Source organism: Felis catus, chromosome F1 (assembly GCF_018350175.1).
Source record: "Felis catus isolate Fca126 chromosome F1, F.catus_Fca126_mat1.0, whole genome shotgun sequence".
In the NCBI taxonomy this organism is placed as follows: Eukaryota; Metazoa; Chordata; class Mammalia; order Carnivora; family Felidae; genus Felis; species Felis catus.
Window position 1 is genome coordinate 64188049 of NC_058384.1, and position 60948 is coordinate 64248996.

At 52.9% G+C, this 60948-nt stretch overlaps 1 protein-coding gene and 2 long non-coding RNA genes across 12 annotated transcripts; 1 reads left to right on the forward strand and 2 right to left on the reverse strand.

The window, feature by feature from the left end:
- Positions 1–20770: 20770 nt before the first annotated feature.
- On the reverse strand, positions 20771–44172 carry VANGL2 (VANGL planar cell polarity protein 2). 2 transcript variants are annotated; one of them, XM_019822318.3, is made up of 9 exons: positions 42712–43201; positions 42314–42473; positions 29541–29801; positions 29271–29391; positions 25844–26451; positions 25007–25143; positions 24416–24551; positions 21869–22100; positions 20771–21201 (listed from the first exon to the last, which is right to left on the reverse strand). In XM_019822318.3, exons 3-9 carry the CDS (start codon positions 29609–29611, stop codon positions 20941–20943), a joined length of 1566 nt encoding a protein of 521 aa, XP_019677877.3. In that variant the 5' UTR covers positions 29612–29801; positions 42314–42473; positions 42712–43201; the 3' UTR covers positions 20771–20940. The 2 variants fall into 2 exon arrangements, with proteins under 2 accessions (XP_019677877.3, XP_044904703.1); XM_045048768.1 differs by lacking the exons at positions 42314–42473; positions 42712–43201 and adding an exon at positions 43969–44172.
- On the forward strand, positions 34120–39995 carry LOC109495420. Of its 8 annotated transcripts, XR_006591658.1 has the most exons (8): positions 34120–34346; positions 34638–34743; positions 36833–37011; positions 37202–37316; positions 38418–38519; positions 39010–39147; positions 39407–39693; positions 39933–39995. It is a non-coding gene; the product is annotated as an uncharacterized LOC109495420 (long non-coding RNA). The 8 variants fall into 8 exon arrangements; XR_006591659.1 differs by having other exon boundaries at positions 37198–37316; positions 39407–39959; XR_006591662.1 differs by having other exon boundaries at positions 37198–37269; positions 39407–39959.
- A 12468-nt stretch (positions 44173–56640) lies between the features above and the next one.
- LOC109495796 lies at positions 56641–60699 on the reverse strand. Of its 2 annotated transcripts, XR_002151489.3 has the most exons (3): positions 60657–60699; positions 58937–59145; positions 56641–57050 (listed from the first exon to the last, which is right to left on the reverse strand). It is a non-coding gene; the product is annotated as an uncharacterized LOC109495796 (long non-coding RNA). The 2 variants fall into 2 exon arrangements; XR_002151488.3 differs by lacking the exon at positions 56641–57050 and having other exon boundaries at positions 58255–59145.
- Positions 60700–60948: the final 249 nt, after the last annotated feature.

A 60948-nucleotide genomic window follows, 5' to 3' on the forward strand; every position in this document is an offset into this window, starting at 1 on the left:
AAATCAGGAAATCGTCGTTTCTCTGTGTCAAATCTGAGCAAATACTGACAACTTCAAATGGTTTGATATAAAATATATGTGTGCGTTTACACAGTATGATCTGTGCATGTCACACTTCCCAATTTTAAAAAAAAAAATAAAAAGAAGAAGGAAAGAAAGAAGTATTGAATAGGAATCAGGAAACCTAGGTTTCTAAGGTGACTAACTGGGTTCCAAACTGCGTTCTAAGACCACACAGAGCTCTTTACCTCTGTTTCTTTCTTTTTTTTTTTTTTAACGTTTATTTACTTTTGAGACAGAGAATGAATGGGGGAGGGTCAGAGAGAGAGAGGGAGACACAGAATCTGAAACAGGCTCCAGGCTCTGAGCTGTCAGCACAGAGCCCGACGCGGGGCTCGAACTCACAAGCCGTGAGATCACGACCTGAGCCGAAGTCGGACGCTTAACCGACTGAGCCACCCAGGAGCCCCCCTTTACCTCTGTTTCTACAGAGAAGCAGTGTAGGGCAGTGATTATGTGCGAGGGCGCTGGGGACAGGCAGCTCTGGGTTTGAATCCTAGCCTTGCCACTTAGAAGCTGCATCTCAGTGACTCGATTAATTAATTTACCGAGCCATCGACCTCATCTGTAAAGCCACTGCGGTAGTTGTACCTATAGAGTTATTGTCAAGTGCATGTGTAAATTTGAATGAAGCAGCTGTAACCATGTGTAGCTAGCTTAGAACAATGCCTAGTGTTTTGTTTTTTGTTGTTGTTGAGAGAGAGACAGAGTGTGAGCAAGGGAGGGCAGAGAGAGAGAGGAAGACACAGAATCCGAAGCAGGCTCCAGGCTCCGAGCTGTGAGCACAGAGCCCAAGGGGGGGCTCAAACTCACGACGGACACTTCACCGACTGAGCCACCCAGGCACCCCAGTGCTAATGCCTTGTAAATAACTGATCAATGGTAGTCCTGTCATTTGGTCTCATTCTCTTCCCTCACATTCCTTCACGAGTTTCAGAAAGGTACAAAAGAAAAACTTACGCGAGCACGTTCTGGAAATGCACACGATTCTGTGCAAAGCCCCGCGGCTATTTTTGATCCTCCAGGAGTCTGTTCTCAGACTAACGTCCGAGAACTTTAGTCTGTTCTCATTTATCACAAAGGTAGCACCATCACCGCGACCACCGGGAGTTAGGAGAGAATCAGCACTGCCTTTTACACACGTCCGACGTGATCACAACACTTGTGTTTCTCCACAAGGAATTCAACCGTGCTCCTCCTAACCCCAACCTCCTAGTACAAAACTGATTCTTGAACTCCGGATTACAAACTTAGGTCCAAGGAGATGAAGACAGAAGCAAGACTTTCTTGTAAACAAATGGGCGGGGTGAGTACCGTCCCGCCGGAAATTGCCTTCGCCAGGGGTCACAGCACGGAACTTCCCTGCAGCGGGTCTGGGAAGTGTTTGGATTCTATAGTCAGGATTACCGTAGAGGGTCTCCCAGCCGTCCTTAGGCCTCAGGAGACCATTCCAGCTTTGTGTAAGTTGCCCATGAGCCTGAACCCCAGGGAAGGGGTGGGCTGGTTGTTAAGTCTCAATCAATGTCTAAGGAAAAACGGAGATTAATAACAAGTGGTCGCTCAGACGAGTAGGGATGATATTGCCTTACCATGACACGCACGGATCTGACACAGAGGCCTGGTGAACAGCTTGACTTGGTTAGACCCCTCTCCGCAAGGCTCAGTGTCGTCTGGGAACCCACCTTGATGTGAACGCACGGAATCACGGTCTCCTGAACCTGTGGATGAATTGCCTTTAACACTTACAATAAGTTACCACAAACGTTATCCACCCCGTGGATGCTTCACCAGTACCTGGGCGTTAGTGACCAGACCTCTCAAGAGCCTACCGATTGTGGGAAGAGTCCTTGCGTTCTGTCTGCTCTAACGCTCGTGTTCATTACAATGAAGGACAGCACATCTGGCCACTGTAGTTTGGATAAATAGACTGGCATAACCCTCGGCCAACTTGGTTTCTTCAAAGTCTATGTGGGTGTTTTATCGCCTCCCTTTAAGAAGTGGACAGGGAGGGGCGCCTGGGTGGCGCAGTCGGTTAGGCGTCCAACTTCAGCCAGGTCACGATTTCGCAGTCCGGGAGTTCGAGCCCCGCGTCGGGCTCTGGGCTGATGATGGCTCAGAGCCTGGAGCCTGTTTCCGATTCTGTGTCTCCCTCTCTCTCTCTGCCCCTCCCCCGTTCATGCTCTGTCTCTCTCTGTCCCAAAAATAAATAAACGTTAAAAAAAAATTTAAAAAAAAAAAGATTAAACGTAAAAAAGAAATGGACAGGGAAAGCATTGAATCCCGAGGCAGTGAAGGCATAGCCGAGGTTTGCAAATTTTATAACCTCTCCCATAAAATATGTGCCTTGATTACTACTCATAGACAAAGATATTGCAAACGAAGAGATAACGTCTTTCAGAAGCCATTTGCCGACCGTCACCGGTCACAAGCAGTTACTTATGAACTCGCCAGAAAGCTGTAAGCGTTTACACGGTCACTAAAGCGCAAGCAGGTAAACAACACTTTGCTTGTATAAAATCAACCCAAGTAGTTAGCAAAGCCCCCACGAGGAAAGGCTGTGCCTTCTTAACCCTCTCCTGATAGCAGAGAAGTGCATACCATCGCATCAAACAACTCTGGACACACGGAGCAAACCAGCCAGCCCTAATAATTCGTGGAACCCTCTGTTTGTTCACGGATGCGATAAGCTACCCAAGCTTGGTGTCACCCAGCGGCCGCCAAGGTGCCTCAAAGATGATATGGGTGCGAAACAAACAAACAAAACAACACAGCACGTCAGCCTCCAAGAACTCTGAACGCGGGATTTGATTTTGGAGAAGAGCGGTAAGTGATAGAATGGCCAGGGGAATAGAGTGAGATGCTAATGTAAGAGTGAAGAGAACTGTTTACAGAAATGGCCACGGCCCCGGAGGTGTCATGGACCAAGCTAACCGTTTTATAACAACCAAAACAGAAAGAAAAGAACCCGGGAAATGCTCATCGGTTGAGAAGTGAGAAACGCTTGTTTTTAGAATTCAGGAGGTACCCCAAACCATAGCTGGAGTCGGTCTCAAGAGCCCCGGCTCTGATGAGGCGGTGTTTTTGCTCCCCGGGCAGAATACGCAGAGACAAACCAACAAAAAGACTCTTAACCGCCGCACGGTGAGCAGAGACTGCCAGCCAGAGGCGAATTTTCACTTCCTCGTCCTCTACTTCTCTCCAATCAAGTCTACACATTAAAAAAAAGGGTGGGGGCCTGGGCGGCTCTGTGAGTTAAGCGTCTGACTCCAGCTCAGGTCACGATCTCATGGTCTGCGAGTTCGAGCCCCGCGTCGGGCTCTGTGCTGACGGCTCAGGGCCTGCTTTGGATCCGCTCTCTGCCCCTCCCGGACTCATTCTCATTCTCTCTCTCTCAAAAATAAGTGAAAACATGTTTTAATTAACATTAAGATTAAACAAGTGGGGGTTGGCGTGCCTGGGTGGCTGTTGGTTAAGCTTCTAGCTCTTGATTTCCACTTGGGTCGTGATCTCACGGTTCATGGGTTCAAGCCCCGTGCGGGGCTCTGTGCTGACAGCGCTGAGCCCACTTGGGACTCTCTCTCTCTCCCTCTTTTTCTCCCTCTCTCTCTGCCCCTCCCTTGCTCTCTCTCTCTCTCTCTCTCAAAATAAATAAACTTAAAAAAAATTCAATGTACTTTGTAAAGGAGAAACCCACTCTTACCGTCTGTGTTACTCACATGACCACCACACTCCACGAGACTTCCCTTCTGACACCAGTTGTGTGGGTTTTCCACCCGTCGAGCAATCCTCTGAGACATCAGCGGTTCAAAACAACCCACCAGTTCAGGACCGACACGAACCTGGGGTTAACAGTGGATTCTTCATGTTAGGGGCTGAGTCCCCAAGATTGTCCTCACATCAGGCACCAATCACAAGCCCACGTTTGCACCTGTGCTTCTGGCCAATCACCTAGAAATCAGGGTCCCCATGACTCCTTCTTTGGGTTTAGTAATTTGCTCTATAGAAAGACACACAGGACTCAGAGCAACATTTGATTACGTTTACCACTTTATTATGTAATATAGGATACCATAAAGGATACAGATGAGCAGCCCGATGAAGAGATATATGGGGGCGAAGTCTGGGAGGGTCCTGAGCACAAGAGCTCTTGTCCCCGCAGAGTTGGGGTGCACCATGAATGGGTTCACGAACCCAGAAGCTCTGTGAACCCTGTACTTTGGGGATTTTTATAGAGGCTTCATCACGTAGGCGTGATCAGTCATTAACTCCATTTCCAGCCCCTCCTCCCTTTCTAGAGAATGGGGATGGTGCTGAAATTCCAAGCTTCTAATCAGGGCTCTGTCTTTCTGGTGACCGGCCCCCATCCAGGAGCCCACCCAGAGTCACCTCATTAGAACAAAAGGCACTGCTGTCACCCAGGACACTCCAGGGGACTTGGGAGCCCTGTGCCAGGAACCAGAGTCAAAGAGCAAATATCAGAAGAAGGCAGGCCCCTGGTGTTCTTCCTACTTAAGAAATTACAAGGAATTTCAGGAACTCTGTGCCAAGAACAAGGATGGGAGGGGCAGAGACCAATGAATATATACACATTTTTTTTCTATTATTTCACAGCGTTGGTATGACATTCACATTATTTGACAGTCAAAACAATATTTTTAATGACAGTAGTTATTTAAGCCTTTCAAACTGTCCCTTCCGAAACACAATCTCATCAAGTATTTTATAAGAAACTACACTGATTGGGGCGCCTGGGTGGCGCAGTCGGTTAAGCGTCCGACTTCAGCCAGGTCACGATCTCGCGGTCCGTGAGTTCGAGCCCCACGTCGGGGCTCTGGGCTGATGGCTCGGAGCCTGGAGCCTGTTTCCGATTCTGTGTCTCCCTCTCTCTCTGCCCCTCCCCCGTTCATGCTCTGTCTCTCTCTGTCCCAAAAATAAATAAACGTTGAAAAAAAAAAAAGAAGAAAGAAACTACACTGACTGATTTTATTATCTTAGCGCGGAGGTTCTGCAGAAGAAAGTGCTTCTATGTAGACAAGAATGTAGAGGTTAAAAACACACATGAGCACGGTGTGCTGGCCTAGGCACTCGTTTTTTAGTCTCTCTCAATTTTAAGTTCTTTAATGGTTGCCTGGGTGGCTCAGTCGGTTCAGCATCTGACTTCAGCTCAGATCACGACCTCGCAGTGTGAATTCAAGCCTCGGATCTTGTGCACCCTGACAGTGCAGAGCCAGCTTGGGATTCTCTCTCTCCCTCTCTCTCTTCCCCTCCCCGACTCACGAGCATGCTTGCGGGCTCTCTCCCTCTATAACCAACAAAGATGTATTAACTAACAAATTCAATATTATAGCGCGAAGTCAATTAAGAACCTGAGAAAAGATAATTAATATTCGGATGCGATACAATAACTTAATATTAAGAAATTACCAGAAATACAGTCATTTCTTAAAACTTTACACAGACGATAAACCTGGGTTAACTCTATAGGGCCACGCAATGTGCAACATTGCCTAAAGTTAAAAAAAAGGACCGACCTAAGGGCACCTGGGTGGCTCAGTTGGTTAAGTGTCCGACTTCAGTTCAGGTCATGATCTCACAGTTGGTGAGTTTGAACCCTGCGTGGGGCTCTGTGCTGACAGCTCGGAGCCTGGAGCCTGCTTCCGATTCTGTGTCTCCCTCTCTCTCTCTGCCCCTCCCCTGCTCATACTCTGTCTCTCTCTGTCTCTCTCTCTTCCTGTCAAAAATAAAACATTTTTAAATTCTTGTTTATGTATTATTTTGAGAGAGACAGAGACAGCGCTAGTGGGGGAGGGGCAGAGAGAGAGGGAGAGAGAAATTCCCAAGCAGGCCCTGCACTGCCAGCCCAGAGCCAGATGCGGGGCTCAAACCCATGTAGCCATGAGATCATGACATGAGCTGAAACCAAGAGTCGGAGACTCAACCGACTGAGCTGTCCAGGCTCCCTTAAAAAAAGTTTTTTTAAAGGAACGAATATAGACAGATACTACATATTTAAATTATAATTCAATGTGGTGGCATATAACTATGCTTATATTTACATACTTTTAAACAATAGAATAAGGATTTGACCTATAAGACAAGTATAAGAAATTTAGATAGTTGCATACAATCTAATTTTTTGTGAAAATAGAAACAAAAGATTTGAGCTGGCTAACTGCTGCGTTTGTATGTGAGTTTCAGGCCGTGGCGAACACACGAGAAAAAAAGTAGCCATCATTTAACCCCACAGTCACAAAATAATTTTATTTGTCGCAAGGTTCCTTTTAATTAGAAGCGTAAGTAAAACTGAATTTAAGTTCAGCTCTCTTGTGTTTATTTTACCAAGTAATACCAAAATTTGGTAGAGCTTGGTAGAAAAGAACTTCTCCGAACCTCTGAAAGGACAAATAAGCCTTTTTGTCATTTTTACCTGTTTTACAAAATAAACAGTTGGGCCCGAAGTCTCTCGATGAATCCGTAATCAAGTTTAGATTGATGTTTTCCCCCTTAGGAGTCTGAGATCCCTAGAGATTCGCTGTAACCTCATGCCCCTCGTGCTGCTATCCTTTCTCCATTTGAAGAGCAGTTCCTGGTTTGCTTCTGGGAGCTGGTGGACCCTGAGTGTTAGTTACCATGGGACACCTGAGTGTCGCACAAATGGCCCAGCATGAACGGGGTGTTGGCTGAACCACCAAGGATACACCTGCAGAAGCGGGTGGGTGGCTTAGAGACGGCTCCACACTTTCCCGTCTCTTCCCCTCAACCCCACGCCTACAGCCTCCTGGTGGGCTCCCTCTGAACCATTAACGGAGGAAGAAAATGTACGGTCTTGGGTCTGTGCTCCGGCCCAGCTCTAAAGGGAAGAGAATGGCCTCTCCCCTACAGCCCACTCAGTGGTGGCTTCCAAGTCACGGATGAGCTTCCTTCTCCAGTAGGAAGCACCCCAAGGAACACACCGAATCGTCCCCTTTGGTTGGAAGGAGATTGCCTGAGGTACATATCTGCGCGTCCTGTGAGCCACATCTAACAGGCTGGCCGACTGACCAGAGACTTCAAAGAAAAAACAAAACATGAAGACCAATAAAACGAAAGTCTAGGGAAGAACTATATGAAATGGCCAGAGTGTGAAGGTATTTGTGCCCCATGTAAGTGTTCTTTAAAGTACCGGGGTTCCTCAGCTGTGACACAAAACTGCTACATGCAGAACATTCACCGGGCCTCTCAGCATCAGCCAGTGGGAGCTGGAGGCAAGGCGAGCCAAGGCAAACATGAATTCTGGCTGCTTGCTGGGCCACGAGCGATAAAGTCCTTTGTCTCTGACCCAGGGCTCTCGTGTCTTCTGTCAGCGTCCAGGAAACGGTGGCAGGCAAGCTTGTTAGCCTGCAAGTGGGACACGAATCTCAGATCCTTGACAGTTGTTAACAATGTGGACATTGAGAATGAGATGCTGACAGAAACACGGCTTTCTGGAAGAGGAAGTACGAAGGCCCTTTGTGGGCTGCGTTGGGAGACAGGAGAGGCTGCCTGGGATCTGGTAGCAAATGCTCTCATCCAAGTAACGGGCAAGAGGTGGGGAGCAAGGGTCCCCACTGTTCCACCTGTCAGTGAGGCCGAGGGGTGAGAGTTAAGATTGAAGCAAGCTGTCCGGTGGTGTTCGGCTGCTCTTCATCTTCCGGAGTGGGAGGGAGAAGGGGTGTCAGGGGGCGCCTGGGTGGCTCAGTCGGTTAAGCGGCCGACTTCAGCTCAGGTCGTGATCTCGCGGTCCGTGAGTTCGAGCCCTGCGTCGGGCTCTGTGCTGACATCTCAGAGCCAGGAGCCTGTTTCAGATTCTGTGTCTCCCTCTCTCTGACCCTCCCCTGTTCATGCTCTGTCTCTCCCTGTCTCAAAAATAAATAAAACATTAAAAAAAAAAAAGAAGGGGTGTCAGGCCGACAGGTGTACCAGTGAGCTCCACGGCAGCGGCCAATTAGTCAAGATACCCCCAGAGCTAACACGCGTGGTGTCGGCGATGTGGGAACCACAGGCAAACGAAAAGTGAAATGTCCCTACTGCCTACAGCCCATCGACAAGTCCTTGAGACAGGCTGAGGGACCTTCGTCTGAGAGGTGTCAGCTGCCTCGCTGTTGACACGTCACTAAGGGCAAAAGGCAGTCTCAGCCCAGCCCCCCCCCGCCCCCCCCCCCAGGTTCCTGTAAGTCAGCTTGAACATAGAAAAGTTCCTTTGGAATTTTTGGAATTCCTTTGGAAACCCTCCGCCCCCCCAACACCCCTGCCGCCCCAGACACATGCTGATAATCACAGTCCAAGCTTAAGCCCTCCTGATACACATCTGAAGGGTCTCACAACAATTTTTACTGAACAGTAGTAAATGACCTGTTCCCAGCAACAGCTAGCCCCCTCAAGGTCCTGGAAACCTTGTTTCCAAAATACCTTAGAGACTTCTGCTACCGCTAACCCCGTCCCAGCTTGAAGGTCACTCCTCACAACCCCAGTACAGCTCTTTCTGCCCCCAGATCCTGTCCCCGTGCTTTAATAAACCACCTTTTCGTACCGAAGGTGTCTCAAGAATTCTTTCTCGGCCATCGGCTCCGAACCCCAACATTTTCCACAGCATCAGGGGCTGAGAAATGGAGTTGGGGCTAGACAAAACCAGAAGTCTGTCTAGTTGAGCCTGGGCCACCAGCAGTCACTTGACACTGAAAAGAGAGTGCAAAGCCTTGCTTCCTGACACAGAGCCGCACTCAAGGATCTGGTTAAGTCACTGTCATCTGCCCCAGAGAGAAACACGATCTTTATCTTCCAAGGCTATGACAGTTGTTTATAGAAAGCCTCTCTGTGAGGTGACATTAAGCTGACATCTGAATGACGAGAGCCTGGTAAGTGAAGATCAAATGGTAAGCATTCCAGGCAGAGAATGCCTGATGCAAAGGTCCTTGGCTGAAAATGAGCATGGCATGTTCCGGAACAGAGAGAAGCACTGAATGTGGGGCAAGAAGGCAGGGCAGGAATTAAGGATAATTCCCATGTTTTTAGTTTGAGCCAGGAGGTGGAGAGTGATGCGTTTAATGAAACATGATCACCAGGGAAGAAGCCAATGTAAACAGGGAATCGGTTCTGTTGGGCCGTATTGAGTTTGACATGACTCCTAGATGTCTTTGTGAAGAAAGCAATTGGAGTTCTTCTTGGATCCAGGTTCTGGGTAGAAATCAGGACAAGGAAGAGAGACTTGGGAGTACTTGGCATACGATTAACATTTATCGGGTGCTTCCAATGTCCCAAGCACTTGCTGAGCTATTTATGAATATTTCCTTAGTTATACTCTCACAATCCCTGTGGGGTTGGCCCTGTACTATTATCTTCATTTTAATGATGAGGGAACAGAAAATTTCCCCATGGTTGTTCAACCAGGAGTGGTAAAGCCAGAAGAAAATCCCAGGCAGGCTGACACCAGAGCCCAAGTTCATTACTGTTTGGCTGTGCTACCTGGGGCACAATGGCATTTAAAGCCACGGGACCAGAGGCACCTGGGTGGCTCTGTCAGTTGAGCATCCAACTCTTAATTTCGGTTCAGGTCACGATCCCGGGGTCATGGGGATCGAGTCCCAGGTTGGGCTCCGTGCTCAGTGTGGAGCCTGCTTAAGATTCTCTCTCTCTCCCTCTGCTCTTCCCCCTGCTTGCTCTCTCTCTAAAATCTAAATAAGTAAATAAGTAAATAAATTTCCAAAAAAAATAAATAAGGCCAGGGGACCAGATGAGGTTCCCCAGGGACGGCGTGTAGATAACAAGAAAAGGACACAGAGAACAGCCACATCCAGTAATGTCTCTTTGGAGCTCCCAATTCCCTGTTTGCTTTTGTACTTATCAGACAAGACGCTAATGTTTCCATTTGATCCGTCTCCTCAAAAATGTGCCCATACAGATGACGAACCCCACTTCCCAAACCAGATCCACTGGCTGTTATAAATGAACAGAGTATCATTCTTACCTGTAATTACTCTCTCGTATATACGGCTGGTTTGATTCTATCCCCCAAACATTATTTCCCTTTAATTAATTGATAAAAATGTAACGTCTGGACCCGCCACGACCTTCCGGGATGTCAACACTCTGTGGGAGCCTACCAGAAGCACCCAGCAGGCTTTCCTGGGCCTCTCTTTGCCTCCAATATGTGCCATGCCAGGAATTCTGGAAAGCAGAGTTTCTATGTGGCTTACTGAAGAATTCAAGGGGAAATAAAATTCTGAACTGAAAATGCTTAACTCAGAATTTTCCTCAAACGATATATACTGTTTCAGCAACTATGCACAAGCTTTGGCAACTCAGAGACTCCCCTCGGAAAGAACCATGGCCCTTGAGCAAGCACCAGGCATGGGCTGTGTGATCTAACCATCAGGGATTTCCACAAAGTTCCTCCTTTCTTTAGTACTGAATAATGGGTGTGTGTATCAGCAGGGCATGTTAGATGCTCCAAATCTTCCTCTCTCTCTCCTTTTATTTTATTCTTTAAAAAAAAAAGTTTTTAATGTTTATTTATTTTTGAGGGGCGGAGGGACAGAGAGAGAGGGCGACACAGAATCCGAAGCAGGCTCCAGGCTCTGAGCTGTCAGCACAGAGCCCGATGCGGGGCTCGAACTCATGAACCGCGAGATGGTGACCTGAGCCGCAGTCGGACGCTTAACCCACCGAGCCCCCCAGGCGCCCCTTTAGTTTACTCTTAGAACGAAGGATTCATTTGTAACTTTTATTTCGGTTGCCATATCTGTTTGCGAACAAAGACCACATCTGTATTCTTCCCTGCCGTATACCTAGCACAGCTCATACCTAGCACACCTCCGGGCACAGCGAAGGGCTCAACAAGTGTTTGTTGAATGACTAACCGAGGAAAGCACGGGACACAGATGAGGCAGCTCCCAGCAACATCAGCCATAGGTCATAATGATCTTGAAGCCTGTGTAGCGATCACAACGATTTTGACAAAGAAACTTGAGAAGGTATCTCTAGGGGCACCTGGGTGGCTCAGTGGGTTAAGTGTCTGACTCTTGATTTCCACTCAAGTCATGGTCTCACGGTTCGTGAGTTTGAGGTTCGTGAGTTTGAGCCCCACATCAGGCTCTAAGCTAATACCTCAGAGTCTGCCTGGGTTTCTCTTTCTCTCTCTGCCCCTCCCCTGCTCTCTCTCTCTCTCAAAATAAACAAATTAACTTTAAAAATAAATAACCATGGAGCACCTGGGTGGCTCAGTCAGTTAAGCATCCGACTTCAGCTCAGGTCACGATCTCATGGTTTGTGGGTTTGAGCCCCGCGTCGGGCTTTGTGCTGACAGCTCAGAGCTTGGAGCCTACTTCGGATTCTGTGTCTCCCTCTCTCTCTGCCCTTCCCCCGCTCATGCTCTCTCTCTCTCTCTCTCTCTCTCTCTCTCTCTCTGTCAAAAATAAATACACATTAAAGATTTTTTTAATTAAAAAAATAAAGTAAAATAAAAAATAAATAACCATAAGAGTAATAATTTTAAAAAGGTATTTCTAAATTATGGATACATATTTCATTCTGTACCTGTTGCAATTAAGATAAATACTGAAACACATTAAGGCATCTTATCTGAAATTCCACACTTGGTAAAACTGAATTTCTTCTGTTCTATTGATCATGTTGGCAAAATTTTGTGGTCAGCGATAATTTATATTGGAAGCTGGTCCTTTAATTTCTGAGGCCTTTAATAATAAAATCTCACCAGCTTGGCTCTTTTTGTTTTTAATTTTTTAAGTTTACTTATTTATTTTTGAGAGAGAGACACAGTGAGCAGGGGAGGGGCAGAGAGAGAGGGAACGAGAGAATCCCACGCAGGCCTCACACTGTCAGCACAGAGCCCGACGCGGGGCTCGAACTCACAAGCTGTGCAGTCATGACCTGAGCCGAAACCAATAGTCAGACGCTTAACCGACTGAGCCACCCAGGCACCCCTGCTTGGCTCTTTTTTAGGCCATTACAAATGTCTCATTGAATCAGTAAGCTTTTGCATAAATTCTACACATCAGGCCAACCTAGAAGAATCTGACAAATGATGTATCTTAGTGGTAAGTAAGGCAAGTTTGGGCCCCTTGAAATGTCACAGGAATACAAAAGCTTCTTTTAGGGTCTTGCCGCTCCGAGTAAGTTCTACAGAACAGTGACGGCGACAACTGTGCTGTGGACTGAATTGTGTCCTGCCCCAAACACCTACGTTGAAGCCTCTGTGATGGTTTTGGAGGCGGGACCTTCGGGAGGTGATCGGGTTTAGATGAGGCCATGAGATTAGTGTCCTCCTAAGAAGACGAGGAGACTAGAACTTTCTCTCGCTGCCGAGTGAGGCTATAGTGAGGGGGCAGCTGTCTGCCAGCCAGGAAAAGAGTCCTTACCAGAACCCAACGGTGCCAGAACCTCCATCTGGGGCTTCCAGCCTTGAGAACTCCCAGAAGACACATTTCTGTTGTTTAAGCCACCCGGTCTACGGTCTTTTTTATTTTGACGGTAACCTGAGCGTCTCAGACACCGGGGAGCTTGTGAGGAATGCTGACTCTCAGGCCGTATCCCAAGCCTGTTGCATCAGAATCAGAACCTGCCTCAAGACAGAATCAAAACCAGCTGATCCTTCCAATCCCAGGAGACCGGTTCCCCGGTGTCAAACTCTTCAAGAGGCTCCCCAAAGTGCGGAACTGCCGACCGGTCCTTGAAAATGAAATCGTCGGGGTCAGCTTCCTGGGCAACGGGGCTTCATCTTTGGGGTCTGAGGCTGCACGTTAGGATGCGGGTCCACAGGCAGAAGACAAGACCTTCAACCGCTGGGCTGTTTTCCACTTTCTCGAAGTGTAACTGTCAAACAACATTTTACACAGTTTAAGTGTACCGCGTTTGGCACACGTACGCCTTGTGAGACTATGTTACCACGGTCAGGGTAATTAACACATCTGTCACCTCACATAGTCACCTTGTGTGTGATGCGCACGCGCGCGTGCGTGTGTGTGTGTGTGTGTGTGTGCGGTGAGAACACGGAAGGTCTACTCTCTTGGCAAATTCAATGGTACACAACACAGCGTCATTCACTATGGTCCCCACGCTCCCCGGCAGACCCCCACGGCTCACTCATCTTGCAACAGAAAGCTTGTATCTCCAGCAATCCTTTCTTACTGCAGTAAAAACTATCTCAGCCAACGTCACCCTAAAATCACACATCCCTATGTCAAACAGAACAAACACCAACAGGAACTTGAAAGAAGTGAAAACAGCACCTAAGTGAAACCGCCTCTCTCTTGACACGTTCAAGCCCGTTCATGCAAATTTCTAGATGTAACGGCACCGATGGACCACCAGGCTCTCCTTTTCTGGGGGTTTTATCAGTTCCAAGTTCCATGACTCCCTTTTGGGGGTCCGGAGGAAACAGCATACACTTTCACAAGTGCCTATACTGTTAACTTTCATTACTGGATCTCTGTCTACAACCAAGTAAGGTCATGCTCCGTTTGGGTTTGTTTTTTTAGCAGGCTTTATTCTTTTTGTTTCAGTTTTACTGAGCTCTAGTTGACAAATGGCCTATGGAAAAGTTTAACGTGCACAGCAGAATTACTGGACCTACGATATGCTGTGAAATGATGACCACAGTGAGTTTGGTTGACATCCATCATCATCTCATACAGATACAAGAAAAAGAAGAAAAGAGGAAGAAAAAAAGAAAAATGATTTTTTTTTCCCCTTGTGGTGAAAACTTTTAGAATCTCCTCCCTTAACAACTTTCAAATACATCATACGGCAGCGTTAATTATGGTCACCATGTTGTAATTATATCCTCGGGACTTATGTAACTTGTAACTGGAAGTTTTACCTTTTGACCAGACTTTATTTTTTTAGAGCAGTTGAAAGGTTCACAGTGTGAAATTTAATGAAGCGAAATCTCACAGCAGACTCCGGGGGGGCTAGAAGGAAGTTCTGGTAGGGGGAGTCCTACCATTCGATGTCAATTACAGGAAGAATGATCAATCACAGACCCTAACAGAAGAATCTTACAGGAAAGAATCATCAATTACAGGCCCCAACTGGCCTTGCATCTCCTACAAGAAATCCACAACCCTTGCAACTCAGCCAATGAGAAACTGTCATTATCCTAAACCCTTGCTTCTCCAGAGGGGACTTTTGTTCAAAACAACCCCTCCCAACTTCCTCCTCCTTCTCCATAAAATAATGTTCCTATTCTTTGCTTCTCGGAACTTGCGTGTGGTTTTTGCCGTAGCTTGCTTGTCCTGGACTGCAATTCTCTGCTATTTTCAAATAGTCTCATCTTTTGCTGATAAAATACCTGGCAGGGTTTTTTTTAACGTTTATTTGTTTTTGAGAGAGAGCGATTGGGGGAGGGGCAGAGAAAGAGGGAGATAGGGCATCGGAAGCAGTCTCTGCAAGGTCAGCGCAGAGCCCGGTGCGGGGGGCTCGAACTCACAAACTGTGAGAGCATAACCTGAGCCAAAATCAAGAGCCATGCACTTAACCGACTGAGCCACCCAGGCGCCCCTTGGCTGTTTCATTATTAAAGTTAACAACATTGAGCAGAAGGCACAGAGAGTTCCCAAATGCACGCCACCCCTAACACGTGTAGAGCCTCCCCGCACATCCACACCCCCCACCTGAGTGCTACATTCGTTACAAGTGATGAACCCACACGGGCACATCGTCATTACCCAAAGTCCACAGTTGACATCAGGTTTTACTCTTGATGTTGTACATGCTATGGGTCTGGTCACGTTCAGAATGACATGCACCTACAGCCATCGCATCACACAGAGCGATTTCACTGCCTGTAATTCCTGAAAGTCTGCACTTTCCCTTTGAATCACATTAACTGTCCTGGGCGAAGCCAGCAGATGGGGCCAACTGTGCCCACAAGGCAAGCAGAGAGGACAGGACACAACTGAAGATCTAATTCTTTGTTCAACCAAAGTTGTCCTCGTGACAGGATTACCAGACGGTGCAGACGGCTCATTTCCAGTCACCACTGAAAAACACACATCAAACAGCTCACCGATCACGCTCACCGCTGTCCCCAAGTGTTGGCTTCAGCGTGTCCCTTGCCCAGGGGTACTTACCGCCTGTAGGTAGAGCTTGCTTCCCTGGGTTGCCAACAGCAAAGTACTAAAATGTCTGCAGTTTTGCTGGCCAAAGTCCTTGGCACTGGAGGAAGGGACAATGTTTTATTTATCTCTCCGACTTTTCCGCACATCCTTCAGTTTGGCAATTATTGTTAGGAGTTCTTAGGATTTAATGTCTACCCTGCCCTTGGTAATGAGGGATACACGCCATTCGCAGCCTACAGATAAACTGGAAAGCTGGTGCAGTGATAACTGTTCCCCAAGATCTTTCTACGATGGACACGGTCTTCTAATACCTCCCTAGAACCTTCCACGACCGCTTGTCCACTAACGCCGTAATGGTTTTCTGAAGGCAGACCTCCTCCTGCCCCGTCCTTTCCGACACTTGGAAGAGTATTTTCCATCCCGTGCTTAAACTAGCACATAAAAAGCCAACGACTGTTTTAACCCTCTCTTTCTCATGGAGAAGCCATCAAGCTGGCCTGAACAAAAAAAGGAGTAAGGATTTGCTAAGGATCTGGATCTAACGGTGCCAGTCTCCGCTCCCAGTGCCCCAGCCCCGGGTTTCCCCTTTAGTCTCATTTCAGAGGCAAAAGCTGGAAAATCACGTCTGGGCAGGAACGGCCAGGAGAAGTGGGGCGTTATCCCGACAGCACAGGAGCCAAGTCCCTGTCCTCAGTGATACGTGCAATACTTCCATGGAAAATACATCCTCTCGGCCAACAGCTCCAAATGTCCTTTGTTCCGTGACAAATGGTCGGGGTTATCGCTTCTGCTTTCACCAACCCTCAAGAGAAAATATGATCCCATAGATCAAGTACTGAGACCGGGTCTTAAATCTACCGGTTCCTGGGTCCGGTGTTGGTGGAGGAGGCCCGTGAGGTTAAACGCAGACGCCTCGAGGGCCCACAAAGGTTGGGTCAGCGAAGGCAGGCACACACACATCCACAGTCTCTACCAACCAACGTGCTTCAGTGCCAGGCTGGGGGCATCACCCGCCACCGAATAAAGACTCGCTAAACCAAAAGGCATTTGTTGTATTTGGCCGCGAAGAGAAAGGATAATTTCCGAAGCACGCGAGGGTAGAAGTTTGGTCACAAGAAATCACAAAGTTGGCCTCAAGATGAATTGAAACCAGAAAGTGAAACTCTTAAGTCAGGTTACCAGAAGGACAGTCGTGAGAGCAGGGGATATGCCACTTCAAGGGAAACGTGTTTATTCATTTTTCTCATGAAAAAGACTTGCGTAGAATCTTAAAGGGAGAAAAAGGGAACGACGCCCTTTATATGCCCCCATGGTACTGTTAGTTTCTTAAGCTCATCACTCATTCAGTAATTTTCTTTTTATTGAGCGCCAACTGTATGCGAGGAATGGTGCAGATGTCAGGAATACTTCGGTGAACGAAACAGATAAAGCCCCTCCGCTCAAGGAGATTGTGTCATGGGCTCCTGATTCTTAAATTCCTTACATTTCCTGGCGGGAGGCTCCCGAACTTCTTGGAGGCCAGCAGGGCCTGTGTGTGCTCTGCTGTGGACACAGCACACAGCCTTGCATCGGGTTATTTGGTCTTGCACCTCCTGGAGACTTGGCTCTTCCTCCAGGACACGGTTTCTTGTCCTTGCGTCCTCAGCGCGGCAAAATATGGGCCGGGGAGAGGAAGACTAAATCCAGGAAATGAGCCAACTCCACACGGAGAAGTTGACATTCCCTTGCTTGTTTGTTTTTGACCTCAGAAGGCCGCTTGTGTGCTAAGCCTGGTGCCCAGAGTCCCAGAGGAGCGTGGGTCTGGGCAGAGCGGGGAGAAGGGTCCAGATCACCCAACGATGACTTTGGGCTTAACTACAAGCCCACTGCCGACAGAACATTTTGACTGTAAATAAAGGACTATTGCTAGAATGCTCTTTTTTTGCGCAGTGCCTGAAAGACTAGAGAGAGCATGGTAGAAATAAGAAGACACTGAAAAAGAAGAGAGAGACTTGGGGCGCCTGGGTGGTTCAGTCGGACGAGCGTCCGACTTCGGCTCAGGTCACCATCTCGCGGTGAGTTCGAGCCCCACATGCAGCTCGGTGCTGCCAGCTCAGAGCCTGGAACCTGCTTCGGATTCTGTGTCTCCCTCTCTCTCTGCCCCTCCCCGGCTCGTGCTCTGTCTCTTTCTCTCTCTGTCAAAAGTAAACATTAAAAAAAAAAACAGACAGAGACTTCAGAATTTCCCTCAATGAAAAGTGACGAGTTATCACTGTTGACTGAAACCAACTACTGCCTGAAATTCCTATAGATCCGCCCAAAAAGTTAGCTTTCCTTCCTCCTTATCCTGACAACCACCCCAGGGAACAGCCGGGTCTTCACTTCCTAGGTTTCTCTCTTCTCAGAATCTGGGTTCAGAATAGGTAGTTTCCAGTCTCACAGACACATCCGAGGGGCCGGAGAGTAACGATGGGCTCACACCGCCCCCTGCTGGCCGCTCTCCCCCTAACAAGGAGCAGATCCTTGCCTGCTTTGCTTCCCACCCCGGTAAAAAAAAGAAAAACACCACAATGCCCCCACAAAAGTCAAATGTCTTTATTTTATATAAAAAAAAATTTGTACAGTTTTAGTTCCTATGTTTAAGAAAAAAAAATCCCTAAAATTGCCATAATGTTTAGATCCACTGCAAACTGTAAAAACAAGCTTTTTATATATTAAAAAAAAATTTACATTTTACAATTTTCTACATGCATGCACAAGGTCTCTGTAACCCAAAAAAAAAAAAAAAAAAGGAAAAAGAAAAAGAAAGAGGAGGGAAAAAAAAAAACCTAGATTCAACAGTGGCAAATTCTACATTTACAATCTCACTCGGAAGGGACCCAAAAAAGCCCCTTTCCGTTCGCGCACAGAAGAACAGATCTCACAACAATCACACGCCAGGACCGAATCCATCAGCAGATGCTGCCCTGGGGGGAAGGGCAGGGGAAAGAGCAGACAGACAGACTGACAGACAGCACAGAAGGACCCAACAGAGAAGGAGAGGAGCACAGACTCTGGGAACGGATGTTTCCGATGAGAAGGTTCTGGGGGGGGGGGGGGAGTCCCGATGCCTCTTCACAGGTAACGTAGCGGCGTGTGCAGCAGGAACAGTGAAGAATGAAAGGCTCAGGTGGAGAGGGATGGGAAGAAAACACGAGAAAGTAAAAGGAAATAAAAATAACCAGAGCGTGAAGGGTCGCTGGAGAGACAGGGAGCAGTGGGGGGCCGAGGCAGAGTGGCGAGGTAGGTGAAGGCCGGAGGCACAGCGTCCTGGTGTGGAGGGAGGAACGAGAAGGTTCCAAGGTGATGAAGAAGCAGGCAAGGTGGGGGCAGGGGGATGAGCTAGGATGCCCTGGGGCTCCGGTGTTCTGGGGGAGCAGTGGCGGGGGGCACAGGTAAGTTCACCCCCCCCAGGAGGAAAGTAAGAAAACCCAGCACGTGATGGGACAGGCAAAGCGGGGGACAGGGCTCAGAGGCGCCCCACATCAGTTCACAGCATGAAGACAGCTCCCCACGTAGGGAGAGCAAAAGACACACACAGCCACACACTGGACAATTCATCCTGACGTTTTAAAAAATAATAATTATTATAACAATCATCGAAGAAGACAAAATACCACAGTTCTGCCGCAAAGGACCCAAAGACTACCGTTCTCAGCCACAGCCCTTAGTGCTTAGAGAGGTTGGGGGGGGGGGGGGGAATTTTTCTTGTTTTAGGAAAAAGGAATGAAATAAATCACAGTGATTAAACACATGGCAGGTTCTTAAAATAAACACTCCCCCGCCCCTAACCTAGGGCAGCCACAAAGATCCCAAACCCTTTCCCTGGGCCCGCCCCAACTCGGTCCTTACGTCCCGACACACCCCACGCCTGCCCACAAAGGCAGCGACCCCAATCACCATCCGGGCCCGGTTTTCCAGGATAGTGAGGTATTTAGAAATGTGACCCAGAGGGACTCCTCTTAAGCCCAGGTCCTTGGAGAGAAGATGCCTTCCCACGACCCCCAGGACAGGATGTATTTCCCTCAGGCAGTGCCTGAGTCGGCCCCACAACCCACATCTGTGGGGACCGGGTTAAGCGTGAACCGAAGAGCCCTTCTCTAGTAAGCGGCGGACGGACAGATGTGCTTTTTCAGAGAGGACAGGGGAGACACGTGACCACTAGGCTGCATCACGTCGGGGCCGCCCTGCCCACACTGGAAGCCTCCCTGGTCAGAGACCGGTGGGGATCTTAGCCCAAGGGGGTGCTCCGCGTGGCAGGCTGGCCAGGAGAAGACGGGCCTGAAAGTTATTCCGAGGCCTGGCCCAGGGTGGCTCCAGCCCAGCCGCCGGAATGGTCCTCCGCGTGGACCCAGGCTGGAGGTATACGGTGTTCCCACTTCCGGTCCTCTTGGCTAAAACTACGTAATTTAAAGGTGTCTGAGTTAAAGGCTCAGATTCACACTGAAAATAGGTCTCAGAAAGCCAGCGGATTTGGCTCAAAACGAGACCTGAACTCGCGAGAAATCAGATCGGGTGGAAAGACTACGGAAGCTCACCGGGGTGAGGGGGGCCGATGCCCACGAAGGCAGCAATCCTGGGCCCTCACCCCAGTACTGAGGGAGACAAGAGCCCAGAGAACCAGGCAGGGAGAGGAGGGGACCCTGGCCAGCCAAGGAAAGGAGACCCCTGAGGCAAAGAAGTGGGCTTAAGGCAGGGGACGAGGAGGAGTTACTGGCTCCCCCCCCCAAAAAGAGATCCCCCCCAAAGAGAGACAAGACAACAGGCCCCTGGCGCCGAGAAGAGACACGCTGGGGCGGGGGAAGGAAAGCAAAACGTCGGTCTAAGACCGCGGGGGTCGGGTCATGGTCTGCAAGCCACTCAATCCGTGCAGCAGTCGACTCGTCATCCTTCACCGGGAAGGGGGACCTGCCCCAGCCAGGCGGGAGCGAAGGTGCAGGCAGGTTCAGAGGGCAGGGGTCAGCCATGTTCCCCAGGGTCCCTCCTGTCCTTCCCTCGGAGGCTGCCTAGGAAAGACCCAAAGGATGGGTACAGTCCCCCATGGCCCAGGGAAAGTGGTCACAGAGGGTTTCGGCCTCAGTCTGGCTGTGGCCACGGGAGGCAGAAGGTGGAGACTTTAGGGGAAAGACTTTAGGGACCGTCCCTCGCTCTGAATACGTGTGGATGTGAGGGGGTGGTTCTGACAGTCGGAGCCAGTGACCCTGCAGGGAGACCCCGGGCTAGCTTGGGGGGGGGGGGTGCGAGAGCACCCTGCCCCACAAACTCAGCGTCTGTGACGGGCCAGCTGGGCGGGCAGGAGCAGCGGATGACCCACCGTCTGGAGGAGTTTGGCACGGTGGCTCTGTGTTGTCCTGTCTGTCCCCTGGCGACACCCTGTCGGGGCCACAGGAGAAAACTGCACAAGAGCCTGGTTTGGGGGTGGGGCTCCGGGGGACCCCATGCCCTCTCAGAAGAGAATGCCATCCGGAGGCAGAGGGGGGACAGGCACGGATCCCTGCACGATGACACCAAGTAAGGGCTGGCAGGGGAGGGGAGAGAGAGAGAGAGGATCCCAGGCACTGCTGACGCAGGTGGCCTCTCCAGGCTCACGGGGGGGGGGGGGGGGGAGGGGGGGGGCGACTAAGGAGGAGGGGGGAGCAGTCGGGCGGCGGGAGAGCGGGGGGGAGTCAATTCAAGTAAAAGGGAGCGGGAGGAGGCAGGGCGGCAGGAGGCGAGAGCCAAGCTCTCCCCGACCCGCGGGAGCCCTGGCGTCACCCCTGCCGCTGCTCAGTCACACCGACGTCTCAGACTGCAGCCTCATGACAAACTTGTGCGACTTGGGATCCACAAACTCCTCGGAGAGTTTGAAGAACGGGACCTTCTTGGTGCTCACCACCAGGCTGAAGTCGTGGCGCTTCAAGAGGAAAACGACGCCGTCCTTGAGCCCGCTGGTCACGGGCTCCTCGCTCACCAGCGTCCACTGTTTGGCCAGCCAGCGCTCCTTGTGGTACTGGATGGTGGGTCCGGCCGCCAGGTACCGCTCCAGGAAGGCCTGAGGAGGGGCGGGGGGCTGCGTGGTCACCTCTCCCCCTCCCCCCCACCCCCGCCACCCTCTACGTTCCCCGGCTCGCTCGGCTTCCACGCGAGCGAAAACGTTCTAGAACGTTCGAGCGGAAAGGCGCTGAGCTCATCTGCTCTGGACCCCGGTTCTAAGCACAGGGCAGTGGGAGCCCACAGAGGTGACCAGGGCACCGCAGGGTCAGGACCAGCGTCCCCGCACTTTCCCTGCACGGGGCTAGGACCGTGAGGCCTCCTCATTCTTCCTGCCCCTGCATCCGGCTCTCGTGGACGCGGTCACCCTGTTCACCAAGGGTGGCTGGGGACGCCACTCTAGGAGGCTGACGATAAAGCCGAGGGAGGGTCATGGTTCGAAAAGAGCACAGCTGGAGGTCACGGGGTGTGAAGGGGGGGACATCGGGTGCTGCCACCTCGGACACGGGAATCAGGCCACAGCCACTCCCAGAAGAAACCGTCCCTTCTCCTCACCAGCTGGGAACGAGGCGGGAGGGGCAGGGCCAGGGGTAAGAGAAGAGACCTGGGGGGGTGGGGGCTGGGAGGGTGGCAGGGATGTGGTGAGAGCACAGGGGCGAGGCAGGCTGCTGTGGGGGGAGGAGGATCTGGGGGCGGGGGGGTGGGCAGGAGGACGGTGGGGGGCCTACCTTGGGTGTCATGTCGTGCGTGATGCAGAACTCCAGGTGCTGGAGGATGCTCTCCATGCTGTGGTACGGCTGCTGCTTGGTGGTCCGTAGATACTTCTGCATGGCACGGGCCATGGAGGCGAAGATGGCCTGGGCGGCCTCCCGGGGGTCCATCACCTCCCTGGGGTTCTTCTGCTCCTCCTCCTGCAGCCGCTTAATGTGAGTGAAGGCCTCCTCCACTGCCACCACAAGCCTGGGGGACAGGGGGAGCCTGGACCAACCGCCCCTCCCCCTCCCTCAGCCCCCACCCCCTGCTCCAGCCGCCTGGGCGAGGCTGTGCCCCTCCCCGCCACCAGAAGCACCACAAACCCACCTGGAGCCAAGGGCTGGGCTCAGGGGGGCCGTGTGCGTGTGTGCGTGGGGGGGGGGGGGGCGCACGTGCACAGATGCGGGGCGGGGCAGGAAACAGCTGTAGAGCTCAGTGAGCCCGGCGCGGGGACCCCAGCGTCCAACCCAGATACAGCCAGGGACCGTACTCTGGGACAGAGCGGCAGGTGCCTTCCTGATGCCTTCCTCCGCGAGACCCCCAAGTCACCCTTCCCCGGGGGGCCAAACCAGCAGACGCAACTACATCCAGAGAACAGCCTTCTACTCAAGCACGGGCAACGTCAACATCTGTCTGGGGGGCGGGCACACAAGCAACATGACAGCAAAATGCCAGAGGTGAACACACAGGGCCCCAGAGACCGGGACACCTGCTGGGCATCGGACAACTCACATGTTCAGACAGTACTACTCAGCCGTCAAAACAGGATAAAAAAAAGGAAGGCCTATAACCCAGATGCCGGTTAGGGGCGGGGAGTCATCTGTGAACCACTAGGCGGCGACACGAGGGACACAGAGACAACGTGGCTGAGTCTCGAGGAGGGCGTTAAGGGGGAAGCACGAAAAAGAAGTCAATTTTCGTTAAAAGCACACAACGTCCGGAAAGCCAGGACCCCAGGAACTTCAAGGAGCGGGGAGGGGGGTACTCGGGACTAAGTAAACACGTGGAACATGTCCCGCTTCGGCCTCTCTGGTTATTCACGCGCTTGCTCCGAGGGTCTCTCCGTAAAGCTCCTTTTGAAAACCAAGGGAGAAGTCTTTTACTGGTTACAACCAAGGTAACAGGGGAGGGAGACATCGGCCACGGGCCAAGGACCGCATTGGCAACACAGGAGATCCAAAACCCTGGTTGGGGCAAAAGGTGAAGGGGGGGGTGCCACCTCTGGGTTCCTTCCCACCAGGACCATATCTGAGACAGCTGGAGACATGCCGAATGGCAGACAAATGGGGCTGCTGATCTCCCATCGACGGCAGGGACACCAGCCTCACGTCAGAACAGGTAAGGGAAAAGTTCCTCCCTTGAAGCCTGGAGACCATGTGGGAGGAGGGGCCGAGGGTCAAATCCTGGGGCCCTCTGCTATTTGAGGCCCCCTGGAAATCCCACCAGACCACAGTGGGACCTGGCAGCAGAGAAGACCCTTCAGGTATGACAAGTTTACATTACAGCGTGAACAGAAAAAAGAGAGGACAGTACTTAAGAACATACCAAGATACGGGACCCTGTGTGGCTCAGTCAGTTAAGCGTCTGACTCTCGGTTTTGGCTCAGGTCATGATCTCATGGTTCGCAGGTTCGAGCCCCAAGTCAGACTCTGTGCTAGCAGTGAGAAGCCTGCTTGGGATTCTCCCTCTCCCTCTCTCTGCCCCTCCCCTGCTTGCTCTCACTCTCTCTCCCTCTCTCTCTCTCTCAAAATAAACAAAGTTAAAAAAGATGGACCAAGATCTGTACTAGAACCTCATCTGTTGCAGGCACCAACAGCCGAGCAGGCCTACGAGATCCACGGGGAGGAGGTCCGATCCAGCCTCCGTCCGTGCTGCTGCAGGCAAGGCTCACCTCGTTTACTGGGCCCCTGCTCCCCTGTGGCAGAGAGAATTCACAGATGGCCCGTTCGTTCACCCTACCAGATTCCCATCGTCCTGGCTACTCTCTCTGCTGTCTCGGTACGTTCTGCAGACGTAATTAAAGTGTCGAGTCGGTTGTCCTGGTCGTTATAAACAAGGAGATGACCCTGGCCAGCCCGCTCTCACTGCATGAGACCCTTCAAAGCACAGTGTTCTCCAGGCGGTACAGAACTCGGAGAGACCTGCCGTGGCTGGAAAAAGCAAACCGCAGCACCGCGGCTGCCGCTGAGGCCAGATGACAAGGAACTGATTCCACCGTGACCGGGGGAGCTTGGAAGAGGACCCCGGCTCAGATGGGAGTCGTCTTGATTTCAGCCTGTGACACTGAGCGCGGGGCCCAGCTAAGCCGTGCCTGATGGCGGTGTCTGACCCCCGCGACCATGGGCTGAGAAGCGTGTGCTGTTGGACAGCGCCCAGCTTACGGGAACTTGTTCGGAACCCAGCGCACCCCATCGCGATTGCTCACGCGTTCCCCGCAGCCACAGAACGCCCTGGCCTTGCTCTGCCCGGCCTGTTCACACCCGGCAGGCCCCGGGGCAGCCTGTCCTGGCCCAGGGACCCACCTGGCCCTCCGCTTGCGCACCCTCCGCTCGTGCTCCGCCTCCTCGTAGTAGTATTCATTGTGACTGTTGTCCCGCCGCCGGGCGGCCGCGGCGATCACAGCCCTGGACTGCCCTGTGGAGTTGTTGGTGCTGTTTTCTGCACGGGAGCAGGAGAGACAGGGATGGTCGCGTCACAGCACGCTCGCTCCCCAGCCCGGAAGTCAGGGCGCAGCCACCTGACCGGTCCAGAGGCTGTGCCCACCCGCTGCGATGCCTCCCGTTCCCGACCCTCCTGGCCACGACTGGGACAGGCCCCCCAGAAAGCGACAGAGAGGGCCCTGGAGGGCACGGGTCCTGCACACGTGCCTCCTGGTGCCGGAGGACCTGGAGGTCAGAGAGCTGAGGGCTCGGGGCCAGGGCTGGTGAGCAGACGCAGAGAAGTCAGATTGGGGGGACACACCACGGCATAAAGGGACAGCAAGTAGAATCAGCAGCTAACACCAGCCACCTGGAGCCAAGGGAAATGACAGAACAAAGGGGCTGGGGAAGCGGGGAAGAGTCTGAGAAGGAAACAGGGAGCAGACGGGAGGGCAGGGGAGCAGGGCCGCTCACCCTCTCCGAGGGAATACACCTTGAAGCCAGACACTTTCTTGGCCAGGACGGACTTGGGCAGGTTGAGGAGGGCAGGGTTGTAGACGGGGAAGTCATGGTAATACTTCTCCAGGATCCACACGGCCACACGCTGGATGCTGTGGGGGAGAGGGCGGGGGAGGGGGGGAGGGAGAAGGGACAGACAAGGGGTGCCGGGGGGAGGGAGACATCAGGGCAGGTTGGCGGGGTGGGAAAGGACACAGGACAGGGACAGGCTGCTTCCAGGAAGCCTGGCTCAGGGCCTGAGGTCTACTTACCAGGCTCCCAAGCCTTCCCCAGGGCTGGGCCCGCTAGTCCCCTGCGGTGCTGAAGCCCAGGGGAGAGAGGGCATTGGGCCTGGGTCTCCAGCAAAGGGTCACCTCACCCCCTCCAAGTCCCCCAAGATTCCCTACGGGACCAGGAAGTGCCCCTGATATTCTGTAAGGCCTGGGGCAGGGTGGGGGCGGGCAGAGGAACTCTGGCGGCACCTTTCCTCCGGGGGTCCCTCCTCTGGCCAGCTCATCTCGGTGACCACCCACTCAAGAGCTCACAGAGGCGGCGCCTCCAGGGAAGGCTCGAAAAGCGATCCCCCAAGCCCCGTCCGTGCCCCACGCCTTTCTGCCCCTCGGTCCAGCCCTCTGTAAGGTCCCTGATGACCAAACGTACGTCTGTTGTCTCCCCACTCCCGACTCCCAGCCCATCCCGCCCCAGGACCCTGTTGGAAACCTACCGCAGGCAGAGCCCTCGGCCCTCCGGCCGGCCCCACCTCCCCACCTGCTCCCCCCTCGGCCTCCCCCCACCCCCGGCCCGTCGCCGCACCTGAGGTGGCCCACGTTGTAGAAGCGGCTGGCGCCGTCGGTGGAGCGCACGACCTTGAGCGTGAACTGGGGCTGCAGCTGGCGCAGCTCCAGCAGGACCACCGCCAGGTAGTGCACGAAGAGCAGGGCGTCCACCAGCGACACGGCGAACTGCACCACGCCCTGGTAGCTGCGCTCGCGGGCGTCCAGGATGCGCACCCCGTAGAAGAGCCAGTAGGAGACGACGAGCAGGAAGACCAGCACCATGAGCAGCGCGCGCAGCACGAACACGCGCGGCAGCGAGGCCTTGGGCCGGCGGAGGAAGAGCGCCCAGCTGCCCAGCAGCAGGATGAGCAGCTTGAAGGCCACGGAGATGAAGAGGCCCTCGCAGGCCGTCCCGCACGGCTCCAGCTCCTCCCGCCACAGCAGCGGGGGCAGCAGCAGGAAAGCCAGCGGCGTGAGGAAAGAGAGCAGGGCCAGCGTGGCCCCCGCCGCCACGCCCAGGTGCCGGGAGCAGTCCAGCGGGACGCTGTCCTCCATGTCCTTGGCGATGCGCGTGAGGTCATCGTGGGAGATGCTGTGCTCTGAGGTGCCCGTCACTACAGTGGTCGTCTCCCCCCAGTTGTCATCCTGCGGCGGGAGGAGGGGGGAGGAGGGAGGGGGGAGGAGGAGAAGCAGGAAGGGAGGGGGAGGGGAGAGGAGAAGGGGTGGGGGAAGGAAGGGGGAGGGGAAGAGAAGCGGGAGGGGGGAGGTGGGGGAAGGGAGGGGGAGGAGGAAGGGAGAAGGGGGAGGGGAGGGGAAGCAGGAAGGGAGGGGAGAGTGGAGAAGGCGGGGCGGGGGGAGGGAAGGGAGGGGGAAGAGCAAGGGAGAAGGGAGGGGAAGGGGGGGAGGAAGGGAGAAGGGGAGGGGGAAGGGAGGGGGGAGGAAGGGAGAAGGGGGAGGGGAGGGGTAGCAGGAAGGGAGGGGAGAGGGGAGAAGGAGGGGCGGGGGGAGGGAAGGGAGCGGGAAGAGCAAGGGAGAAGGGAGGGGAAGGGGGGGAGGAAGGGAGAAGGGGAGGGGGAAGGGAGGGGGGAGGAAGGGAGAAGGGGAGGGGGAAGGGAGGGGGGAGGAAGGGAGAAGGGGAGGGGAAGGGAGAAGGGGAGGGGAAGGGAGAAGGGGAGGGGAAGGGAAGGGAGGGGAGAGGAGGGGGAAGGGAGAGAGGAGGGGGGAAAGGAGAAGGGGGAGGGGAGGGGAGGGGAAGAGGGGAGGGGGAGGAGTAAGGGAGAAGAAGGAGGGGGAGGAGAAGCAGGAAGGGAGAGGGGAGGGGGAGGGGTGGGGGAAGGGAGGGGGAGGAGGAAGGGAGAAGGGGAGGGGGAAGGGAAGGGGAGGGGGGAGGAAAGGAGAAGGGAGGGAAGGGGGAGGGGGAAGGGAGGGGAGGGGGGAGGGGTGGGAGAAAGGAAGGGGGAGGAGAGAGGGGGACAGCAGAGCAAGAGAGAGGAGAGAGGGCAGTCAGCCCATATGCAACCACCAAAGTATTTACTGAGCTCCACTGTGTGCCCAGGCTTGGCCTCCTCGGGGCTGGCCCATCTGAGGCTGGGCCCTCCTTGCACACATTAGGGAGCCTGGGAAAGAACACCAATGCCCAGATCGCACCCAGGAGGACGTCAACCCTTTTTTAAAAAACAGATGATTTTAACGTTCATCCAAAATTGAGAATCACTGAACTAAACAGTCCCTAAGGCCTGTTTACTGAAAACAGGGCCTGGGGACCAGCAGTGTAGACATCTCCCGGGAGCTTCTCAGAACTGCAGAGTCTCAGGCCCCACCCCGCATGGACTAAACCAGAATTTGCATTTTGACAAGCCCCCCATGAATCACTGGAACATGAAATGTTAGTGTGAACTGAGGCAGCCAGCAGACTGAGTGAGCAGGGTCCGCGTGCAGGAGCAGAGCCGGGGGCAGCCCGTGGGGTCCGGACAGGCCAGGCTGACCACTGAGAGCCTATCCCCCCGACATCGAGAGCCACTCAAGGTTTCTGATTCAGGGAGTGACCCCGAAACAAGCAGTGCGGTGAAGGGCGGAGGACGCAGGGAGCAGGGAGGAAGGCAGATGATCGGTGCATGGCATGGGAGATGGGCAGACTCAGGGCCACTCTGGGTCTCTGGTCTGCCCCGCTAGCCCTGCCATCTGAATGCCCACAGCACAGTGGCCGCCTGTTCCTGGAGGCAAGGGGGCAGACAGGCCAAGGTCCCCAAGTGTCCTGAGTCTGGTCCACTCGAGCTATCTCTGCAGACGCTGGCCACCCTCCCACAGAAGAGCCCCAAGACCACCAGTGGCCATCAGTGCCCACACTCTTCACTCCTAGACAGCCCGGGGATACGGAGTCACAGGGCTTAGACACGGGACGAGGAGTATAGGAGATGCCCGGCAGGGTCAGTGATCAGGGGGTTGACGAATCTCCTCTCCCAAGGACAGAAGAGTCTGACCTGATGGTACAAAGTGGGTGTACCGACCACTTTCAGCTCAAGGTCTACTCCTCACCCTAGGCTGACCTCCAGACACACTGCCTGCCCTCTCCCCCACCGCGGCTGAGCTGACCGTGTCTCGGGGTCCCTCGAGAACTCAGGGCGCCAGGTCTCAGGGAGAAGGCGGGATTGGGAAAGAGGGAGGGGGGCTATTTCCCCCAAGTACTCATCTGCTCCCAAGACCCAGGAAGTCCCGGTGTCGGTCACAGAGCTTTCTTGTGAGGGAAGAGGAGCTGGGAGTCTCCAGCCAGAGATGGTCCCGGGGAAGGAAGAGCGGGAGGTGCCTTCAGAGTCACCCTAAATCCTGCCCCTGCCCTAATCCAGCACTGAGGTCTGCCTGCTGGCCTTCCTACTAGGTGAGCACAGAGGGCCACAGAGCTTAGAGCAGGAGCAACCTGCTCACCCCGCCCCGAGTGACCAGCGTCATTCCGGCGGCCCCCCCTTCTCACCTCTCCTTTCTCCACCGACTCCTCCCACACCTGCTTCCAGGTCCAGACCCAGACGGTGCAGTTCTGCAGCCTGACACCAGAGGGCGCGGCAGAGCCCCTGCCTGAGGCTCCAGGAAAACTCAGGGCTGCCCACGCCCCCCCAGGCCGCACCCACCGCCCCCTCCTGCCCCAGGTTCCCAGCCCATCTGACCGGCGGGCCTCAGCTCAGAGGAACCAGGCAATTCCCATTACACAGCCCAGGTCACCCTAGCTCTCTGAGAAAAGGAGGAAGGGGCTGCGGCTTCCAAAGGGATCTCTACTAAATTCCCTCACTTCTACTGAAACAGGTCCTCCCTTGGGACCCCAAGCACAGGACGTGTGACACAAGATGCCCTCCCTGATAGGGCCACTGCCCGAACAGACCAGGGTTCCAGGCCCTTTCCCCTCTGACGGACCTCCAGGTTCATGGATCAGCCTGAAAACACCTGGCCTGGCCCCCACGCCCCCCGATGCTCACCCGCTCATCCCCTCGCGTGGACTCGTTGTCCAGCAGGGGCTCCCCTGGGGCCTGGATCGTCACCGACTTGTCGCCGCGGCTCCCATCTCGGCTCTTAGAGCGGTGTCGGTCCCGGCGGTCCCTGCAGCAGGCAGCCGGGGGCACAGGTCAGAGGGGGGACCTGGGTCGTCTTCTCAGCAACAACTACCCCACCACCACCCCTGTGCACGCCCACCTCTCCCCCCACCCCCCTAACCCTCCACCACCCGTGTCGCCCCCACGTCTGCCCACCTGTGCTTGCGGGAGCTGCGGGAGTGGCCCGACTTGTAGGAATAGCCCGAGTACTGGGACTCCGTGTCCATGGCGTCCGAACGCCGGGCCTTGTAGCGCTCCAGGGCCACGGGCTGGGGCCTTTTGGGGGGCCCCACAGCCACCTCCTTCAGCACCGGCTTCTTCAGGCCAAGGGGCACCTTCAGGAAATCAACCGTCACCCTGAGGGACTCTATTTTGCTGGACGGGTGGGCTTGTCTCAGAGAAAATCAAGCGACGCACCTGAGAAGAGGAAGCCGTCGGTCAGGAGAAGCGGCAGCTCCCGTGGGGTCAGGGCAGAGAGGTGACCAGCCCCAAAGAGCGGCTGCCGCAGGAAGCTGTACTGGCCCAGCCGCTGCCCCAGACCGGTCCGCCCCGGTTCCCGCTCCGTCCAGTGGGCCCGGTTCCTCCTGCCCGGCCTCCTAGAAAGCGCACCCCGAGGCTGTGCCAGCGGCTCGGGGCGCGGGGCGGACGCACAGCAGAGGCCGCTAGGAATGACCCAGCCCGGGACCCCCCGGAGCGGAGAACCAGGGCAACGCTCTCCTCGTTCTCGGCCAGGAAAGCCGTGGCTCAGAGACGGCAGGTTCTGGCCAGGCGGACGGGCTGGACCGACGGAGACCGCACAGAGCACAAAGCAGCTAGCCTCTGTCCAGGCCTCTCTTTCCCCCTCACCTTCCCCCCACTCGTGACTTCTGAAAGGGCCCACGGGGGGAGGGGCTGCTCACAGCCGTTTCTCTTGTCCCAGTCTAGCCAGAGCCTAAGTCAAACCTACCCGGAGTTACAGGCCAGGTCAGGCTGGCTGCGCCACGGACAGTGTGTGTGTGTGTGTGTGTGTGTGTGTGTGTTCATGCACACCAGGGGAGCGGGGTGAGGGATGGAAACTATGATAACGTGGGTGGGGGGAGCAGGGAGGAGAAGACAACGGAAATCGTGCTCCGAAGGCCCGAAGTGCTGAAATGGGCCATGCGCTGGGGAGCCTTCCTGGCTGTGCGCGCCCCCAGGGGCAGTGTGTGTATTCGGTCCGTTCACCTTCTACCTCTGCAGAGAATGAGCTCTTCTTCCTCCCCGCTTCCCGACCCTCAGCCACATCCTGCTGGGTCCTCAGAGCCCACCCACCACCAACTAACAGCCAACCTGGCATCTTGCCCTCGGGCCCACCTCCACCAAGGCACGCGCGCGTTTCCCAGCCTCCCTTGCCGGGCCACCAGCTCGCTCTCGGGCACCTCTGTGCATCATGCACCTGCGAGGCCCCGGGGAGTGGCGGGGGGCGGGGGGGGGACAGCGGAGGACCCGACCCCGCGTCTCCAGGCTGGCGGGGCACAGGCACGCTGAACAAGTAAAAAACTGGAATATGAATGGCCAACTGCAGGAGTGATGGCAGGAACAGGGCGGAAAACCAGGAGAGGCAGCGCTGGGGGCTGCGACTTTGCACTGAGCAGTTCTAGAAAGTCTCTCTGAGAAAACGGGACACCTGAGCCTGAGGGAGAACGGCACTTAGCCAGGCAGAGAGGTGACAAAGGCAGGAAACCGCACTGGGGAGACGGAGGGCAGCAAGGAGCTTGGTGGATTCCAGGAACCAGAAAAGGCCAGGGCAGTGGGAGCCCACGAAGATGATGGTTGGAGGCGGCCAGGGGCCAGGTGCAGAGCTCGCGTTCCCCCAAGCACAAGGACGATGACCACAGGAAGCCCGCGAAGGATTTTAGCTGCGCCGGCGGCGGGGACTGGGGGAGGGGCGAGCAGACAGGGGAACCCAAGGAAGGAAGCCACTAAGGCGGCCAGAGGCAGCGAGCGGGCCTGGAGGAGGTGACAAACAGCCGGTGCCAGACGTGGTGGTGGTAGGATCAACAGGGCCCACTGAGGTCTGGCTGAGGGGAGGGGAGCGCCCGGGATCCCTGGCCTGAGCACGGGAGGAAGGCAGGGGAGGAGGCAAGTCTGGGGAGGGAGGCGGTGAGCTCCATTTCCAGCGGGCTAAGGTCACGGCCAGGAGACAGGTCAGGTGAGCAGCAGGGTTTCAGAGGAGCCAGACTCGGGAGAGTCTGAGCTGGAGGTGCGCAAGGTCACGGGAATGGATAGGGTCACCTAGGGAGAGGAATAAATAAGAGGGTTCCTGGGAAGCCCAGTAGGGAAGAGCAGGCAAAGGGGCAGACAAGGCAAGGCCAGAGGGGGAGGACAGCCAGAGGAGGAGGGAGGCCAGGGGTGGGGGAGGCCAGAAGAGCTGGCTCTTGTGTTTGGAGGCAGAAATAAAACTGACTGGGTCACCTGCTACCCAAAACTCATTTATGAGGGGAATTGAAACGGGTTTGCTTCTGTGTAGTTGCTAACTTTTCCCCAACTAAACTCAACTATCAACAACTAGAGAATAGGAAAGACGGCTGAGACATATTTCTGCCCACCACCGTCCGGTGCGCACACGGCCAAGAACTGACGCCCGCCCCGTGGATGGACCTGCCCCTCTGACTCTCGGGGTCCTGTCGTGACTGTAGGGCGGTGACATCAATACCACATCCATTCCTTCCGCCGCCACCAGCTCTCGGGAGGCACCCCCGTGGCCTGGCGATGTTTGTCAACAGCCCCACGTCAAGGCCGGTGTGGGACGGAGATACACCGAGGGGACACAGCCATGACACGTCAACCCAACCCTAACCCGCTCTAAATACCTTTGCCGTGAACAGGGCCCCCATTCAGCACCCTGTCTGCAAATCACACGTCGCCCCCCTCCACCCCCGCTCCTGAGAACCTTTCTACTGGTTTAGTCCTCGACACAGTCTCCCAACACCTCACATGCATCTCTCTGGCTGGGTGCAGCCCTAATCTAGTCCCCACCAGGAGGTTCGAGAGAGCAAGTGGGCTGCAGGGCGGGGGGGAGACGTAAAGGGGGTCAGAACTGCCCTTGATGCGGTCTAGACAGAGGCACCGGAACCAGGACTCTCCACCTCCTCAGCCTCCTGTCACCGGGAGCCAAGCACAAAAAGAGCCCGGAATTTGCATCAAGGCTCTGCATTCAAAACCTGACTCTCCCACCAACCAGCTCTGTGACCACAGGCAAGTTACTTCACTTCTCTGTGCGTTGCAGCCTGGTAGGCTCATCGGTAAAATAGGAAAGTAACGACACGTACTCGATGAGGCTGCTGTGAGGACCCCGGGGGTGAGAGAAACGCTTTTATAAACTGCTCAGCTAGTAATTAGTTAAGGAATTAATATGCTGTGGCTCCAGGGTCGCCCATACTCCAATCCCCAGACACTTCCTCTGCGATTTAGGGAAGAGGTGGTATAAATAAATCCTGCTGTTTGTACTACTAAATAAAGAAGTCACACACGCACACACACGCACACACACACACAGTCCTGACCAGAACCACTTCAAACACACTCAGGAGGGAAGCTGATGCCATTGTGTTTCCCCTATAGATAAATTTCAAACCAGAGAAGGGTGCCAGCCCCTCCCAACCCTTTGTTCGGAGCTGCTCAGCCTGGAGCCCCCACCTTCCTCCCAGTGTCAACCCCGCTTCACCCACCGCTTATTCAAGACCCAGCGTAAACCCTGCTTTACCCACCCCTTCCAACCCAACTCACGGTGCCCCAAACGTTAGGTGCCTCCCCTACCAAACAGAGGGACTAAAATGAACCCAGTTTCTGAATCCCTTGCCTGCTGACCCCTCAAGTTGCCAGGAAGCTAACCCGAATCTGGAGAGGCTGGGGGCGAGGGGGATGGGAGGCAAGCGAAGACAAGGGCAGAAGTTCCCCCTTGTTTAATCAGCTCAGGAATCAGGGGTCTAGAGGGTCTCCAGGGTGGGCGGCGTTCCCAGGGAAGAGGGTGGGGGGAGGGGAGGCCTGGATCAGACCAACAAGTGGAAATGGCAGAGGTGGACCGTGAGGGCGGCAGGACCTGGTGTGGACAGGGAGGGCCCTGGTTTGCACGTGGGAGGCCGTGGAAGGGGATGTGTCCCGATGCGTTCACCTTGCCCCCACCCCCAAGGGGCGCGAGCACGCGCACGCACACACGCACACACACACACACTCAGTCCCCTGCTCAAACCAACCATGGATTATCTGGGGTTAAAAGGAGGCCAGAGAGAGAGAGGGAGGGAAGAGTGACTGTCACAAAAACAAGACCCTTCTCCCCCAAAAGGCCTTTCAGAAATAAAATTAATGGAATGTGTCTCAGTACCATCCCAAGGGGATTGGGGGGAGGGGTGGGGGGGAATGTGGGGGCTTTTGTCCCGGCTGCCCAGCTTCTCCCACATTGATCGCCATGGCAACCAAAGCCCCCTGTTGCCTAGGTGATGGCAGCCGGGTCCTGGAACCCATACCCAGCATCCAAAGCGAGGGAGGTTGTGAAGGTGGGGGGGTGGGGGGGGGCTAGGGGCAGAGGGGGAGAGAATGGGGTTTCTCCTCTGGCAGCCCCAGCTTTTGTCTGAGTTCTGGGATCAGGTTTCTTCGGGAAACAATCGGAGGCCTCTGGAAAAAATACAGTCAGAACCTGGCAACAGGCAAGGGAACAAGGCCTTGCGGTGCAGGGGGGCGGTTACGGGGGTGGGGGGGAGGCTGGTGTTGACCAAAATGCACACTGAGACTGGACCCTTCCCTTTGCCCCACTCGGAGGAGCAGCCCAGGCGGACAAGGCACCGGACAGAGAACGGGCCTCTGTGGGCAGGTGCTGAGGACCCACGGGCAGCCAGCAGGTGGCTAAGATCACTGCCTCCTTCGCCGGCTTTCTGGACCAGGGCCACCCGGCCCCCCAGTCCCAGCTCCTTCGGGCCTGGGATGGGGAAAGGAGGCAGGGCAGAGGTGAGGGTGGGGCCGGAGGAAGGCACTCTGGGAGCCGCAGTGGCTCAGCCAGAAAAGAAAAGGTGGGGAGCGGACAGGACCCAAACATGTGCCTAGAAAGGCCACCCGTTCTTCCTCGGGTCTCTGGAAGACAGGGCTGCAGGCCAGCTGTGCAAAAAAAGGCACTTGGGCTGGATCATCCCGCGGCAGGGGAGGTGGATGGGAACACAAGATGCCAAGAGCTTGCCTCTGGCTGCCGCGACAGAGCTGTGACCGGCCCACTCGTTGAACACACGGCCTTCCTCTTCTCAGCCCAGGACGAGGGAAGGCCGGTCCTGTCTGGACGCAAGGGGTCGGGCACCACCTCGTCTTCAGACCCTCGTAGGACAAGACGTCTACAGACACTGGCCCATGAACGGTCTGTGATTCCTACTCGAGAGCCTGGATCTCACTGCACCTGCCTTCCCCTCCCCAATCAACCCAGACAGGTGTGGCCACGTGAGCGCCCCCGGCCCAGGGTCCCCGGCTTCCCCACCACAGTCCAAGGGTATGAATGTGCGTTCGGCTCAAGGTGCGGCTGGCCACCTCCCGGGAGGCACCAGGTGTCCCACCCCCCCACCCCCGCCAGCCCAGTATCCAAAGAACTAGAGAACTAGCCGGAAAGACAGAGCAGGCTGCCGCATCATCATCAGGCTGCTGGGAGGCAGGGCAGACACTCAAAGTCACAACCATCCTTCAGACTGGAGGCCTTTCCTTTCTGCCTCGATAGTCTCCATCCAGGCCCTGATGGTCACCAGTGGGGGCGGGAGGCGTCCATGAGAGCAAATGCAGACACCTCACCTGGTACCCGCGGAGGACCGGAAGGTGCCAGAACCTCTGACTGTGCCCACAGGATCCCTGAGCTCCCTTTCCCCCTCCCCCTCCAGGAGAAAGCACACACTGATCTCGCAGTTTCGTGAGATCGAGCCCCGAGTCCTGTGTCGGGCTCTGTGCTGACAGCGCAGGGCCTGCTTGGGATTCTCTCTCTCTCTACCCCTCCCCTACTCATTCTCTCTCCCTCCCTCCCTCATTCTCTCTCAAAATAAATAAATTGGAGGAAGGAAGGAAGGAAGGAAGGAAGGAAGGAAGGAAGGAAGGAAGAAAGAAAGAAAGAAAGAAAGAAAGAAAGAAAGAAAGAAAGAAAGAAAGAAAGAAAGAAAAAGAAAAAGAAAAAGAGAGGGAGAGAAAGAAAGAAGAGAAGGAAAAGAAAAATGAGAAAAGAAAAAAAAGAGAAAAGAGGAAAGACCTTACTAATGCTTTAGCTTTGAGGCGTTTGCCTCTCAGAGAGAGACGGGGTTCCTCTAGCAAAGTCCTAGTCCTTGGGGTAGCCAGGACTGTAAGGCCAGGATGGGGACAAGTGGCACAGATCCCTGCCCCAGCCTCTCTTCTCACCAGTGACAGGGGACGACTAGACAGGCCCGGGCCAAGACAGTGGAGACCAGAGCCCCTTCCCCTCCAAGGGGTGGTTTCTGCCGCACCCCGCCCCCACCAACTGAGGCTCTGACACTCCCTCCCTTCCCTCATCGTTCCCATCCGGCCTTAGGCCCTGGACAAGCCGTCCATCCCAGAGGCCTCGCTGCGTTTCCCCACCACAAAGAGAACTAGGGCACACAGAGCAGGCCAGAACCAGCCCCAGGCCCTAGACCAAAAATGGGATGGAGATTCGCCCCCACCCTCACTCCTGTGCCCTGAAAAAGGCCCCAGTGTCCTTGGGTGAGGCCAAAGCCAGCTGGATCTCAAGGGGCCGAGGGAGAGGAAAGGGCCGGATTGGGGAGCCCGGGAGCCCTCGCCCTGCTTACCGGGCACTCTCCCAGGACAGCCCCAGACATGAACTCACCATCCCGAGAGCCCCGGGGCAGGGGCAGGGGCAGGGGCAGGATCCTTCCCCTCACTAGGCTGGGAAGCAGGGGACGGCTGTGCTTGGGTCACCCAGGCGAGGATGTTTCCAGAGCAGCTGCTCACCCCCAGACCCCAGAGCAAGAAGAGCCCCACGCCGGGCTCCCAGCCAGGATACCTGAGCTTGCGTTCTAGCTAGAAGGGAGCTGGGGGAGCCAGGGCCAAGCCCTTCTCTTCCACCTCCTCAACTGCCTCCATCTAAGAGGGGGCGATGCGGGTACCCTCTGATAGCCACAGACACCCTGAGACACACACTCACACACAGACACCCACACTCCTATCCCCCTCTGAAACCTGGACCGGCTCCCGCCTGCCCCACCCAGCTCCACCCGCCCCAGCCAGGCAGGTTCTGTAGAGACCTGCTCGCTTTCTCTCCGGCACCCCCCCCCCGCAGCTCGCAAAGTGTCTCCCCCAACACACCGTACCCCAGTGCACACACATGCACCCACACCACAGCTCCTCAGTCCCCGGCCGCCCCCAGACCCATTCGCAGCCAGTCGAGAAGGGAACACCGGGCAGGGGGGAGGGTATACGGCAGAAGGGGTGAGTAATCTCTTTGGCATCTGTCCCAGATGGGGGCCGGAGGGGAGACAGGATGCTAGGCTGGTGAGAGGGTCACCACGGCTTCGAGATGCCTGGATGTCCTGTTTAATTTGCACCAGTGGGCAGGCCCCACAATTACCACCCACCGGGCTCTGAGCTCCTTCCTCCGTCAGCTGGGGCACAGGGCTGGCCCCTACCTGCCCACCAGGTGAGCTACAGGAGAGCCAAGGAGGAAAGCAGGCACCTCGAGTTGTCCTCAGGGACAGGAGAAGGGGGACCCTGGGGGGCGAGCAGGCTGCGTGGACCCGCGGGTCAGTTCCCGCCTACCCCGTGCCCCCCCCCCCGCCCTCCAGGAAAACAAAAATGCCTCCCCCTTCACGGCCTACTGTCCTAGGCAGGCCCCAAGTGACCCTGCCTCCAGGAGACCTTCTGAGCCTGTACACCGGCCCCTGCCAAGGAGGAGGAGGTGGAAAGCAGCCGCTTGGGGAGGGAGCGACCTTGGGCTCACGTGTGGTGAGGGAGCTGGGAGGTGGGGACACGGGCAGCAGGGTGGGCCTAAGGGTGCCTGCGGCAGGCTTGGGTCTCCCCAGCCTGGAAACCTTCCCGTGCTTTGGGGGGCGGGGCCGGAACTGGCACGTGACCCAGCTCTCACGCGTGAGAACCGGAGACCGGGCCAGCTGGAAGGCCCACGTACCTACCGACCTCCACCATCATCGTGACACTCTCAGCACCTGAGGTTTTTACTCTTCTAAGGGGTCCCAGCAGCCTCCAGCCCCTACATCTCCCACCCCCACTCCTGGAGGAAAGCCAGGGACAAAACAAGTGTCCCTGTTCACACTTGGTTGTTTTTTAAGTTCCTGCGTTCACACCTGGGGCTCAGCACCTGTTCTCCTCCAACCCCCACCTCCCCTAAGAAGCCAGAGGCCCCTCCCCAGCCTCGCACACAAACACTGCACTCTCTCTGGTGAAAGGGGGGGTCCAGGGATGTTGTGGGGGGTTTCTGGAAAACTCTGCAGACAATGAGGGCCAGGCCCCTCCCAATCACAAACAAGACCCCATGGGCTGGAGTGGCCGGACCCCCAACACCCGCTCCCCCCCTCCCCCGGAGGAAGAGGCCAGCCCCTGGAGAGGTTCGGCCCAGGCCCTAGCCCTGCCCCAGGCTGGGGACAAGCAGGTCCTCCTCCCAGGAGACCCATTCCCCCAGGGGACTCCACCCAGCCCCACCCTCCGAGGTAGACCTCTCTACTCAGGCTGACCTGGAGACTCCCTGTGCGCCCTTCCCTTCGGGAGATAGGGGAATTATTCAAGTTCAAGACCAAAGGTGATGAGCAAAGCCGATTCAACTGGAAGGAAGCAGGGGAAGGCGGAGGGAGCATTTTGGAAAATGGAAGCGCAATACAGGCAGGTGGGCCAGGCACAGCCTCTGGGGAGCTATGCTATCCAAGGTGAGCTGCTTCCCTTCTCTAAACCTCAGTTTTTGTGCCTGTAAAATGGAGTAATGGTGCCTACTTCTGGTTAAGAGTTTTCAACAAAATAACATATACAGAGTATCATGGAGTCGGGGACGTAAAAGATGCTCAATAAAGCGTTACCTCCTCCCTCTTTGTCCTTTAGAGGCTGCACATCCAGTCGTCCTACTTCCTGTTCCCATGACCTCATTGTGAGAAGACCCCACCCAGCCCCTCTGGCTACAGCGCTGGCCCCAGACCCCAGATGGTGACCCCGCCCTACTTTCCACCACAACCTGGGGCAGCCAGAACCCCTCTCCCCATTCTCTGCCTCTTTCCTGGGTGGGGTGGGGTGTGGTCTCGGATCCCCCTATCCCTCCCTACCCATCCCTCCTTCCACACCTACTAAGGCAGGGCCTGGGCTCCAATGCCAGGGCGCTAAGCCCAGCCGTGTGTGCAGTGGCAGGGGGGACCCCAAGCCTGCCGCCCCGCCCCAGCCCCCAGCTTCTCCCCACTCACCGCCCCACCCCGATTACCAGGGGATCCTGGGCACTGCCGATTCCAAGCCTGCTTCTCCCAAACCCGTTCCCAGCTGTCATGTCTGTAATTACCAGCCTCGCCAGGGGCATCAGACCAGCACAGCAACACCTCATTTCCAAAGGGCCCCACCAGACGAGGCCTCTGCCTCCTACTCTGTACCAAGCAGTGTGGAGGCAGGGATGGAAAGATTTTCCCTGACCCACCTCGTTTCTCTCCAGATCACAAGAGGGCTGCCCGGGGAGATCGCCAGGAGGCAGAATAAAGAATGGAAGGCTGCTGCTGGGGGTGGGGTCTGAGTTGGGAGTCTCTCCCGGGCTTCTCCCTCGCCTGGCTACTGAAACCTCCCCACAAACAAGGTTACCAACCCGGAGAGGGGGAGAGAAGAATTTTCAGGTCACTTCGGAGAGAGGGGAAGTTGATGCCCCAGTAAAGCTGAAAGGGGCACCCACAGGGATGAGGGCAGCTACGGGAGGGAACTGCCCAGGAGAGAGGAGGAAAGAGCGAGTTAAAGGAAGTCCCATCCTCCACCCAGACCGAGAAGAGGCAAGAGTAGCCCAGCCTCCCTCCTCCTCATCACCTCCATCCCCACCAACCTCACAGGACCTCCTTTTACAGGCAGGGAAACTGAGGACAAATCCCCACCCATACTTCAAGATCCAACAGCCCCACGCTGCATACAGCTCAGCAACACCCCCGATCCTTCTGGCCCGCTCAGCCCGAACCTGCAGAGGCTCCTCAGTCCCCTCCCTGTCTGCCTAGCTCAGAGTCTGAATCCTGCGAAGGTCCATCCACACAGTGGGATAGGGTTCAGCCATGAAAAAGAGGGTGAAATTCTGGCACCCGCTAAGACGTGGAGGAACCTTGAGAAGCTTGTGCCGAGTGCAGAAAGGCAGACATAAAAGGTCCTACGTTGTGTAAAATTTCATTTATGTGAAATACCCAGAATGGGTAAACCCACAGAAACAGAATAGAGACTGGTGGCTGCCAGGGGCGGGGGATGGGGTAGGGAAAAGTTTCTCACAGGCCACGGTTGCACAACATTGCGAAGGCACTAAACGCCAATGCTCACTTTAAAACGGTAATTTTAGGGGCGCCTGGGTGGCTCAGTGGGTTAACTGTCCAACTCTTGATCTCGGCTCAGGTCATGATCTCACGGTTCGTGGGTTCGAACTCCACGTCGGGCTGTGTGCTGACAGCTTCCGAGCTGGAACCTGCTTCAGATTCTGTGTCTCCCTCTCTCTCTGCCCCTCCCCTGCTCGTGCTCTGTCTCAAAAATAAATAAACGGTAAAAAAAAAAAAAAAAATTCTTTTCAAGGGTAATTCTAGGGGCGCCTGGGTGGCTCGGTCGGCTAAGTGTCCCACTCTTGATCTCGGCTCACGTCATGATGTCAAGGTTTGGGGGATCGTGCCCCAATTCGGGCTCTGCACGGCCGGCATGGAGCCCGCTTGGAATTCTCGCTCTCCCTCTCGCTCTCTGCCCCTCCCCCGCTTGGGTTCGCACACTTTTCTCTCTCTTGAAGTAAATAAATACACTTAAAAAAAACCAAAAAAACAACACGTTGAAAATGGTCATTTTACAGGATGTGAATTTCACCTCAGTTTCAAAACCCCCGGCCAGCCCAGGGCACGTCTCCTCCCGGTGCCTTTCCTGACACCCACCCCAGGGCCGAGCACTCCTGCTCCAGGCCCCCGTTGGCCTCCTAAACACACCTCCACACAGCACTCACCGGGCTACAGTGAACCGACGTGTTCCGGCACGTCTCCCCTGCGAAAGGCCGCCTCATCCCCTCTCCCCGGTGCTCAGACAGCGCCTGGCAGCCAGCAGGGTCTGCCAGAGGAGAACCAAAGCCTCGCTCTCCTCCCCAACCCACAAGTGCCTCCCACGACCCCCTCCGTCAGAACCCGAACCACCCGGCTAACATATACTGAGTGCTCCCTATGGGCCGGGCACCATGCGAAGGGCTCGCGCTGCATTACTTCACCCGGTCCTCATAAACCAAAGAGACAGGGCGTATTATTAACTCCACTTTACGGGCGAGGCTTCAAAAAGTTATCTCTTCTGTCTGAGGCCTCAGAACTAGGAGGTGGCGTAACTAGGACGTTAAGAGTAGGCCGCAACCCGAGGAAGGAGGCCACTGGGCGAACCCGGGGTTCCTCGAGGAAGGTCCCATCTGGGGTTGGAGGACAGCGTCTTAAGACACCCAAGAGGCTAAAGAATGCGGTTCAAGAACTTGCCCCACGTCACCCCACTGTGAAATACTAATTCCAACCAGTGCTGTCGGGTGTGGGGAGCCGTTGGGGGCAGACTAGGCAACGGACTGGAGTCCCTACAACCCCGAGGACATGAGGGGAGTCCCGGAGCTCCTCTCTCTTCCCCCCCAAAGCTCCTCTTAGCCAAGTACACGCCCCCCCCCTCTAACCGGAAGGGCCTCTTGGCAACCAGATGAACAGATAAAAGTCTGTCCTGCCCTAGGTCCAGGAAAGGGGGCCCTTCCTTAGACTCTGAAGGGGCAGAGGGGGCACGTGAGAGGCCTGTCCTGGACGAATCGGGCAGAAGCGACACAATGGGGCAGGAGGAGCCGATGTGGCCACCGGTTCCAGACTGGAAGTACGGCCCGAGATGGCAACGTCCATTCTCTGACCACAGTGCCTCCTCCTTGGAAGAGCGGGCCAGGAGGCGGGCGCAAGAGCCAGAGCCCCCCACCCCCCCATCCTAGGTTCACGTGCCTCACTCACCCTGGGAGCCCTGCCCGGCAGACAGGTGTCGGGCTTGAAGCACTCACGCATCAGGCCTTTCACACTCTGCCCCCAGCCCTAGTCCCAACGTGTCCTAACTCCCACCACCCTCATCCCAGAGTCCTAGGAAAGCGAGGGAGCCCTGGGGACTAAAGACGGAACATCCCGGTTGCACATGCCCACTAGGGACTCAAGCACTCCGATTCCAATTCCTCGGCGACCCTGAGAAACGTGTGCAGTCGAAACCTCAGCCCCTAAAAGCGGGTGTCTCGCCCTAAGCCCTGGCGGCAAGAGGAACGTGTCTGGGAGGGACATGAGGGGAAAAAGCGTGCGTCCTCAAGAGGAGAAGAAGGCCAGCCCCTTCCCTTCACCCCGAAAGAGAAAGGACAAGGGAGAGGACGGGCAAAGGAGGTAGCTGCTGCTTCTGTGGGGAGGGACACAGCCCCTTCCCTGACAGTGGTGACCTCCGGCCAAACACCAGGACAGCCTGCCAGGGGCGCCCACCCTTTCCCCCACACGCGGACATTCAAGCTCTCACTGGCTCGGCCCCGATTCCTCACCCTCAGCCCCAGGCCCAGCCCCAGCCCAGAGCTCCACCCTAACCATGCTCCTCACCAGGGAAAAGGGAATCTACTGGATACATACACGGCGGGCGGGCGCACACACCTGCAGAAACTCCTGAAAATGCCCCCCCCCTCCCCTGCCCACCAGCCTCCCCAGAGCTCCCATGCCACCGTCTCAACCCCAGGGACGGGGACCTGGGCTGTTGTTCCACACCAGTCTCACCCCTCCAGCAGGCTGCGTCCTCTTGCCTCCACCCCAGACGGAAAGAAATCCCGACTCCTCAGGAGCTGGAGAATCCGGGAGGCAGGGCAGTCAGTGCACTCCGAAGTCAAAGACCCCAAGGCAGCTTTCCCGGGAGAACCGTGGCCTGAGGGGGCTGAGCCTGGGCGGGGAAAGCCAAGAACGTGGCCTCTCCACACACTGGAACCCAGGCTCGGATGGTGGTTTCCTCCCCGACTCCTCCAGGGCCTCAGATTCCTGGAGGACTACAACCAGAACCTCTCTTCTCTGTTCCCCACAACACACACCCTTTTCTAGAAACCCCCCCCCCACCCCAGCGGGCACCTCGTAAGGTGGCCCACTCTCTCCCACTTGTAGGTCTCAGATACTTAAGGCGCTACCTTTGAATCCAGGGAGAGCCAACCAAGAAGCTTCAGAATCGTCCATACAGCCATCCCTTTGGGCTTTCTGCCAGGACAATGTGCCTGCAGAGGCAAGAGGTAGTACCCCCAACACACACTCAGGAGCACACACACCACCTAAGGCGGGTCCACACGCTGGTACTTAACCATCAACACAGGTTACACCCAAGAGAACAGATTCCCTCACCCCCTTTCTGGCACACAGGTGCACACACACCTACCCAGCCAGGTATGCCCCATTCAGCTCTTACACACCCACCCTCCTCAGTACCTACACCCTTCTTTCCCAGAAACCCCTCCGCAGTTCACACACACAGACACACAGCCCTTCCCCGGAGTGTACACATAAATGCATATCCAAACACACGGCAGATACGTGGTCAGCCGCTCCCTGGGTGCACACACAGCCGCTGAAAAACCCCTACACCTCCAAACCCAGGGGCCCACCTGCAGGAACACGTAGCACATCACGGCGCGCGCGCGCGCGCGCACACACGCACACGCACATACACACACACACACACACACACACACACACACACAAAGAATCACGCACACTGATCCTCCACCAATGCTTTAAAACTCACTAATGCAGGGCCCCCAGCCCCCCAAATGGGTAAGTATGAGTGGGGAGAGGGATGCCGGCGCCTGTCCCTGGGCCCCCATCCACGGTGCCCGGGTACCCTGCCCGCCAGCCCCGTCCTCAGCAGCACACACACCCCCCTCCACTCTCCTCGGCCGTCCCCAGACTCCACATTACACCCGGAATGCATACCTGCCCCGTCCCTCCCCACACTCCTGAGGTGTGTCTGCACCCCTAAACACCCCCGCCTTCCGATACCTCCGGGCTCCTGTGTCTCGCACTGCCTGCCCCCCCCCCCACCTCCAGCACACACTCCCGGTCTCCGGCTTCCACCGGCTCCCCCCCGGGATCATTAAGGCCCCCGCCGGAGCCCCGGGCCCAGGAAAGTCCCTGGCTCTCCAGGCCCGGGCTCCGCCCCCTCCCCACGAGCCCCTGGCCCTCCGCAAAGTTGGGGGGGGGGGCACTCCGCCTTGCAGTGGGGAAACGGACCGGAAGGGGGGTGCCCCGCGCCCCCCCTTCCCCCACAAGCCATCCCGCCCGCCCGGGGGCCGGGCACCCCCTGGCCCCCCGCACGATTGTCCTCCTCTCCCGTCTCTCGTCCTCCTTTCTTTTTCTGGCAAACTTTGCCCGCGCCCCCGCGGCCCGGCACTCACCGCCGCCGCGAAGTGCCGGTGGGCTCGGCCCGGCGCCTTTGTATCCGCAGCGCTCCGGGTCGCGGCGAACTCCGCGCTCGCGGACGGGCAGCGCGGGCGAGGGCGGCGCGGAGGGGGCTCCGGTGCCGGCCACCCCCTCTGCGTCCCACACCGCTGCCTGTCCCCCTCGGGGCCCCGGGGGCAGGGGCCGGGGGATGGGGGCGCTCAGGCTCCCATGGCGGGGGCCAGGAGCACGGAACCGGGGGCCGGGGATCGCACCGGAGCCGGCGGCGGAGCGGGGAGGGGACGGGCAGGGGAGCGGGCGGGGGGCGGGGGCGGGGGGCGCGCGCTCCCGGGCGCCGCCTCCCGGCTGTTCCCGCCGCCGCGCCCCTCCCGCCGCCGCGCCCATTGTCTGCGGCCCGGCTCTTCCCGGAGCCGCCGCTCCCCGGCCGGCCGGCCGCCCGGGACGCGCGGGGCCCTCCCGACCCCGGGAGGAGGCCGCGCGGCCCTGCGACCCCGGCCGCGAGCGCTGACCCGGGAGGCCTCGATCGGCGGCCGGGACCCAGCCCGCAGCCCCTCCCTCCTGGGGCGCCTCTCCCCGACCCGCGGGTCGGAGACCGAGTCCCCAGACCTCCGGGGATGGAGGTGTGCATTCTTGCGGGCCACGGACCCGGCTACGCGGAGTCCGGTCTGGGATATGGAAAGATCGATTTCCTCTCCCCCCCGCACCCCCCTCCCCTCCACGAGGGCTGCGAGAAGGGAGAGTTATTTCTGATGTTAATTAGTGGCAGGAGACGCTCCCCGCTTCCCGTGCATACGGGGATTTCCCTGACACCCGCACCACCGCATCCCCCTCGCTACCAAAAATAATTTAATTACTCTGGGTTCTAGCTGCGAGCGGCAACCGCCCCGTCAGTATGGGACGCTCCCTCATTAACACTTTTTCCCTCCCCTCCTGGTTTGAGCGCTGGGATTAATTACAAAGGGAACCGTGCCCTGGGGGAGCAAGGGCGGGGGAGGCGCAGGCCCTGGGAGCTTGGAGGAAGGGGAGAGGGGGCCCTTCTCCCAGGAAAACTCCAAAGGCCTATCAGGTCCCCAACCCCAGTCAGGCAGGCTCTTGGCTTCAGATACCTCGGAGTCGGGTACTCTACAGGGATTCTAGGGTATCACAAAATACCCCACATAATTGGGGCATTTCTGCTTCGGAGCACTCCACAGAACCAGTTAGGGTTCATGAAGTGGGGCAGTTGCTCTGAACCCCACCAAGAGTCTCCCCCATCATAAACGTGGGAAGTCCTTCCCTTTGGAGCGAGCGAAACCTTGAAGTATTATTATATTATCATATTGCTGTGCAAACCAGCACTTACCGAGGGTCACAATACTTCAAAAGCACGGTCACACCTCCGCGGGCAGGTCCTGGCCTTCTCACCATCTCAACATCTTCCAGTGTTCAGGCCCGACACCTTCTCGCCCAACCCTGTGATTCAGAAGTCCAAAGGGAAGGACATTCCCAGCCTCCGTGCCTCACTTATTTGGGGAGTTTTGCTCCTCCCTGATGAAATGTTTTCTCTGAGACCTAAGCTCGTCCCTTACAATTGTCCATTCTAACCTAACCAGTCATGGGGACAAGAGCCGTCTTCATCCGCATTGGGACCATTCAAAGATGGAAAACCTTAAGCAGCAGTTCCCTTCTCCTCTGCCCAAACCCTTGCCTCTCTCCTCATCCCCCCCCCCCCATCCACATCCTGCGTGAGCAAGTGACTCAGTACTGAGACTACATGAAATACGCAGAATCATTACTTCCGGTACCCAAGTCCCTGAGTGGGGCCGGGTACTCCTTAGCGTGGTGCCTGTCATGGGCAGTATTTGAGGGACAAGTGGCAGGAAAGCTAGGAAGGGGAAAGGGAGGTAGAGCAGGCTTAGGCGTCCCCAGGCCTGCCCAGAGCACACCCCCAGGGCTAGGCGGCAAGTGTATAACTTGACCCAGGGACGGGGCTCCCGCAGCTGCCCTGCTAGCTGACTATCCAGCAGGTTAGCGCAAGGTATGTTCACACGATGTTAGCCTGTTTCACAAGCTTCAGAAGGGCCTGAAGAATCAGAAACAGGGCTTCTGACCCCGGAATTACAGACAATTCTGTAGACTGGCCCCGCCTAAAGCCAAAACCAAAGACGTCAACACATAAGTCTTCAGGATTAACAGATGTCAGGCATCAACCTGGAATAAACTCAATCTCTCCTTTTTCTTCTCTAAAGGCGAAATTGGGGGCTTTCGGTTCCGCCTCTGCAACAAAAGCACGGGTTTACAGAGACGTCCAACATTCACCCTAACGGGTGCAAAGTGTCCCATGCAGCCTTTCTCTGGACTGCCCTCCATGGTCACCCCTAGAATGGACGCCCATCTGGATTTCACACATCCTGAACTCACAGAGGGAAGGAATGGGAGCTCCAAAGAGGAGGCCCGCGTATCTTAGGGCCCAAGGGACCTAGCCCAATTCCTTTTTAATTTTTGATTTTTTTTAAAGCTTATTTATTTTTGAGAGACAGGGCATGAGCAGAGTGGGGGGGGGGTGGGGAGAGAGAGAGAGGCACACACAGAATCCAAAGCAGAGCCTGACGTGGGGCTCACACCCACGAACCCTGAGATCATGACCTGAGCTGAAGTCAGATGCTTCTTCGTTGAACCGAGCCACCCCTTAGCCTTAGCCTAATTCTTTAGGAGAGAAGACGACACTGAAGTGACATCCAGCTGGGATTTTCCCAAGGGGCCCAGCCCTCAGTGACAGAGGGAGGGCAGGAGCCTGAAGGAGTGGAACAGACTGCACAGCTCCTAGCTTTGAGGACACGGGCAAGTTTCTTCATTTCTTCGAGGCTCAATTCCTGTGTCTATAGAATGGGACTAATGAGGGTAACAGCAGGAACCCCTCCACATACCCATCATGCCCCAGTCAATTCCCAGCCCAACTCCCCCTCTTTGTTATGTACCTCAGAAGATGCCTAGTGCTTTCTGGAATCTGGCTCAACGAGGGGGCTCTTCGCCAAAAGCCAGGGCCCTCAGTAAAAGTTCTTTCATTTCCCCACCGCCTCGAGGGCCTGAGGCAGTAGGGATCGAACAGGCTGACCAGAGGCCTCTCAGGAGCCCTGGTCCTGGTCCTCCTCCACGGAGGACGCAAAAGGTTCATAAAGTAGCAATGGACACTCTCTAAGGGAAAACGCCCCAGCCGAGAGAGGGGGCCTGCTTCCGGTGCAGATGAAACTGTTCCCGGAAGTCAGGCCCAGAGCCCGGCCACCGACATTAGGTGTTCTGCTCTGGTGAAAAGTTGGGCCTCTTTGCGGCACCACTGTGGAGAAAGGGGTCTCCTCAGTAACTTGCTTAAACCCAGAAGCTTCGCAGCTAGTGGGATGGCCATCAAAGTCCTTCAATGGGAGTGAGGAACAGTTTCTCCAACCCCCGGGTACAGGTGGCCCCAGTAATGCCCACACCCAGCCAGGCCTACCATGTTGGTACATCCCTGCTGATAAAACTGGGAACGGTTCTATCTCCCAGGATAACCAGAGCTCTTTCAGCAGCACCGACGTTCCTGGAAAGGCTACCCTCAATGCTTGCAGAAGTATTTCCAGACCCAGTCTAGACTGTGAAACAAGTGACTTTTTTTTTTCCACTTTTAGTGAGAAAGGGAACAAAATAGCAAAACTCCTCCGCTGGTTAAGAATGTTGTGCTACCACAGGAGTTGTTGTGAGGCGTCTCTGTCTTCACGGAGCTCCTGATCTCTTTGAGAAGCAAAACCGAGCCTCGTTCGTTTTTCCGTGAATGGCACGTAAAAGTCACTACATCGGTGTTACTTCCCTTTCCTTCTAATTCCCTTCTCTATCCCCAGTCCTCACCTGTCCCAACCCTTTGCCATCCCCTGTCATCCAACCTTTATCAAGCGTGAGCTTCCTCAAATCCCATCCCACTGTCACCAATCTACGAAGTTACCTACAATTAAACGCGTGGTTCTCAACCTTGACTGCAGATTTTAATCACCTGGGAAGCTCTGAAAACATACGACTGCCCAGGACCCATCCCAGAGTAATTAAACCAGAAACTTCCGAGGCGCCCCCAGCCATCAGCATTTTTTTTTAAGTTACCTCTGCGATTCTAATGTGAGAACCGCTAAGTCAGACTCTTTCTGATTCCCTTCCTCCTTCCTCGGCAGAAGAAATGCCCCGCCTCCCGTGCCAAGGACTACTTCCTCCAGGTTCGCCTTAGATGCTGTCCTTTCCTACGTCCATCTGTCTCTCCTGCGTCTGACTTAGGCCTCCTGGCTCATCCATGCCCAGCTGGCAGAACTAAGTAAAAATAGGCACCTCCACTCTGTAAGGCTCCCTTTGCTGCAACCCTCCCTCTCTCCCCCTTCTCATTCCACCCTCTTGGAAGAGTAGATTCCTCACCACCGTCCTCCCTCCTCCCTTCACTCCTTGGCTCCTTGCTTCCCAGTCATCCCCTCGATCTCCCCTCCTCCTGACTTCAGATATTGATATTTCCCAGAACTCAGGCTTTGGCCCCTTTACTCTCACCTCACATGCTCTCCCAGAAGACCGTCATTGTGTCTCGTGGCTTCCATCAGTACGTTCTTATCAGTGTTCCTAAGTCCAGATCTCATGTTGCCAGCACCCTGATGGACATTTTCCCCCATTTTATGGATCTATCCTAACGTATTTAGTTAGTTAGTTAGTTATTTTTAATATGAAATTTATTGTCAAATTGGTTTCCATACAACCCCAGTGATCATCCGGAAAGGTGCCCTCCTCAGTGCCCATCCCCCACTTTCCCCACCCTCCCACCCCCCATCAACCCTCAGTTTATTCTCAGTTTTTAAGAGTCTCTTATGGTTTGCCTCCCTCCCTCTCTAACTTTTTTTTTCCTCCTTCCCCTCCCCTCCTATTAAGTTTCTCACGATCCACAAAAGAGTGAAAACATATGGTATCGGTCTTTCTCTGTATGGCTTATTTCACTTAGCGTCACACTCTCCAGTTCCATCCATGTTGCTACAAAGGGCCATATTTCATTCTTTCTCATTGCCAAGTAGTATTCCATTGTGCATATAAACCACAACTTCTTTATCCATTCCTGATGGACATTTTAACTTGGCTCTTCTTTGGGTGCAATAGGTTTAAAGGGAACACGTTGTCTTCCCTCCACTCCCACCCCCTTGGCCTTTTCAGCCCTTTCTCACTTCCAAACGTGTATCATTCCCTTACCGATGTACCTTCCCCCGCCTTGCCAATGTGATGTTTCTGAAAGAGAAATCTGACGGTCACTCCCTCGCCTAGAACAACCCAAAGGCAAGATGAAGTCAAACCTTCTTGGCACTCTGTGTGAAGGAGTACCTGACTCCCTCTCCCCCTCCAGCCTTCTCTCCTGTTACCCTCTGTGCGTTCAAAGCCCAAACAGTCAACATAGATACATTCAAACTTTCCTCACGAATGGGTTACTCTGCCAACTCGGGACTCCCACTACCGCTTCCCTCTACCTTCATATGGTGTTTCCTTTGCCTGAAATGTCATCCTCCTCCTTCTCTGCTTAGAAAATTCCGTTCACCCTTCAAGACTCAGCTGTGGTCCCTCTTTGAGGCCTCTCCAACTTTCCCCCAGCAAAGTTAGATGCCCCTCCCCCAGAGGGCCTCCTTTGTGCTCCCAAAGCTCTGCATTTTACGACACTGTATGGTAATTTCTTATTTACATATCTGTCTGCCCAGCTGGTCTGTGAGCTTCTGAAGTGGAAGAAACAGTGCTTTATTTATTTTCTAAACGCAGAACTTAGCTCAGTGAACGGTACACAACAGTAAATGTTTGTCTAGAGGAACAGAAAAGAGGAGAGGAGCCTGAGTGGAATATGTGATGTTAAAGGAATCTACTTGTAAGTAATAGAATTATACCATTTTGAGACTGGAAGGGATCTTTCTCTGTTCTACCGACAAGGAAAAGCTGTAGACAAGTAACACCTTGCCCTCAAATGGTACAACTAATTAGTAGAGGCACCAGAGCTGGAACCTAGGTCTCCTGACGTCTTGTTCAGTAGTCTGTCAACGGCCCTCTGGTAACAGAGCATTAATTGTTTGAAATAAAGAACAGGACAGTCGCTCTTAGCTTTTTGTAGACTGCTGCTGTCTTTGAGACTTTGATGAAAGCTACAGGTTCCCCACCAAAACACACACACACACACACACACACACACACACACATATAGAATTTCACCTCCACTTTCAGGCGTTAGAGGGAGTTCGTGGCTGTGCGAAAGATGGTGTGAAGGAAGAATCTAGAAATGGAGAGACCAGTGAGAAGGCTAATGCGGTAGTTGGGAAGAGAGAGAGAAAGAGAGAATACAAGAACAAGAACCAGTAAGTGCTGGCTCCAAGACTGGGGCGGGGGGTGGGGGGTGGGGAGGAGTTAGAAAGGAAAGTTCAAATTTGAGAGGTGACCTGTGGGTGGGATGGGTACAGTGGAGGGACAAAGAGGCATTTAAGATGACTCAGAGGCTTCTGGTATAGATATCAAGGAAAATGGTGATGCCACACATCAAATTATGGGCTAGTGAGAGAGAGTAGGTTTGCAGGCAAATAATGTGTTTGATTTGACAGGTGTCTTAGATGCCTGGAGGCCATCAGGGTGGGGATGTCCAAAGGAAGCTGGCAATAACACAAGCACCTTCCACATCTTCTCTTGCCGCTCTTCCTCTGGCCATCTGGATAATCCATTTTTCCCTGAACCAAACACATACTTTCCTACCTCTATCCTCTTTGCTCACCCTACTCCCTCAATATGGTGCCCTTCCAACCCCCTCACCTTTATCCAAAATATTTGACGGTCCAGTTCAAATGATATTTTCTCTGTTAAACCTTTCCTGACACCACCAGTCTGATCTAATCTCTCCCTTCTCTAAGATCCCAAATCTTTCTCTGAACCTCTCTTACCATATTTTATATTTGGACTTTCAGTTATTTACATCATTCAGTAAAAGGCTGAAAGGAAGAAAAAAGGAATAAAGGACAGATGGTACAAAGAGAAAACAAACAGCAAGATGGAAAATCTAAACCCAACCATATCAATAATTACATTAAATGTGAATGGTCTAAACACACCAATTAAAATGGTCTAAACACACCAATTAAAAGAAAAAAGGAATAAAGGACAGATGGTACAAAGAGAAAACAAACAGCAAGATGGAAAATCTAAACCCAACCATATCAATAATTACATTAAATGTGAATGGTCTAAACACACCAATTAAAAGGCAGAGTTTGCCAGTTGGATTATAAAAGCAGTATCTGACTATATGCTGCCTACAAGAAACCCCTTTAACTATAAAGCATGAATAAGGTAAAGGTGAAAGGATGGAAAAATATATATCATGCTAACACCAATCAAGATAAAGTTAGAATGGCTATATTAAAACTAGATAGAGTAGATTTCAGGGCAAAGGGTATTACCATGAATAAAGAGGGTCATTTCATAATGATAAACAAGTCAATTCATCAAGAAGACATGACGATTTGAGAGGTACCCAGCTGGCTGTGTCGGTAGAGAATGTGACTCTTGATCTCGGGGTTGTGAGTTCAAGCCCCAAGTTGGTTGTAGAGATTGCTTTAAAATCTTCTTTCAAAAAAAAAAAAAAAAGACATAACAATTGGAAGCACTTATGTACCTAAATAACAGAGAGTCAAAGTACACGAAGCAAAAACTGATAGAACTGTAAGGAGAAATTGACAAATCCATGATTATAATCAGAAATGTCAATACTTATGTCTCAATAATTGATAGGACAAAAAAATCGGAAAGTCAGTAAAGATATTTAAGGACTTGACCAACACTATTAATTAACTTGACCTGATTGACATTTATAGAACATTCCACTCAATAACAGCAGAATACACATTCTTTTCAAGTGTACAAGGAACATTCACCAAGATAGACCATACCTTAGGCCATGAAAGAAGTCTTGGTAAATTTAAAAGGAATGAGATCACACAAAATATATTCTCTGACCACAGTGGTATTAAATTATATGTCAACAATTGAAGAATACCTAGAGAATCCGAAATACTTGGAAACTAAGCAACACTATTCTTTTTTTTTGTAGTGTTTATTTATTTTTGAGACACAGAGAGAGTGTGAGCAGGGGAGGGGCAGACAGAGAGGGAGACACAGAATCCGAAGCAGGCTCCAGGCTCTGAGCTGTCAGCACAGAGCCTGACGCGGGACTCAAACTCACGAACCATGAGATCATGACCTGAGCTGAAGTTGGACACTCAACCTACTGAGCCACCCAGACACCCTTAAACAACACTGTTCTAAATAATTCATGGGTAAAAGAAGAAGTCAATGAGAAAATTTAAATTTTTGAACTGAATGAAAATTAAGACACAACATAATTAAATTTGATAGCTAAAGTAGCTCTTAAAGGGAAATTTATAGTTCTCACAGCCTATGTTAAAAAAGAAAACAGGTTGGGGCACCTGGCTGGCTCAGCTGATAGAGGCTTGTGACTCTTGATCTCAGGGTTGTGATTTCAAGTCCCATGTAGGTGTAGAGATTACTTACTTAAAAATCAAATCTTTAAAAGAAAAAAAGAGGGGTGCCTGGGTGGCTCAGTCAGTTAAGCGTCACTCTCCCTCTCTGTCTCAAAATAAATAAATAAACATTTTTTTAATAAATAAAAGAAAAAAGAGGAAACAAAAAGGTCTCGAGTCAACGATATCAGCTTCCACCTTACAAAATTAGGGGGAAATGCAAATTAAACACAAAGTAAACAGAAGTAAGGAAATAATAAAAACAAGCAGAAACCAATGAAATAGAGGGGTGCCTGGGTGTCTCAGTCCGTTGGGCTCTTGCAGTCTACGGGACTGAGCATTGTGGCTGGCTCTGCACTGACAGGGCAGAGCCCGCTTGGGGTTGTCTCTCTCCCTTTCCCTCTGCCCCTCCCCTGCTAGTGCTCTCTCCACCCGCCCCCCGCCACTCTTAAAATTATATAAAAAAAAATCAGTGAAATAGAAAACAAACTCAATAGAAAAAATCAGTAGAAACGAAAGCTGGCTCTCAGAGAAGATAGGAAAAATAGACAAATCTAGGGGCGCCTGGGTGGCTCAGTCGGTTAAGCGGCCGACTTCGGCTCAGGTCATGATCTCGCGGTCCGTGAGTTCGAGCCCCGTGTCGGGCTCTGTGCTGACAGCTCAGAGCCTGGAGCCTATTTCAGATTCTGTGTCTCCCTCTCTCTGACCCTCCCCTGTTCATGCTCTGTCTCTCCCTGTCTCAAAAATAAATAAAACGTTAAAAAAAAAAAGACAGATAAATCTAGCCAGAGTTATCAGGCAAACAAGAAAAAGAGATATATATCATTAATAACAGGAATGAGAGAGATGGCATCACCACAGATTCTAGAGATATTAAAAGGATAATAAAAGAATATTATTAACAGCTTTATGCAAAAAATGTTGACAACTTAGATGAATGTAAAATTCCTTGAAAGTAACAAAATATCCGACTCACTCAAGACGAAATAGACCATCTGAATTAGCCTGTGGCTATTAAACAAATTGAACTGTGGTTAACAACCTTCCCACAAAGGAAACACCAGACCTAAGTAGCTTTACTGGTTAATTCTACGAAACATTAATAAAGAAATAATATCAATTTCACTCAAACTCTTCCAGAGAATTGAAGCAGAGGGAATACTACCCAATTCATTTGTACAAAACTGCGGTTACTCTAACACCAGAATGAGACAAAGGTATTACAAGAAAACTACAGACCCATAAGAACATAGATGCAAAAATCCTTGACAGCATTTTAGTAAATCAAATCCAACATTATATAAAGAGGATAATACATCATGACCAAAAATGCAAGGTGGAGTTAACATCTGAAACATTAGAAACCATTTTTTAGACATTTTATTTTATTTTATTTTATTTTACTTATTTTAAAGAAAGAGAGAGAGAGTTCATGAGTAGCAGAGAGGGGCAGAGGAAGAAAGAGAGAAAGAGAGAGAGAGAGAGAGAGAGAGAGAGAGAGAGAGAAAGAATCTTAAGCAGGCTCCACGTTCAATGTGGAGCCCAATGCAGGACTCCATCCCACAACCCTAGGATCGTGACCTGAGCTGAAATCAAGACTTACACACTCAACCAGCTGAACCACCCAAACACTCCAGGAAACATAATCATCTCAACAACTATCAAGGAAACATTTGACAAAAAGCCAATATAAATTTCTGATTTGAAGAAAAACCTTTCAACAAATTTGGAATAGAAGGAAACTTCTTCAGTCAGATAAAAGTCACCTACACACACACACACACACACACACACACACACACACACACACACATATCCATGCACATACACACACAACTAAGGGATAACGTCTTATAAAAACATCATAGTAGAAGACTGAATGCTTTCCTCCTAAGAGCAGGAGCAAGGCAGGGATATCTGCTCTCACCACTTTTTTTTAATGTTTTATTTATTTTTGAGGGGGGGTGAGTGGCAGAGAGAGAGGGGGACAGGGGATCTGAAGCAGGCTCTGACAGCACCTGGTGCTGAGAGGACCAAGCCCAACGCAGGGCTCAAACTCACAAACCGTGAGATCATGACCTGAGCCAAAGTCAGATGGTCAACCAACTGAGCCATCCAGGAGCCTCTGCTCTCACTTTTCTTCAGCATTGTACTGGAGGTTTTAGCCAGTGCAATAAGGCAAGAAAAGTAAATAATGGCATCCAGGTTGGAAAGGAAGAAGTAAAATTGTTTTCGTTCAGAGATAACATAATCAACTATGCAGACAATTCAGTGGATCTACAAAAAAGTTACCAGAACTAACAACTTAGTTTTAACACGTTTTCAGGATATAAGATCAACATGCAGAAATCAATTGTGTCTCTACCTACTCGTTGTCTTAGTTTCCTATGGCTGCCATAATTAAGTATCACAACCAGGATGGCCTCAAAGAGCAGAAAGGTGTTGTCTCAGAGTTCTGGATGCTGGAAGTCTGGTAGCAAGGTATCGGCGGTGCCACGCTCTCACGGAAGGATCTAGGGGAGGATCCCTCCTTGCCTGCGTTAGCTTCCGGTGTCTTCCGGCAATCCATGTGTTCCTTGGCTTGTAAATGCGTCACTCCAGTTTCTACCTCCATTGTCACAGGTCCATCTTTTCCCTGTGGGGTTTTATATCTTTTTCCCTCTCTGCATATCTGTGTCCAAATTTCTTTCTTATAAGGACATCGATCACATTGGATTAAGGGCCCATCCTACTCCAGTATGACCTCATCTTAACTCTAATTACAGCAGCACAGATCCTACTTCCAAATGAGATTACACTCACAGGTTTCCTGGATTAGTAAGGACTTCCACATATCTTTGAGAGGGCATAAATTTAACCCATGATACTAGCAATCAACACTCAAAAAAATAAGTTTAAGAATATCATTGATATTAGCATCAAAAAAACCCCATAAAATACTTGGGAATAAATCTGACAAAAGCCGTGCGTTGAAAACATAAAACATTGCTCAAATAAATTTAAAAAGACCTAAATAAATGGGAAGATATATATTGCCCGTGGATTAGGAGACTCAATATTATTAAGATTTCTTATGACTTACATTTTTTTATGTTTTAATGTTTATTTAATTTTGAGAGAGAGAGAGAGGGAGAGCATGAGTGGGGGAGGGGGAGAGAGAGGGAGACACAGAATCCAAAGCAGGTTCCAGGCTCTGAGCTGTCAGCACAAAGCCTGACATGGGGCTCGAACTCATGAACCATGAGATCATGACCTGAGCTAAAGTCAGATACACCCAGGCACCCCTATTACTAAGATTTCAATCCCCCCGAATTGACCTAAAGATCTAACGTATTCCCAAACAACATCACAACAAGGTTTATGGAAACTGACAATCTGATTCTAAGTGTTGTATGGAATTGCAAAGGGTCTAGAACAGCCAAAACAACTTTGAAAAACAAGAATACAGCTGAAACACTTACAGAAATTCAAGATTTATTATAAAGCTACGATAATTAAGATAGTATAGTATAGGCATTTACAAAAGACAGATAGATCAATGGAACAGAATAGAGAGTTCATAAATAGATCCACATACATATGGTCAATGGATTTTTGACAAATGGGCAAAGACAATGCACTAAAGAAGGGACAGTCTTTTCAATATAGAACAGTTGGATGTCTACATGCCAAGAGACAGAAAGAGAGAGAGAGAGAGAGGGAACATCAATCCATACCTGGCATCATACACAAAAATTAACTCAAAGTTGATCATTAAATTAAATGTAAAACATAATGTCTGGAAGAAAACATAGGAGAGCAAATCTTTGCAACTTTCAGCTAGGCAACAGTCTTAGGACCCTAAAAACCAGGATCCATAGAAGATGGTAAACCTTAAAAACAAAGTCCATTATGGAGGTGCCTGGGTGGCTCAGTCAGTTGAGCGTCCCATTTGGGCTCAGGTCATGACCTCGCTGCTGCTCGTAGGTTTGAGTCCCGCATCCGGCTCTGTGCTGACAGCTCAGAGCCTGGAGGCTGCTTCTGATTCTGTGTCTCCCTCTTTCTCTCCCTTCCCCTGCTCACGCTCTCTCTCTCTCTCTCTCTCTCTCTCTCAAAAAATAAACATTAAAAAATTTTTTTAATAAAAAAATAAAGTCAGTTACATTGCCAGCAAAAAGTAGGTTTATTCAATAATGGAGAATTGAAATTCAGGACGTAGAAACATGACAAAACTCATAGGCAAGCCCAACAAAGAAGAGGACTGTTATTTTATGCAAAAGAAGGAGATGGGGGGGTGTGTTTTGAACCAAAGTCCACGGAAGAAAACCAAGAGTTGAGGGTGGGGAGGGTTACATATTGGCTGAGTTGCAGGGGTGGCCGATTTCTTATAGAAGAGCCAATGTCCATCTTTTCCTTTGGGGCCTGTGGTTGATCATTCTTTCCTGTTGATGATTCAGAGTGATGATCCAGAATCCCAGATTCTGCAGGGATCTGTAACTGACAGTTCTTCCAGTATTTGACATTGAGTGGTATGGCTTCCCCTCTGGCCTCTGGATTCCACTAATAAAGTTTCCCTTTATTAATTGTCACAAAACATAAAATGATAAGTTGGACTTTACAAAAATTGAGAACTGCTTTCAAAAGACACTTTTTTTTGTTTTAAAATTTTTTCAAGTTTATTTATTTTTGAGAGAGACAGAGTGAGCGAGCATGGGAGTGGGGCAGAGAGGGAGTGGGAGAGAGAATCCCAAGCAGGCTCCGTGCTGTCAGTGTGGGGCGGGACACAGAGTTCGATCCCACGAACACCAAGATCACGACCCGAGCGGAAACCAAGAGTTGGTTGCTTAACTAACTGAGCCACCCAGGCACCCCTTGTTTGTTTTTTTAAGGAGGCTCCGCGCTCAGCCTAACGTAGGGCTTGAACTCATGACCCCGAGATCAAGACCTGAGCTGAGATCAAGAGTCAGGGGTGCCCGGGTGGCTGAGTGGTTAAGCATCTGACTTCGGATCAGGTCATGACCTCACAGCTCAGTTCGTGAGTTTGAGTCCCACATGGAGTGAGCTCAAGCCCCCCTTTGGATGAGACCCGCTTCTCTCTCTCTCTCTCTCTCTCTCTCTCTGCCCCTCACTCACTTGCGCCCCCTCTCTCTCTCTCAAAAAAGGAAAAAAAAAAGAGTCAGGTGCTTAACCAACTGAGTTACCCAGGCGCTCCTGAAAAGACACTGTTGAGAAGAGAAAAGACAAGTCACAGACTAGGGGGAAATATTTGCATGCTGCGTATTTGATAACGGCCTTGTATTAGATTATATAAAGAACTCTCGAAACTCAAAAAAAAAAGGAAAGGAAATAATATATAACTATATTGCAAATGAAAAAATAAAATTGTTCTTTGAACAATGAAAAAGACAGATTATTCAATAAATGGTATTAAGATAACCAGGTAGCTGTTTGGAAAATGTAAGCTTGGAGTTCTACCTCATTTCTTGTATCTAATGAAATGCAGCTAAAGGTAAACAACAACACAACTAAAGGAATAATAATATAAGTATTAGAAGAAAGGGGCGCCTGGGTGGCTCAGTCGGTTAAGCATCCGACTCTTGATTTTGGCTCAGGTCGTGATCTCACGGTTCGTATGATCGAGCCCCGTGTTGGGCTTTGCGCCGATAGTTTGGAGCCTCCTTTGGATTCTCTTTCTCCTTCTCTCTCTGCTCCTCCCCCGCTGTCTCTCTCTCGAAATAAATAAACTTAAAGAAAAGAAGAAAAGTGTGGAAGAAGATGCCTAAGTGAAGTGAACATTGTTGAGTCATTTACAATAGGGTGGGGAAGATACTGAGGAAGCAGGGCCTCTGGCTTCTCCCGTTTCAACTCTTGGAACACCACAAACTCTTGATTTTTGTCATTTGCAACCTGTCCGTTCTACCTGGACCACCTCCTGGAACACATCCTTCTAATTTGGACGGAAATAAAGAGGATGTAACGCCTGTTAGCTGAGCCGCCCATCGCGTTAGGGAATTCAAACTCTGTAGCACCAATCACAATTCTTTTAAAACAAGTTTTGTAACCTTGTGGCTTTTGAACCTTTATAAGCCTGCACTCCCCTCTCAAAATTGGGGAGGACACTTCCAATTTTGGTCAACGCCATGCCTTGTCCCTTGGGGATTACAATCCCGAAGGCCCCAAATAAATGCATTTGGTTGCTTTCTAGCCTCTCCTCTTGGTCGACAGCCACAATCGAGTTTTTCCTTTCTTTCTTTCTTTTCTGCTTTTGAAGCGGGGATGTCCAAGGCCCCAAATACAGAAATCATAGAAGACAAGGTTATAAATGTGATCAAATAGAAATGTCTGCACGCCGAAAGCCTTAACTATCCATGATCCTACCAATCCTACAATCCTATAGTCCTAGAGATCATACAACCAATTGGAAAATCTCCGACAATCAATCCAAACAGGAAACGAATACCTATCGCCACAGCTTCAGCAGCAGCAAAATCTAGAAGTTGGTATCGAGTGCTCGTGAGGTGGCGGGAAACAGGATGATCCACAGGGGCTGCTGTGCGTCTAATCTGATAGGTCCTGTAGCGCAGCCTGGACGTGTCTAAGGAAACCGAATATGGATGTGTAAAGTCTATAATCCAGTTCCGTCCCCAGGAATAGGTTGCAAAAATAACCCTATAAAGGATACATGAAATGACAAGTTCAAGAATACTCATGGCAGCAAAAAACTGGGAAACAATCTTGGATGCTAAATACACGGGAGAAGGTGCACAGGGCATATGTGGATACAAAGAAGGAACTAGTCCACCCTGTATCGTTTTTAAATTCCATCTCATACATAAAAGCAGAATGGAAGGTTCTGTGTGTGTGTTTCTCAAAGAATTATTAAAATTTGGGGGTGTCCGGGTGGCTCAGTTGGTTAAGTGTCTGACTCTTGATATCGGCTCACGTCTTGATCTCAGGGTTGTGAGTTCAAGCCCTGCATTGGGCTTTGCGCTGGGCGAGAAGCCTACCGTTAGGTTAGTTTCGGGTGTCCAACGTGGGGATACAACAAGTCTGTAGTTACGCTGTGTTCTCGTGGGTTTGAGCCCCAAATCAGGCTCTGTCTTGTCAGCACAAAGCCCACTTTGGATTCTCTGTCCCCCTCTCTCTGTGCCTCTGCCCCACTCACGGTCTCTCTCTCTCTCTCTCTCTCAAAAAATAAATGAAGATTAAAAAAAAAAAACCACAGTGTTTAGTAAGAAGAAAAAAGAAAAGTAAAACAAACAGAATGAGATGTTATACTACACTATTGTCCTGAAATATAAAACACACAAGATAATATATATATATATATATTAACTTTTTAAATGTTTATTTATTTTTGAGAGGGAGAGAGAGAGACAGAGTGTGAGCCAGGGGAGAGGTAGAGAGAGAGGGAGACACAGAATCCGAAGCAGGCTCCAGGCTCCGAGCTGTCAGCACAGAGCTGGACGCGGGGCTCGATCTCGCAAACCGCAAGATCGTGACCTGAGCTGAAGTCAGACACTTAACTGACTGAGCCACCCAGGCGCCCCTATAATATATTTTTTTAAAGAGAGAGCACAAGAGCCAAGTAGGGGCAGAGGGAGAGGGAGAGAGAGAATCTAGGCAGGCTCCAAGCTCCATGTGGAACCCAACTTGGGGCTCGATCTCATAACCCTGGGATCATGACTTCAGCCGAAATCAAGAGTCAGATGCTCCACCCACTGAGCCACCTAGGTGCCCCACAAAATAGTATGATGTACTGATCAGGTATACATATATGTGTCAATAAATGAATGAAAGGGAGGGCCCACTGCACTGACTAAATAAGTCGGTACATGCCCACGGAAGGGGTGGCAAGGAGAAGGGGACAGGAATGTCAAAAGAACAGGCAGGAAGAAGGGAGGGGTGGCCTAATGATTTCACGTGCCACAAACTGAGGGATTTTGCTGATTATTCCAGTTAAACAAAAGAAGGGCAAGAGCATTGTTTTACTTAAAAGACACTGTATGTTTTTAAGAAAAAAATATAGCATAAAATTTAAACAATGAACTCAAGTTTTTTTCAAGAGGCCAAGGATAGACAATTCCCAGAAGAAATACAAACATCTAAGAAGCATATGACATCACGATCCTCAACCTCAAGTAAGAAAAATCTCAATTAAAGAAAAATTCAAGGGGCACCTGGGTGGCTCAGTCGGTTGAGCATCTGACTTCGGCTCAGGTCATGATCTTGCAGTTCGTGGGTTCGAGCCCCGCGTCAGGCTCTGTGCTGACAGCTCGGAGCCTGGAGCCCGCTTCGGATTCTGTGTCTCCTCCTCTCTCTTCGCCTCCCATGCTCATGCTCTATCTCTCTCTGTCTCTCAATAATAAATAAATGTTAAAAAAAGAAAAAGAAAAATTCAATATTCCCTTTTGCCCATGAACTTGGAAAGAAATGGAAAAGAATGATAATATACATTGCCATGAAGGGCGT

Bases quoted from the DNA above. Each gene is read 5' to 3' on its own strand.
- VANGL2 (XM_045048768.1), bottom strand. From the start codon at position 29,611: ATGGACACGGAGTCCCAGTACTCGGGCTATTCCTACAAGTCGGGCCAC. The intron at 22,101-24,415 runs GTGGGTCCCTGG...CCTGTCCCCCAG, and splicing joins GTGCGCAAGCGGAGGGCCAG to GCTTGTGGTGGCAGTGGAGG. The intron at 21,202-21,868 runs GTAGGCCCCCCA...GCCCCTCCTCAG, and splicing joins CGCACGACATGACACCCAAG to GCCTTCCTGGAGCGGTACCT.